This window comes from Eucalyptus grandis, chromosome 10 (assembly GCF_016545825.1).
Source record: "Eucalyptus grandis isolate ANBG69807.140 chromosome 10, ASM1654582v1, whole genome shotgun sequence".
Taxonomy (NCBI): Eukaryota; Viridiplantae; Streptophyta; class Magnoliopsida; order Myrtales; family Myrtaceae; genus Eucalyptus; species Eucalyptus grandis.
The window spans coordinates 34,091,566-34,159,650 of NC_052621.1; the positions used below are offsets into that span (position 1 = coordinate 34,091,566).

At 36.7% G+C, this 68,085-nt stretch overlaps 3 protein-coding genes and 1 non-coding gene across 5 annotated transcripts; 1 reads left to right on the top strand and 3 right to left on the bottom strand.

Moving 5' to 3' along the window:
• The first annotated feature begins 10,429 nt into the window (after positions 1-10,429).
• On the top strand, positions 10,430-10,533 carry LOC120289297. Its single transcript, XR_005547221.1, has one exon. It is a non-coding gene; the product is annotated as a small nucleolar RNA R71 (small nucleolar RNA).
• A 35,174-nt stretch (positions 10,534-45,707) lies between these two features.
• LOC120288922 (disease resistance RPP8-like protein 3) lies at positions 45,708-46,690 on the bottom strand. The gene is made up of 2 exons (XM_039303195.1): positions 46,263-46,690; positions 45,708-45,756 (listed from the first exon to the last, which is right to left on the bottom strand). The coding sequence occupies exons 1-2, from the start codon at positions 46,668-46,670 to the stop codon at positions 45,733-45,735; spliced, it is 432 nt and encodes a 143-aa protein (XP_039159129.1). The 5' UTR covers positions 46,671-46,690; the 3' UTR covers positions 45,708-45,732.
• A 107-nt stretch (positions 46,691-46,797) lies between these two features.
• LOC120288848 (putative disease resistance protein At1g59780) lies at positions 46,798-48,526 on the bottom strand. The gene is made up of 2 exons (XM_039303020.1): positions 47,141-48,526; positions 46,798-46,962 (listed from the first exon to the last, which is right to left on the bottom strand). Exons 1-2 carry the CDS (start codon positions 48,524-48,526, stop codon positions 46,798-46,800), a joined length of 1,551 nt encoding a protein of 516 aa, XP_039158954.1.
• Positions 48,527-51,551: 3,025 nt separating this feature from the next.
• Positions 51,552-53,302, bottom strand: LOC104424111 (uncharacterized protein PHLOEM PROTEIN 2-LIKE A4). 2 transcript variants are annotated; one of them, XM_039303991.1, is made up of 4 exons: positions 53,256-53,302; positions 52,888-53,140; positions 52,468-52,604; positions 51,552-52,078 (listed from the first exon to the last, which is right to left on the bottom strand). In XM_039303991.1, exons 2-4 carry the CDS (start codon positions 53,116-53,118, stop codon positions 51,685-51,687), a joined length of 762 nt encoding a protein of 253 aa, XP_039159925.1. In that variant the 5' UTR covers positions 53,119-53,140; positions 53,256-53,302; the 3' UTR covers positions 51,552-51,684. The 2 variants fall into 2 exon arrangements, with proteins under 2 accessions (XP_039159925.1, XP_039159924.1); XM_039303990.1 differs by lacking the exon at positions 53,256-53,302 and having other exon boundaries at positions 52,888-53,227.
• Between the last annotated feature and the right edge of the window lie 14,783 nt (positions 53,303-68,085).

Sequence of the window (68,085 nt, forward strand, 5' to 3'; positions counted from 1 at the left end):
CCCGCGTATCGCTCTCTAATTGGTCCATGTGTACGTCACTTTTCTAGAAAATTCAAGATATTTTGGAACACAATCATGACCTTTGAAAAGTTAAGGGACACCTCACCTTCTTCATAAAAGAATTCTAGAGTTTTCTACTCGTAAAACTCTAAACGCAAGTGAATGTGTTGAACAAATAATATAATGATAAGAAAGAGTATCGTCCCACGGAGATCGATGATTAATAAACTAATTAAATACTAAAATAGATTAATTCTAAAATTTATCTAACAAATCAAAATATAATTGAGAATAAATTAAAAACAAAATTTGGAGACTAAATGTGGTAAATTAATTAGATAAATATGTTAGAGCATCCAATTTCACTATAACCACTAGATATGAATTTTATATTATTGTGGGTACAGAACGATATCAAACATGTGATAATGAAATTTCGTAATCTATTTACTATTATATCTCTAGGTTTAACAAACCTACTTAGTTCATTAATCCACTATACCTCTATATGAATTAAAATCAACATAAGTATAATAAAAACTATTAATATTCCCGGCTTACAATGAGTTTTTTAGACTACCTTATTACCGAAAGCTACACAAATAACGTGGTATATTGTTGACACCTAAATTTTGGGCAACCCATTTAGTCATTTATTGCATAAAAAATTATGGATTAATTTTTAACCCCTAAGAAAAAATATTATAATTCAATTGCATAGCATATAATTTTTAGGTGCATTTATTTTTTAATTTACATGTTTTGCATAAGTTGTTGACACCTAAATTTTGGGCAACTCATTTAGTCATTTATTGCATAAAAAATTAGAGATTAATTTTTAACCCCTAAGAAAAAATATTATAATTCAATTTCATAGCATATAATTTTTAGGTGCATTTATTTTTTAATTTACATGTTTTGCATTTTATTTTTAGGACTGGTGGTGGAGGGGTGTGAATTAATATTTTTGAGCTCTAGCTCAGTAGGCCGGATTAGGCCCGCGAAAAGAGTAAATTAGCCCAAGCCCGTTGTTTTTTTAAATTAATTATCTCGTGAGAAATTGAGATTTGATGCGATATTATGGTGGTTTTTGGAATCGGATTGCAATCTTATCTTTAGTCTTTAGGTGATAAGATCGTTGGGAATATTAAGGAGATAAGGAAAATAAGAGGATTTTGGGTGATCAGGAGGTTATAGATTATCTTTGTGTATATTGAAAATGCGAGATAAAATATTCTATGAAGATCACCTATTTTTACCTATAAAAGCAATTGTGTACGGAGAGAGAAGGGGGGCTTTTTCCAGGGCTTCTCTTCGTCGAAAAAGAAAACACAAAAGTCAAGGGAAAAGAGAGACAAAGGAAGAAGGGTTTCGGTTCTTTGGGAAAGGAAAGGGAGAGAAGTGTGCAGAGAAGACAGGGGAGAGAAAGTGACGTGAGAGTGAGAGAGACAGGTGAGAGAGGAGAGAGGAAAAAGTAAAAAAAAAAACACTGTTTCTCTTCTTCAGTGAACTCGTTGCCGACCAGTTCCGGAGCTCCGCCTCACCGCGCAATCACCACTGTCTACCGCACCCGCGTGGCCGCTCCTGTTTCGCCTTGCAACGCCACTTGAGCCCCAAATCAGCCGCACCGCTGCTCCACACCTCTGCCGCCCATTGTGACCTGCGACCTCTTGCTCGCTCGCACCGTGCCGAAGTGCCACCCGATCCGCACCTTTTGCAGCAACCGACTTCGCCGCGCCTCTGTACCCGCGAGCTCGCCGTGACCCACTGCTCCTGCAACCAAGCCCAAGCGCCGCCCGTCGTCCAGCAGCCGGACCATTGTCCGACCTGACACCCTTACAGTGCCCCTGTCCGCGAAGCCACCATTGATTCACCTCCTCGCCGCTCGCCCGCCGCCGGTTCACCCTTGTCGGAGCTTCCTTGCTGGACTGACGACCTGTTGCCCCGGAGACTAGCTGCACGAGCAAGCCCACTTTTTGGGAAAAAGAAAAAGAAAAAAAAAAAAAAAAAGAAAAAGAGGATTAGGTAGTCTTTTATTTATTTATTTTTTGTTTGTTTTTATTTTCTTTTAGAGCTTGTTTTTTAGTGAAGTTGTTCCTAAATATATGATTGATATTCCAACACGAAAGTGCCCCCTCAAATTAGGGGTTGTCAGTCCGATTTCCGCGCCCGAAATCCGACTCGCAATCCCTTACAAAAATCGACAATCCAATCTCAAGCCCGAGATTCGATTCGCGATTTAATTTTAAAATTAGTCAACCCGATCTCATGCGTGAGATATGGTTCGCCAATTTTTTAATATCAACATTATCTTGCTTGATTTGATGTCGTGGTGTTTGAGTCAGTTTTATTTTCGTAAAAGGAAAAGGGAAATCAAAAAAATCTGAATTAGGATTAGGTTTGTTTGTTTTTTTTTTTATCTTGCATATTTAGAATATGGATTTTATTTCGAAAAAAAAAAAAAAAAAAAAAGTGCATTCATTTAAGATGTTAGTTTTTTTATTTGAATTGCATGTTTAATCTGAATTTCAAATTTCATAAAAGAAAAATTAGAATTAGAGCATTCTTTGCACATCATTGCATATTAGAATAAATTGCATGTTTCATTTTAAGTTTAGATTAATTTTTGCATCTTAGGTTAGAGCTTGCTAGGTTAAGACATTATCTTATTGTAAATTAGGATTTAGTCTAACCCGATCCTTAATATAAGCTGGATAGAAGTTTAATCTAGATTGTTATGTTTTGCATTTCATAAAAAAAAAAAAAAAATTTGTCTTAGGATAAATTAGTTGCAATTTCTAGGATAGATTGCATTTTTTAGAATAAAAAATCATGTGCACGTCATATAGAATTAGGTCCATAAAACGCCCGTCATTTATTGACTATTGCTAGGTTCATTTAATTAGAAATTGCCCGTCATTAGAATTAGGTCATTTTTGTTAATTTAGATTGCATATTTAATTATTGCATGTTCATTAAGAAATCACAAAAAAAATTTATTCATTCATATAGTTTAGGACATGTTGCCATGCCATATCATTTCATATTAGATTAAAAGCATTGCATTGCATATGGATTATAGTCTTGTTAAAAAATGAAAGCGAAAATTGAGTGATTGCTTGTTAATTAGAAACCATATTTAGAGTTGTTGATGTGGGTTTTAATTTAACAACGCAGATGCTTTCGTTGCTTTGAGATAAGTTCTGCATTATTTAATTGCTTTCTTAGGTGTTAAATTGATGGTTTGCGCACCCGCATGATAACCTCACATATTATGGAAATAGATTTAAAATCAATTTAAGTTGCCTGCAAAAGCGTTTTCAAAAATAAAAGAAATGGTACCTAAATGGCATTAGAGAAATCTAGTGTAACTAAGTCCCCGTACCCAAAATCTCTGGGCTTTACTTGGGTTTCTAATTGTGGCGACTCCTAGATAAAATCGCGACCCACCAAAAAATAGATTAGTGGCGACTCCTAGATAAAATCTATCTACATGTTAAGAATTTAAACCTAAGTCGCGAATTGGTATGGGCTTTGGGAGAGCCCGAGTTAAGTCTAGGCTTAACAATCCATTAACCAAACTCTAGGTGGTTCATACCTGAAAATTTTGGTCGCGACATATATCTATATCCACATTTAATTAATGGTTATATATTATAATGAACAATTACATATTATCACTTCTTAGTCTCAAATATGCACATCAGATCATTTAAGTGGTGGCCAGTCACTCAAAAGCATTGTGCACAATAATATTGAAATAAATTGCAAAACGTAAAAGTCATGAAATTCACATCATCATGGTTAGGCTACATCGTAGCCCTAATAAAAGAAAATTAGAACATAGTAGGAGAAGAATTAAAAATATAAATCAAACACAGCATCTTGAATTAAAGAACAATAATTCTGTCACCACTTTTGTTTTATCTTCAAAATATTTGAAATACTCTAAGAACAATGAAAAACGATCTAACAAAAACCTAACTGCTCCCTCAGGCTCTCAATGTTCTCCTATTTATAGAATATATCCAAGATCCTTATCTCCAAGCAATTGTGCATAAAATTAGGGAGTAAATCAGATGATCTCTTACTACTTTTTGATTTGAATTCCTGATTTTGCTATTCTTTTCCTTATCTTCTCCATATCTAATTATGCTACATAAATAAGGAAAGTTCGAATAATTAGAAGGAAATCCAAATATTTTCACATAGATATCGTATTATTGGTTACCTAAAATAGGTAAAATTACTCTATTTTTATACAGTTATCAAATCTCCAAACTTAACATTTTGCTAGTCCTCAAGCAAAATCAAGATATAACACATATTCAAGCTAACAACCTCCTGCATGACACATTTCCATAATTGCTCAAATTCACAATTAAAAAAAAAAACACAAATTTCATCCAAATATTGAAATTGATTTATAAGTTAAGACTAATTCTAACTATGTGATCTAAGTGTGTGTGTGTGTGTGTGAGTCCTTATCTTTTTTTGAATTATATGCATTCCAGATAAATTCATATTGACATGCAACCTCTAAAAAATTCTCAATAGTTATGATTAAATCTCACATGTTTGTTTTTCATTCCTCTCTCCACTAATGTAAGCTAATTATCTAACCAAAAATCAATAAGACTTTTCTCGATTTGTAATGTAAGGCTGTGCTAAAGGTTAGATAACAGTAATTTTAAGCTCAAATTACCCATCAACACGTTGATTTCTAATATCTAATTAGAGCCAATGTCACTGTCTAATTTCACTCTTTCAAGATAATCTTTCTACCATCATATATCATCATTCCTTTCTTTTCTCTCTCTCTCTCTCTCTCTCTCTCTCTTTTGAATTGCTTTATGGTGAAGTTTCTCCCAAAGTCCCTCATAATATAACATGAAAATTTCTAACCCATTGAGTATCCAAAAGGCTCACCCAATTGAAAGTTGGATAGGGAACCATAAAATCAATTTTTTTTTTTTAATAATAAACCCCAAACAATCATAACAATCACTTCTTTTTTTTCATACTACATCGTTCCTCCCAAATTTCTATTAAGCTCAAATAATTTCAAAAAAAAAAAAAAAAAGAATTCAACGTGCTCATAAAGCAAGGGACAATACTATAATTTGATAACAGTTTAGTTAAATATATATGGGTGTCAATGAAAAATTGGATAATAATTAAGGCTCAACGGGTGACTAAGGATAAATAAACAGGGTTAGCTGTAGCTTAGGATTTTCTAAATCATTCGATCCAAAAATTGCCTAAATCATTTTCTTAGTTAGATGTAGCTTAGGATTTTCGCTTCAAGAGAAAATCAAATAAATTTTAAGATTTGGGTGAAATCTAAGAAAATCACATACTTCACATGAATGTTCTCTAGATTTACACACAATTCAAAAATTAAGAACTGTTAGTGCTCAGTAAGTGGATCAACATACTTAAAATTAAAATTAACTCACACATCAATTACAAGTTTAAATAAAATTTAAATTTTCCTAAGAATCACAAAAATTCACAATAAGGAATGCAATCATGGTAGACAAAAAAAAAAAAAAAAAATTAGCCAAAATTTTTGTCTCTCCCCAAATTTGAATGAAATAGTGTCCTCAATGCGAAAAATAGAAATAAGAAGAAGAAAACTCCCTTGGTTGTAGGATAAATTCATAGATGACCTTGATGATTATACTCTTGAAATGTGATCCCTAAAAAATTAACCTAGATAAACCAGAGAAAAGATAATTTTTTGTAAATATAAACTTAAAAATAAATTTTAAAAATATAATTAAATTGCTTGGGTTGCCTCCCAAGAAGCGCCTGCCTTATAGTTTTCAGCCAAACTATCTCAGATGTCGCTATTTTGGAGAATGAAGTTTAATGGTGGTCTTCTGCTTGTTGTAACCACCTTCAAAGTAGGGCTTCAAACGTTGACTGTTCACCTTAAATGTGCCCTCGGTGTTATGCGAAACTTCAACTATTCCGTATGGGAATACCTATGTAACTATGAAAGGACCAGACCATCGAGACCGCAACTTTCCTAGAAAAAGTTTAATACGAGAGTTATAAAATAAGACTTTTGACCAAGTTTGAACTCTCTTATGCTCATTGAATAACTTAGAATTTTCATAGGTCTCATTGCAAAATTCCTCCAATTAATCTTTCTTCACCTGCAAACTGCTGTCAAAATTAAAAAATTTCAATGCCCAATATGCTTTATGCTCTAATTCTTTTGGTAAGTGACAAGCCTTTTCAAACACTAACCTAAAAGGAAACGTCCCAATTAGAGTTTTAAACACTGTCCTATAGGCCCAAAGTGCATCATCAAGTTTTATTAACCAATCTTTCCTAAAGGCATTCACTGTTTTTTCTAAAATTCTCTTAATTTCCCTATTTGAAATCTCTACTTGACCACTAATTTGAGGATGATAAGGGGTTGCAACATTATGCATGACCTCGTACTTACTCAAAAGTGTTTCAAATTGTTTGTTGTAAAAATGTGTCCCTCTATCACTTATGATTGCCTCGAATCGGGTAAAAATATTTTTTTTTTCAAGAATTTGACCACAACCTTAGCATTATTTGTTGGCAATGCTATAACTTCTACCTACTTAGACACATAGTCCACAACCACTAAAATGTATAAATTTCCATAAGAAGGTGTAAAGGGTCCCATGAAATCAGTACCCCAAATATAAAAAAATTCATACACAACAATGCTATTTAAAGGTATCTCATTTTTTCTTGAAATATTTCTAGTTCTCTAACATCTATCACATGAAGCTACATAGAAGTATGTATCTTTAAAAAGTCTGGATCAATAAAATCCAGATTGTAAAATATTATCTGCAATTTTTGTGGCATCAAAAAGGTTACCTACCTCTCCATCATAACAATGATGTAGAATGTTTGCCTTCTCATCATCTGAAACACATCTCCTTATGACCTAGTCTGCACATACTTTAAATAGGAAAGGTTATTCCCAAAAATAATTTTTAACATCAGAAAAGAATTTTTTCTTCCGTTGATATGATAATTCAGGAGGAAAAACATTACTTACCAAATAATTTACAAAGTCGACATACTATGGAATTTTTGTGGACTTGATGGAAAAAAAATTTTCATCAGAAAACTCTTCCAAAATTGGTCTTACCTCTTCCTTTGAATTTGGAATTCTTGATAAGTGATCTGCAATTAGATTTTCAGTCCCCTTTTTATCTTTGATTTCCAAATCAAATTCTTGCAGCAATAGAATCCACTTGAACAATTGGGGTTTTGATTCTTTCTTTTCAAATAGATACTTAAGAGTAGAGTAGAGTAGTCAAAACAAACTATAACTTTTGAGCCAATTAAATAAGAACAAAATTTATCAAAAGCAAAAACTACCACCAAAAGTTCATTTTCTGTTGTTGAATAATTCAATTGTGCACCTGACAAGCTTCGACTGGCATAGTATATTATTCGAAATTTTTTATTCTTTATTTGTTCCAAAACAGTTCCTACTACAGAATCCTTAACACCAAACATCAATTCAAAAGGCAAATCCCAATTTGGTGCTGCCATAATTGGTGCTGACATTAATTTCTCCTTTAAGGTGTTAAAAGCCTACATGCATTCAACAGAAAAATTAAAATGAGCATCTTTTTCCAAAAGATTAGAAAGATGTTTAGCAATTTTTGAATTTTTTTTTATTATAAATTGCCTGTAAAATCCCACATTCCCCAAAAATCCTCTGACAAGTTTCACAGATGTTGGCAGAGGAAATTTTGAATTGATCGACTTCTATTCCGTTGTAAGAAATTTTATACCCGAGCACTATTCCTTCCTGCACCATAAAGTAACACTTTTCTTAATTCAAAACAAGGTTAGTCTCCTCACATTTTTGTAAGACAAAAGCCAAATTATTTAAACAAGAATAAAATGATGAACCAAAAACGAAAAATCTTCTATGAAAATCTCAATATAATTTTCAACCATATCAAGAAAAAAAAAGCCATCATGCATATCTGAAAAGTAGCCGGTGCATTACAAAGACCAAAAGGCATTCTTCTAAAAGAAAAAGTACTATAGAGACAAGTGAAAGTAGTTTTATCTTAATCTTCTGGTGCAATAGCAATTTGATTATACTTCGAATATCCATCAAGAAAGTAATAAAACTCATGCCCCGTAAGTCTTTCCAAAATTTGATCAATAAATGGTAAAGGAAAATGATCTTTTATAGTGGCATCATTCAATTCTGTAATCCATACACACACGCCACCCAGTAACTGTTCTAGTTGGAATCAATTCATTGTTGTCATTTTTTTGAACAGTCATACCGCCTTTCTTTGGCACAACTTGTACAGGTTTACCCAAGAACTATTAGATATATGATAGATGATACTTGCATCAAGTGGCTTAATTACCTCAGCTTTCACTATTTCTTGCATTTTCGAATTCAAACGCCTCTGAAGTTGGATAATGGGTTTATATTGTTCATCCATCAAATTTTTGTGCATGCAAATTGAAGAATTAATTCTCTTGATATCAATTATTTTCCATCCAATTGCACCCTTATACTCTCTTAATACTTTGAGTAGTTTCTCCTCCATCAAATCTGTTAAAGAAGAAAATATAATTACTAGTAAAGAAGAAACTCTATCTAAATAAGCATATTTCAAATGAGAAGGTAAGGGTTTGAGTTCAAGAATTGGAGGCTCTTCAATTGATGGTTTAGGTTTTGTTATGTGTTGTCCCAACTCCTCAAATTTAATTGCCTTTTGCCTTGAATATGATAGAATTGCCTCCATGAAATTTGCATACTCATTTATCCCCTCATTCTAAATATCTTTGTCCCTTGGTCGAATCAGACATGCTTCAAGTGGATCTTTAAAAATATTTTCTTGAAAAACCTTATTCACCAATTTGTCAACTGTCTCAACTCTAAAATAAGAATTATCATCAGATGGATAATTCATTACTTTAAAAAAATTAAATGAAACAAGATCATTTTGAACTCTAAGAATCAACTTCCCTTGTTGTACATCAATAAGAGCTCTTCCCGTTGCTAGAAAAGGTCGACCTAAGATAAGTGGTACCTCAAAATTTTTCTTCATGTCAAGAACTATGAAATCTGCAAGAAAGATAAAGTTGTCAACTTTTACAAAAACATCTTTCACAATGCCTCTCGGATATTTAATTGATCGATCATCTAGTTGAAGTGACACCGTGGTTGCTTTTACCTCTCCCAATCCTCATTTCTTGAAAACTGAATAAGGTATCGGATTAATGCCTTATCAAAGTAAGAATCCCCAATAGTGCAAGGAATAGTAAAACTCCCTGGATCTTTTAATTTTGGATGTAATTTGTTTTGTAAGATGGCTGAACACTTCACATTTAACTTCATAGTTTCATAATCCTCTAGTTTCCTTTTGTTTGCCAAAATTTTCTTCAAAATTTTTGCATAATTAGGCATTTGCGCTAAGGCATCTGCAAAAGGAATGTTAATGTTGAATTTTTATAAAAATATCAAGAAATTTAGAAAATTGCTAGTCTATTTTGTGCTGTTGGAGTCGTTGAGGGAATGGAATTGGCGGCACATATGGCTTGGGATTATCTGGAAAAAGTTTACTCTTACTTGTCTCATTTGATTGTTTATTGATCACATCTTCATTGTCTCTAAAAATCTCCCGTTTGACATATTCTTCCCCCACTTGTTTATTGTTTTTCAGGGTTATAACCTCTATGATTTCAATTGAATTTTTCTCTGTGTTGCTCGGCAAAGAACCTTGTTGTCTTCCTGACATCATGCTTGCTAACTGACCCACTTGCATTTCTAGATTTCTGATTGAAGCCTTTTGGTTTTGAAATCTCATATCCGTGCTTTTGATGAAGTCATGAGTCGTATTAACAAGTTTGTTGACTATATCTTCCAAATTTGACTTTGTCTCTTCTAATTGTTTGAATCCCGGTGGTCTCGTTACATTCTGATTATTCCATGAAAATTTTGGATGATTACGCTATCCCGGGATGTACGTATTGGAGTATGGATTATTCTGTGACCTGTTAAAATTCCCAACAAAGTTAGAATTTTCATTAGATTTTTTAAAAGTATTACCTACCTGACACTATACTAACATGTCCTCCACCACAAAAATCACATGTCAAATTTTGAATTTTCATGACTAAAATACTCATATTATCTAGCTTTTTGTTGAGTGTTTCAAATTGTGCAGCAATTGCAGCAAAAGTATCAACTTCGTGAACTCTACTAACTTTTCACATTGGTAGTCTCTCAGTAGGCCACTAATAACTATTTGACGACATATCCTCTAATAGATTGTAGGCTTCTTTTGGTGTTTTATTATTTAGAATTCCCCCTATAGCTGCATCAATTATAGAACGAAGATTTGTACTAGAGCCATTATAAAAAGTTTGTACCTGCATCCATACGGGTAGTCCGTGATGTGGGCATCTCCTAAGAAATTCTTTGAATCTTTCCCATGCTTCATATAATGATTCATTATCCATTTGCATAATTAGTAATATCGTTACGCATCTTCGCAGACTTTGTAGGTGGAAAGAACTTACCAAGAAATTTTTTAGCCATATCATTTAATATAGTGATTGATCCTGCAGGAAGAGAAGAACGCCAATTCTTAGCTATGTCTCTAAGAGAGAATGAAAATAATCTCAATATAATAGCATCATCTATAACTCCATTATATTTAATGGTGTCACATATTTCAAGAAAAGCATCGATGTGAGCATTTGGATCATCGCTTGGTAGCCCACTGAATTGCACTGATTGTTGAAGCATTTGAATGAGTGACGGCTTGATCTCAAAGTCATTTTCTTGAATTGCAGGTCTTCTTATACTTGATGTGGTGCCTTGAACTCTTGGTGCAGCATAATCTCTTAAGAATCTATATGGATTTTCATTCTCACTGTTTGCCATCTTCTTAGCGTGATTTCTCTGCTCTCTTAATCGCCGTTTGAATGTACACTCGATTTCTGGATCAAGCTCAGCAAGTTTCCTTTGTTGGCTACGTGTCATAAACTGATGTACACCCTGAAAAATAAAACAAAACAAAAGGTAGATTAAACTTAGAATTATTTGGTATCAATATTAATTATTATTAAACAAACGATTCCTAGCAACGGCGCCAAAAACTTGTTCGTAAAATTCTAAATGCAAGTGAACGTGTCAAACAAGTAATATAATGATAAAAAGAGTATCGTCCCACGGAGATCGATGATTAATAAAATAATTAAATAATAAAATAAATTAATTTTAAAATTTATCTAACATATCAAAATATAATTGAGAATAAATTAGAAACAAAATTTGGAGATTAAATGCAATAAATCAATGAGATAAATATGTTAGAGTATATGATTTCACCATAATCACTAAATATGATATTCAGATTGCTGTGGATACAAGAACGATATCAAACATAAAACATATGATAGCGGAATTTCCTAATCTATTTACTATTTTATCTCTAGGTATAGCAAACCTACTCAGTTTATTAATCCAATATATCTCTATGTGAATTAAAATAAACATAAGTGCATATTCCCGGCTTACAATGAGTCTTTTGGATCACCTTATCACCGAAAACTACACAAATAACACAGTATATCTTTATTCACGTTTAATTAATGGTTATATATTATGATGAGCAATTGTATATTATCACTTCTCAGTCTCAAACATGCACATTAGATCATTCAAGTGATGGCCAGTCACTCAAAAGTATTACACACAATAATATATAACTCACATGAATGAAATCAATTGCCAAATATAAAAATTATGATATTCACATCATCATGGTTAGGCTACATCGTAGCCCTAACAAAAGAAAATTAGAACATAGTAGAACAAGAAATATAAATATAAATCAAATTCAATATCTTGAATCAAAGAACAAGAATTCTGTCACCACTTTTGTTTTTTCTTCAAAATACTTGAAAAACTCTCAGAATAATGAAAACTGATCTAACAAAAACCTAACTGCTCCCTCAGGCTCTCAATGTTTCATATTTATAGAATATATCCAAGATCCTTATCTCCAAGCAATTGCACATAAAATTAGGGAGTAAATAAGATGATCTTTGATTTGATATGTATCTCCCACTACTTTTTGATTTGAATTCCTGATTTTTGCCATTCTTTTCCTTATCTTCTCCATATTTCATTATTATGCATAAACAAGGAAAATTCGAATAATCAGAAGGAAATCCAAATATTTTCTCATAGATATTGCATTATTTATTGTCTAAAATAGGTAAAATAACTCTATTTTTATAGAGTTATCATTTTCTTTCTACTTTTCTTTCCTTCTTTAAGAAGGCAAATTTTCCTTCCTCAAGAAAGCAATCTAGAAATGTCTATCATCCAAGTTGATTCCGGGGCCGATGAAGAGATCATTAGGTACACCTCAACATGGCATTTAAGGACTTCAGTCCAAGCTTGGATGTGACTCATACCTCTTGGGTGAGAAAAATAGTTTTAAACAATTTCTGAAATTAGTGTCTTTACCTTACCAAATGGAATAAAAAACTTATAAAATTTTAATATGTTTTAGAGAAGATCTTAAACGACATTTTTCATGGGAGAAGCCAAGTCAAATTCGTGTTGTGGAAAGAGCAGCAAATCATTGAACACAACCCAGATATTCATCCATCGAGCATATTCAACAGTCGTAGAGAGAGACTCATTTTGAAATCCAAATCTTCACAATTTTTTTTGATATTTTAATATGTTGTAGACATGGATGTCATTTAAAATTTTATGAATGAAGCGTGTCTAAATTCAAAAGGGAAGATTTTATAAGAATTCAAGAAAGCAACTTGGTTACTGTTTTCACTACACGGGACAAGTTCTAGATGGTGAATGATTGGGCCTTCGTCCCTAACATTTCACCTCAAAAAAATATGAAATTTAAGTATATTTTATATCAAGATGTTTAGAACAATTTTCATGAAGGAAGTTTCTTTAAATTCGTACCACAAAAATCTATATAAAATTGGCAAATAATAGAGGTCTAGAAATTTCGAAAATCAAATGTGGCAATCTTAGTTAGGAAAAGAAGGCATCCCACTTGATCAAGAAGTATTAATTGTCGGGCATCCTTATCTCCCAAGTTTCCAACTAGGTCCTATGTTAGCTTGGACACTTCATCTTGGCATTAAATAACTAGAGGCCAATGTATTTAATGTGCTATTATTTTGTCCAAGAAAATTTGACTTGCTTGCTCTTTCTTCCAATTGATGTGTAGTTCATTCTTTGGCCTCCAAGATCTCCTACTTAGTTTAGGGTTATAATTAGGCTAGGCTATAGGGACAAATAAGCCTTTACATTCATCATCCTCATTTAATGCTTTTCACACTCGTTCACACTTATTTTCTAGGAAGGTTTGACTAACCTAAGGCCTATCTAGCTTAGCCTCCTAGTTAGGACCAAAATAAGGGTCGAAATCAAGGATGTTACAAAATGCAAGGATTCTCCGACATAAGGTGTGATGATTTTTATGAGGTTAATGATTACGTCCTAAAGATGGTAGATTTCAAGTCTAAAATCATTCTTATGAAGGAACTCATAAATCACCGGTCATTTTGACAATCCGGTCTAGATATCACCCCTTAAGAGAAATCATGTCAATCACTGCTTTGACACATAAGGAATATTGCAATGAAGTAAAGCTTGGCTATCCAAGTGTGAGTCTAGAGTTAATGATTCATTTGGCATTCATTTGTGAATTCAATTTCTATCGAAAGCCTCATCTGGTTTTTGTGGTTAGATAGCGGTACAACAAATTATATTGTTTACCATAAGGGGATTCATGAATCTAAAGAGGCCAAAAGAGGATGAATCATGACTCATCATGGGAAACAATATTTAATGTCGAGTTAGTAGAAAATGTTGTTTTGGCTATGGATTTTGATTTGCATTTGATGTTAAGAAACACTTTTATGTATTTTCCTTTAGACAGAACTTAGTTTCCGAATCATTTCTGAAAGTGTGTGTCTATTCTTTTGAAGCAAAGAACAATGTTATTTCTATGTTTTCCAAGTCAAATAAAGTTGAGTGTGGCAATGTATTAAATGAATTGTACCAATTGTGATAATCTCTCAACGATATGTAGGTCGTTTTTACAATTGAAAAGATTGTTTCCAATAGACCTTTACCTAAGCAATAACGTCTTGATCATATGTCTAGAGAAAGAGTAGAAAGACTGATAATGTTGACCTTTTGTCTACTCTTAAAAGTTAAGGACTTGTGTAGACTATTCTATAAGTGAGATGATTAAGATAAAGAAGACAACTGCAGTTTGAAGTTATGAACTGTTGGAGGTGATTCACACTGATGTTAGCGGACCATATGTGGTAACGTTGTATAGAAATTTTCATTTCAACACAGTCATTGATGACCATTTCTTTTATATTTGATTAAAGAAAGTTTGAATTGTTGGATAGATTCAAGTCTTTCGTACTAAAGTCAAGAGTCAGTTGAAATACGTTTTTAAGATTGTTAGATATGACTGCAGTGGTGAATATTTTGACAAATATGGCAATGCTGGATAGCTTAAAGGGCCATTTGTCAAATACTTAGAAGATTCTGGGATAGTAACTTAGTATACTATACCCGAAAATCTTGAACAAATTGATGTGGTTGAAAAGCGTAATTGCACCATAATGGAAATGATAGTGAGTATGATTACTAGGACTAATTAATCTCTGTGAGACAAAATAGTCCAATATGCATTAAACCATATTTCTATCGAAAGTGTTCTATTGATTCCTTTTGAGTTATGAATTGAACGTAAACCTCACTCAAATCATTTTAAGGTTTGGGTGTCTTGCAAAAGTGAAGTTATATAATTCAATATTAAGTAAGTTGGAATCCAGAACCACTCGGTATCTTGCCTAGATAATTTCAAGGGATATCGGGTTTTATTATCTCAATGGAGGTGCAAGAATTGTGAAATCACAGACAACGAAGTTTATGAAATTTGACGTAGCTGCAGAGGATAGTTGCTCTCAGATTATGAAATATAATAGTACAGTGGGGACCATTGTGTCTTTGTCTTTGCCTATACAGACAATTATGGAGTCTTCTACACCACATACTAAGCTTGTGAGATTTAGAATATTGTTATTGATACATGACACCTAATTTAAATTTAGTTTTTGGAAATAGAAGATAATATTTGATTAGAGGGAAATTTTGAAAAAAATTTGAATTCAAAAAATTCAACAGTCATGTGATTTTGGAGCCACTTTTTTTGTTGAAGAGGTTGAGTGAATATTGGGAAATCTTCAACAACTTCGAGTCTTTCCTCTATAAAAGGAGGGTGAGGTTTCAAAACTAGGGGGGCTTTTCTCTCGGTTTAGAGGTCGAAAAAATTCAACACAAAGAAAGGAGAAGAAAATTTTTTCCCCGTTGGCGTTCGTTCCTTTGAGAAAAACAAAAGAGAAAGACTTTTTGGGGGCAGAACAAAAAGTACAGCAGAGGGAGATGTGTGAGAGAGAAAAACATAAGCTACAGTGTCGTCTTCTTCTTCCCGAGTGCCCCCTGCCCGTTCGTTCGTTGCCAGCGACGCCTCCACAGTCACCGATTCCACGCCAGCCACCGCACCGGCGTTTCCTCCGCCACCGACGCCACAGAAGCTGGTCCCATTTGCCGCCGCTAATCCCACCTACACTTGCGTGCCTCCACTTCCGCCCTGACGACCCAGCGTTGTTCCTGCCCCGTTCGTTGCTTCCAAGTCTCACCCGAGCTGCTTCAATTCGTTCACCGGTCACCAATGCCGCACCTCCCTGCTATTGCGTCCGCCAGCCCCGTGTTCTTCGCCTGAGCGAGCTGCTGCATGCCTGAGTGACCTCCCTGCTGCTGAGTTTGTCCCTCTACTCGTTGCTACTTGCCAGAATAAAGCCACCTGTTACCTCCCCTGCTTTGCTGCAGGTCTGGTTACTGCCTAACCTCGTCGAAGCTCCGACGGACGGTCCTATTCCAAACGGCGACCTCTCGATGAACCACCATCGCAGGCTACCACTTGTGCCGGCGCCACCCCTCGAGAAAGCCGTACCGGGAATAGGTAAAATTCTTAGGCTAAATTTAGTTTGAGTATTCGAACTCATAGTTTTTTTTTTATATTCCTACTTGATTTGTTTTGATTTATTTTTATCATTAGGAAATTTGTCATATTAAGTCATAATAATAAAAAATATTGAGCCGCAAGACGTCGGGTTAGATTTTTTATTATTTCGACTTTTTCATGGCAAACTCATGAATTGCTTTGCATCATTGAGATAATATGTCATTAATTTACATTGATGAATTTTCAATAGAACATATATTTTGATGTGTTATTGTTATTTGCTCATCACATATCATGCATCACATGCCATATCTAGAATTTAGGTATTTAGGTCCATAAACATTTAATGTTTAAATCCACGCATTTTAATAGAATTAGGATATTTTTCCTTTAATAAAACCAAAACAAAAAAGAACAAAAAATGTTTTTTAGGTTATATAGATTTCATAATGTGCACACCACATGTTGCGCTTTAGTTAGTGGGTCATAGGTTAATGTTTTAATGTTCCCGTCGTATAGTTTTTTTAAAAAAAAATAAAAAAGCCAAAGATTAGTATTGCATCATTATGTTGTTTTTCTTAATAAGAATTATTAAGTCATTTAAAAAAAAAAGAACACAAAATTCATTTATTTGGTTAGTTAATAGGTTAGTTCATAATTAATCCCATTTCATGTCATCATTGTTAGTGTAGGTTGCATATGTGTAATAAAAAAAAATCATTAAAAAAAATCATAAAAAGAACATGCATATAGAATTACCACGTCATATATCACATATCATATAGCACATGCATATTTAGGATTATGTAAATTAGATTGCACATATATTGTAATGATTTAAATTATGTCACATGAATTGCATCTCATATGTCATTAAAGTAAAACTCATGCATATCAAATTTAGATTAAGATTGCATATAATTAACATTTAAAAAAAGAAAAAGAAAAATTAGGTGTCATGTCATTTAAAAATCATGTTTAAGGCATGCATTTTGATTAGCATTTTCGTAAGTTTTTCTTTAGAGAGTGGACCTTAATCAAGTTGTAGTTTATAATTTCTTACAATTTATCACTTCAGTTGATTAAATTGATTGTGCACCCGCATGACCACCCTTTGCATGTTAGTAGCTTAGGTTAAAATTAATCAAGACTGCCTGCAAAATATTTTTTAAATTAAAATGACAAGGTACCGAAAGGGCGTTAGATTTTTCTAGCGTAACCATGTCCCCGGACCTATTGAATCTCTGGTTCGCAAAAGTAAAGTATTCTTCCATACTTTACTTGGGTTTCTAACCAACCTTAATTGGTTAGTGGCGGCTCCAAATTGAGTATAATTGCATGTTTAAATGAGTTAATTTATTAGTATCAAGTCGCGATCTGTAGGACTTGGGAGTGTCAGTGCCAAGTTTTCGGACTTAGTAATCCAATAGCCTTCTTTGAGTAATTCACCTTCGAGAAGGTCGCGACAATACAATTCCTGATGAAGTTTCTCAAACCTCTCAGGTGTAGGATGAAGTGATTGTAGCTCTACTCAAGAAATCTGTTAGGGAAATATGTTAAGTTATATGACCACACTATATAGTATATCTGTGAGAGTATGACTGTGATATCTGTTGTGTGGTCAATCTAGTGCCTTATATATATAAATGCTATTTCTTGTCCTCAATAGGATTTCTTGTTAGATATGATGAAAGATGAGATGCGATCTGTGAAATATAATAGTGTTTTGGAGCCTGTTAAATTGGGTGAAAGTCATAAGCGTATCCGCTGCAAATGGGTGTATGAGATTAAAAGAAATTCTAAAGAAAATATTGAGAAAGTTTAAACTTTGACTAGTAGTGAAAGGTTTCACTCAGAGATAATGATTATACTATGAATCTACTTTTTTCCAATCTTTTCTAAAGACTATGTCAAAATGGATGTGGTATTAGTAGCTCATTTCAGACATCGAGTTACACTAGATGATTGTTGAAACTGTGTTTCTCAATAAATACCTTGATAAAGAAGTCTATATGGTATAACCTGAAGGTTTTGCAACAGATGATTTAGGTAAGCTTGTGTGTAAATTGAAATGCCTCATTTATGATCTTATGCAAGTTTGTACATAATGGTGTTTGAAGCTTTATAGTGTTGTCATTGCATTCAGTTTTGCTGAGAATAATGTAGATCAGTGTATATACTACAAGGTTAGTGGGAGAAAATTTAATTTTCTCATAATGTAAATGATATCTTGCTTGCGAGTAGTAATATTGGATTACTAGATAAGATAAATCAGATATTGTCGAGGAATTTTGACTTGAAAGACCTTGGTCAGGTTTCTTTTTTCTTTGGCATTGAGATTTATAGAAATTTGATCTCGTCGTATGTTGGGTTTGTCTCTGATTGCATATGTTGATTGTGTTTGAAAATATTCAATAAGCTGGGAGTTGCTGTTGTTGTTAAGGTTGATATGTTGAATCTCTAGCATTATCCTCATTCAAATTTTGGAAAACCTAAATGAAGGATATAAATGCTAGTATACTTAGAAGTGTCATGTATACTTAAGTCTACACTAGGCTAGATATTGCTTTTGTGACAAGACTTCTAGGTGGATATTAGTCAAGTCTGAGGAATGATCATTGGATTACTGCCAATAAGGTTTTAAGATACTGAAAAGGACAAGAAAAATATATGCTGACAAACGTGTTCAGGATTTAGAGCTAGTAGGGTATTCGAATGCAGACTTTACTGGCTATCAGGAAGACAAGAAGTTGACAACATAGTATATATTTATATTCGTAGAAGGTGCGGTGTTATGATAAAACGAAAAACAGAAATTTATATCATCCTCTACCATATAAACAAAGTTTGTAGCTTGTTTTTTCAGCTGTTACTTGGGACATGTGACTTCGAAACCTTATTAAGGAGTTTTTTTTTTTTTTTTATGGTCAGTCTTACTCTATTCCTACTCTACACTCACTCTCAGACTTTTGCCCTGCCTCTTGCAGGGCGTGGGAGTCGAAACCCACTCCTGAAACTTACGCATCCCCACCCCATTCCCCCTGAGAAGGTGGGGATTTGAACCCCTCACCTCCTCCTTCCATGTTGGAAGGGTGGCCACTGGGGCGAATCCCAATGGATCATATTTAATTTTGTGAATAAACCCATACGATTGTATCGAGACAATATCTCTTTTCAATGTTGTTTATCAGCAACGATAAATGTCTTGAAAAGTCTAGAAAAATAGCGGTTAAGTTTTTGGCCATATAGGAACGATACAAAATGGTGACACTGCAGTAGAGCAAGTTTCCACAGATGATGTGGTTGTAAACTCACTAATTAAAAGCTTTCGCTCTTGTGCATTCGAATGACATGTCATGAACATGGGCTAGAAAGCATCATTGGATGTTGCTAATTAGTGTGAGCTGTCTTGATTTTGCTCTAATAAAGCTAATGTGTATATTATACATTCAATAAAGTGTTCTTAAATGTGTGATCACCATATTGAGTTGATTATATTTAATGGAAATTTCAAGGTATTGTGTAAGCCTTGAGTGAAGGCTGAGACATCTAGTTATCAGCCTTAAGCATGTCTTGATTACACATAAAGAAATATTAACCATAAAGATAAGACATATGTGAGTTTATTAGAACCATAAAGATATTCTCTAGTGGCATATCCGGTTTTCTGTGACAGTTAAAGTAAGAGAATAGTGACCGACAAAGGGAATAACACATAGAGTTATTATTTTTTTATAAAGTGTTATTCATTTACTACATAACTATATTGAATCCATATCAGTAAAGTTGAAAGCACTCGTGACCATGGAAGGCTCTGTATGAGTACATGCAATTACCGCCATGATTTGGTATTTGAGATTTTATGGGATATGATTGACTATTAAGAATTGTTATTGGACCAATATAAATGTGTGCACATATAGTATGGTTTCAATTAATATAGCTAAAATGGGAGAATGTAAGAGTTTTCCTAATGTGAGCTATATTAATTGAGATTGTAATTTACCATTTTACGGGGTTGGTCTAATAAGATAAGGCATAAGGTTTTCTTTATATTCGAATATGGGTCTGGCTTATATGAGCCGAGTTGGACCTGGCCCGTGATGAGAGGGCTTGTCCAAAACTCTATAAATAGCTCTAAGGTCTCTCCTTTATCTCTTATTCTTCCATGAGCTTTCTCTCACTCCACATAAGGCAAGTTGTGGTGGTCTCATCAAGCCAGGAACCGAGGGTCATAGAGAAGAAGAACCTAAGCGCCGGGCATCACTATTCCACATAAAGAATGATGAATTTCAAATCAGATACGCAAACATTTGTTTCCTCCTCCAACATGTTCGAGCTCTAGCTATGTTCATCCTGGGATGCCGTTTCAACGGCCTACATGCAAATGCCGAAAACTCGATTCGTTAATGTTGTGGTCAGGAGACAGTAGTAACTGTAATGCCTCTTTGACTAGTGTGATTGTAATCGGTTTTGCAGATGTTCGGGTTAAGAGCATCTGATCGAAAGGAGTTTTCAACATTGGGTATATCTAGATGGAGGAATACAGAAGATTCCAAGTTATTATAATACTCTGTTATTGGGATACTCTGTTCATAAAGATCTGGTGAAACAGAGACTAAATTCAGGAGAGATCCTACTTATACTACTTATACTGCTATTGCAAGTTACATATAGAAGTCGGTCCAGCCAAAATGAGCCACGAGGAGTTAACACACGTTACCGATGTTCACTGAGAGTTTGGGCACCATTATTCACTCCTGCTTCACCAGTAGCTCGGCAATTGCTGGGGCATGCGGAATTTGGAAGTGATCGGTCAAGCCAAAATGAGCCATTAGGAGCCAGACGTGCGTCAGGAACTCACCTCCTCGCCGAAGCTGCCGGGCATGTTGAAGGCCCTTGCACTTGACTGCCGCGTAAGCCAGCATCTCTACCCACACAAAACTTATGATGTTCCATTTCTTCTCTTGGTCGTCGATTTTGTCCAGCTGTGACGCGAGCCGGCATCCTTGGTACAGGTTGAACTTGCTCTTATCTCCTTTTGCCACGATCGGAGCCACTTGTGTGTTCACCTTGCGCAGCGCTCCACAAGCTTCAGTGATGTTGGATTCGCTCTCTTTTCGGTTTCGGCTGTTGCCACCCTCTTCAGCTGAAGGGGTTTTTGGCACGTTGTCGTTTGACTTCTGCTCATTGAGGAAATTCCTTGCGCTTACGTACATGTCTCGGAATTGGACGCGTCCAACTCCAATCGGCAAGAGAAAAGGGTACATGACCAAAAGATACAGCATATACCGAGACAATTGCTTGCTCATTTCAGAACCCGATCTGATGTTTTTTCTAACATGTTCTTCCGAGTAGAGAGGTTCTCTAAGAGAGGACGGATCTTCCGGGTGGCATAAAAGTTCAGTTGCAATGTGCCAGATGAGGATGCTCTGGTCGAACTCTAACTCAATGCTCCATCTCAAGTTGCCCAATAATCCTTCCCTTTCGAGTATGATATGTCCCCGGTAGGTCCATTTGATCTGGACTTCGCGCTCGCTTGTCTCCTGCGACTCAAAGTGCTTGACGACCTGTTCTTTTAGAAAGTCGCTCGTCCGTTGGGATTTGAAATGCTCAATGACCCGTTCTTTTAGAAAGTCGCTCACCTTTTCCTCACCCCTGTACAAGAACTTCACGACCTTCTTGTTGACGTGTAGCAACTCTAGGATTGGATGGCACCAGAGGTGTTTCTCTTTGAGGGCGAAGCTTAGTAGGTTGTACTGCGCCATAGAACCCGACCACCTGCGCCTGTTATAAAGTGGTTGTACCCGCTCAACAAGATCCAGGATGGCGGGCCTCTGGTCGTTCAGCCAACAAGCCGCTTTGTCGGAGAAGAGAAGAACAAACAATGCATAAATCTCCAGGAAAATGGCGACCCAGAGCAACAAATAGGTCACATAGATATTGGACTTGGAGTACTTGTCCTTGTCTAACAAGGAAAAAAGCACCAAGACCATTCCGGTGGATAGGATACTCACGGTGCGGAGAGTAAAGCCCCATCGATTCTGGATCGCCATTGCTTTAGTGTAGAGCAAATCGTACATGAGTCCCAGTTCAATCTCAATAACTCTGAAAACCACGTGATAATGCTTTTCCTTGAGCATTGACAGGCTAGTGTCACGGTCCTGGAAGCTAAGCACGAGATCTGCGAAAAGGCGCCGGAAAATGTTGATCAGTTCTTTGGCTACTGCCAATTCGGCCCGGTTGCGCTTGCTCATATCTACAGGTAAAAGATCTTTGTCCCCGAAAAGGCGCCGGAAAAAGTCAGACGTGCCTCTGGCTGCGGCTAACAAAGAGTGGCTGCACTTACTCTTTCCCCTGCCCCGTTCTTGCTTCTTCGATCCATTGCCGCAATTACTGTTTTCCCCATCCTGTTCTTTCTTCCTCTCCCTCAATTCATTGGAAAAGAGCTCTTCATCAGGACGCGAAAGATCTCCGTACGCCTTCAGGTCGTGTTCCATGTTCACTCCGTGTACCTCAATCACCTCGTGCGGCGTGACATCATAACCTTCGGCCTCCTTCAACTTATATTCCTCCAGGATCTTCGAGTAATGGAGAGGAGGGTCGGGGATTGAGTCCCTGAAATGCTCGCTACTTGCGGACCGGAGGACGTAAACCCTCTCACCGTACTTTATGAGGCCGGAGACAATCATGAGAAGCGAAAGTAGTGAGAGTTCGGAGCCTGTCAACGCCTGAAAGAAGATGAGCAGTGTTCCGACTGTTTGGACGACGAGTCTGAGAAAATGCCTCAACCAGAGCTCGTTGTCCTCGAGGGTGTAGGCCGTGATGGTGTCAGGACCGCCCAAGTGCAGCAGCAGGAACGGCGCCCAGAATGCTGTCATCTGTGCATTCGGGTCCAGCCCATGGGTGGCGTCTCTGAGTTCACGACGCATTTGCTTGAGCCGGGTCGCTATCTTGCCGAGCGCGTAGAGTGCTGCTGCGTCTGCTGCCAAGTAGCACGACCAGACCAATGCTTTCAGCCACACGTCGGGCCGGTACTTCCGGTGACGCCCAAGGATGACAAGCAGAACTTGAATGGCGAGGCTGAGGAGGACCAGGGCTCGCAGTTCCCATTTCTCCCATAGTTCCTTTAGATGAGAAGACATTCCCTCCATGCCTTCCGTTTATCAGCTTTTACTCAAAAAAGAACTGAAAATGATATGCGTTATCATTAGACAAATATAACACCATCTGAGACAGAAAAATTGATGACAAAATTGAAATCCATCACATACCAACTTGCGTCAAATATGACGGTATAAAAAGTTGCTGATTTTTCTGGGGTTGCGTTACCTTCCCTCCCTCTTACAGAAAATCTTGTTCGGAGTTGTGTGTGTGTGTGTGTGAGAGAGAGAGAGAGAGAGCTTAGAAGGGCTTAGAAGGAAGAGAGAGAGAGGAGGACGTCAGATTTAAGTGACTCTCTAACGATAATTTGTCATCCCACGGGAGAGGAAGTACTTGGCTCCACAAACGGGGGGTTTATTCACTTCGATTCAGCTTATAAAAAATTTTCGTACGCAGTGGCGGACCCAGGGTTGACATTTCGGGTATTTTGGGAAACGATGTACCAGCTTCTATCATGTCTAGAAAAGAAAGAATACGACAATTTGCCAGTAATGTGCTTACGAGTTACGAATTTATGTCTTTTAATGATAAGCTACGTAAAATCGCCCTTGTATATTTCTTTGAACTTGGTAACATAGCATATATCCAGTTCATGACATAAGGACTTAACTGGAGGAACGTTATGGTAAAATCAATTAGTGTTGGCCAGTGTTAAATAAAAAATAATAAAAGGAAAAAATTTTAATTTATTATATTTATATTAATTCAGTCATCAATCTTCAAATTTGGCCGGTAAATGCAAGTGCAGCTATCTTTCATGGAAATGTCAAAATCAAGGCCGACCAGTTTTATCTTTCGATAAGACGCGCGCCGACATTTCTATGCCGATGTGAGAGGCAGCATTCTGGATAAGAAATCGATAGCAAAGAGGTGACTTTTGCAATTCACTCCCTTGAAAGGTTTCCTCTCAAGGGTGCACCTTTTTCCCATTCAGACGTGCAAAGGAACCTGGAAAAATCAAAAGTGGATTGATATAATTGGTAAAGTTTTAGGGAAAATCTAAATATATAAGATAAATTTTACGTTCCCAAATTCAACTAATTATTTTGGTGCATTTCTATTTACAAAATTAAATATTTCGGTAGACCCTAAATTTTACATATAAATACGCATGAAAAAAACTTTTGTAATTTATTATCACTTCGATTTTATATCATTTGCTGCTCATGAGTCAACTGATGATCATTCGTACAAGAATTTTGTAACATTTCAGTTGAGGTGTACATTACATTAAGGTCATATTGTGACTCTCGTTTCCATTACATTATAAAGTTTTGAGTCTTAAAAGATGGAGGTTTAATTTTCTATGAAATGCAATTACGTGTAGCCGAACTTTAATTCCTTACACTTGTGCCCTATTTTTTAGGGTAATGGTGTAGGTTACTTATCAAATTGCAAAAGTCAGAAAAACTTTCAAGCTCAAGTGCATGGTTTGCAAAGAGTTGATCATTGTTAACCTATATAGAATATTAAAAAATATGATATGATGACATCCACGATGACGATGACTAATGAAAGACCTTGCTAGATAATTCCTTGACTAGGAAAATATTTTTTGTTAACTTATTTCCGAAGTGATCCTAAAATTGGAAAATGAGGGAAATATTTTTTGTGAAAAAAACGGAGCCTAAATGTCGGTTAATGGTTTGTTTGTTGGTTTAATTAGTTGAAATTAGTTAAAATTTTCATTAATAAGGAGATTTGCTATTTTCAAATGTATTACTTCTTTTGTATCATGCGCAGATTGTACACTGAAGATAAAATTATTTTTTTGTTAAGTATGACTGAAGAGTAACTTGAAACACATGTTAAAAACCTTTTGAATGAGCGATAACTGAAGCTCTGGTAAACCTAAAATCTTTTGAAGAATTTTTTTTTTCATTTCTTTGTTATAACACAAAATATTTAAATATTTTGAGTCGATTAATCTTCGTGAATACAACTACCTTGTCCACGTAAATAAAATAAGACTCCAATCAATGAACTGTTGGTGGGTGACGCTCGAGATCATTCATGAGAGCAAAAAATTGTATCAAAAAGGGCGACTTGTTGAATTCAAATAAGATGATTTACAAACCACTAAACCAAATGATACTCTTTTAATTTTTCATAAGATTACATGCTCTATCCACTCTTAAATTTATCTTGATAGCTGTCAATCATCATATCCCTTTTCATGCCTCTTGCATGACACTCATATCAAGACTATCATTCTCATGAACAATCAGTTTGTTGCTTAAGATCCCGAAAAGTCTTTTTCTCCTCTAACCTAGCGTCAATAAATTTCACAATAAATGCAAGCGTGGCTATCTTTCATGAAATTGTCAAAATTAAGGCCGACCATTTTTTTTTTTTTAATCTTTCAATAAGACTTGTGCTACAAACATTTTTATGTCGATGAGAGAGCCAGCATTTTGGGTAAGAAATCGATAGCAGAAAAGTGACTTTTTCGCAATTCGCTTCTCCGAAATGAAGTTTTCTTATCAAGGGTGCACCTCTTCCCACTTAGATGTGCAAGAGAACTTGGAAAAAATCATAGGTGGATCGATATAATCGAATAGGCCTTAGAGAAAATCTAAATATATAAGATAAGTTCCACATGTCAAAGTTCAACCAATTATCTTTGATGCATGTCTCTTTAATAATATACAAAATTAAATATTTCAATAGACCCTAAATCTTATATCTAAATGTGCATGAAAAAGTTTTCGTAATTTATTTTCACTTCAATTTTATATCATTTACTGCTCATGAGTTAAGGATTTTGTTAATAAGGAGATTTTTTATTTTCACATGTATTACTTTTATATTATGCGCAAATTGTACATTGAAGATAAAAGTATTTCTTTATTAAGTATGGTTAAAAGGTAACTCGAAATACTCATTAACAAAAGCTTTTTTTATTTGGTGATGACTGAACGTATGGTCAACCTAATACATTTAGAAAAATTTCTCAATTTTTTTTCATTTCTCTTTTACAACAAGTAATATTTGGATCTTTTAAGTTGATTAATCTTCATGAATACAAGTGCTTTGTCAACGTACATTAAATAAGACTCCATTCATTGAACTGTGGGAGTGTGAACTTCGAGGTCATTCATGAGAGTGAAAAATTGTATCAAAAAGGGCAATTTGATGAATTCAAAGGAGACGATTTATGGGTGCATTTGGTTCAGCTTTACCAATGAGTTTTGAGTGTAACGCAAATGCTAAGAGTCAAAGCTATTTAGGGAAATGCAAATTGTGTTTTGTAAAACCACTTCACAAATGGATTTTGAGTTGAATGTGTGTTTGACAAAAAAAAAATTTGTAATGGGTTTTGGATATATAAATATATTATTTAAAAAAATGAACGAAACTCTTCATCGGAATAGCAAAGGGCTACAACCATCGGTTGAGCCAGATCTGGCGCTGGCAGCCATCAGTTGAGGTCGCCTGAGATCGTGTGACCTGGTGAGACCCAGTGGACCTAAGCGGCGTGCAACCTAGGCGACTCTTGCTTGGGTCTCATGGCCTTAGGTGACCCTTGCCTAGGTCGCGCTCCATCTGGGTCAAGTGGGTCTCACCAAGTGTTGCCCGTCCTTGGCCAACCTCAATTAACGACTGTTGGTGCTAGATCTAGCTCGTCGGCGACCATAGCCTTTACCCAGTCTGGCAAAGGGTTGTCTCCTTCTTTTAATTTAAAAAAAAAAAATTGACTAGGGACATGATCGGAAATTGGAAGAATTTGTGAAAATAGTTTTGGAAAAAAAAAATAGTTTCAGCATTTTACAAAATGCTGAAAGCCTAATGTTAGTTCCTACTAGCATTGCACTTCAGCTTTCCCAAAGCTAGTATCTGGCCAAAAGCTCATTCTAAATGATTGGCAAACAGTGCAATATTTTTCCAAGGAGCTTTGGAGGCTGAAAACCGCTTGGAAATACTGAGCTGAATGCACCCTACAACCTTATGTTAACATTATACTGCTCAACCAAAGGATATAATTTGTCAAAAGACATTAGAGAGAGTACATGCGCTTCTCTTTGTTGCTTAAGATACCACAAAAGTCTTTTTCTCCTCTAGTCCGGGGTCAATAAATTTCACAATGCAAGTGCAGCTATCTTTCATGAAAATGTCAAAATCAAGGCCAACCTTTTTTTTTAAATCTTTCGATAAGACATGTGCTGCAAACGTTTTTATGTTGATACGAGAGCCAGCAATTTGGGTAAAAAAACGGATAGCAAATAGGTGACCTTTTGCAATTCACTCCTTCGAATTGGAGTTTTCTTCCTCTTCCCACTTAGATGTGCAAAGGAACCTGGAAAAATCACAGGTGGATCGATATAATTAAATAGGTTTTAGGGAAAATCTATATATATAAGATAAGTTCGATGTTCCAAAGTTCAACCAATTATGTTTGATGTGCAAAGGAACCTGGAAAAATCACAGGTGGATTGATATAATCAAATAGGTTTTAGGGAAAATGTAGATATATAAGATAAGTCCTATGTTCCAAAGTTCAACCAATTATGTTTGGTGCATGTCTATTTAATAATATACAAAATTAAATATTTTGATAGAACCTAAATTTTATTTCTAAATTCGCACGAAAAAGCTTTTGTAATTTATTTAACTTCAATTTGATACCATTTGCTACTTCATGAAGTCAACAACATCGTAGAAGAAATTTGCAACTTTTAATTCGAGGTATACGTTGATTGCATTATGTGCGACTCTCGTTTAAGACACACTATAAAGTTTCCAGTCTTATAAACTAAAAGGTTAAATCTATATGATAAATATACTTTTCAGGTAATTATGTGAAGGCTTCACTTTAATTCCTTACACTTGTCCCCTTTTTCTTTGGGATAATAGCGTCGAAAAAGTTATCTAATTGCAAAAGTTGAAAAATCTTCTAACTTGAGTGCATGGTCTAAAAAGAGTTGAACTTTGTTAACCCAAATACGATATTCAAAAGTATGATGACATCCACAATGACGATCGGTACTGAAAGACTTAGCTAGACAATCCTTTTCAAATGCCAAATCTGATAATTAATTCAGCCTCGTTTTGTATTTTGGCCCTCATTTGCTTGTAACCTCATGGTTCATCTTCAGTGATCCAAATGTGGATGGACCTTCCTCAGCTTATTAAGCTGTGTTCGTACTGCGTGGAACACGTCTGCTTTGTCATTCTGTGTCCCTTTTTGTTCGCATTTGTTGACAGACAAGGATGCTCGTGTTTCCTCCTAAATGGGGTTGAATTTGATTAATTTGGTGGCATTAAAGGTCAAGCTAAGTGGTCCTTGCGACGAGGTACCTTGTCTCCTTTTTACCGTGCAAATGCTCCCATGACTTTGTCTTCGCTTTTGCATCTTTTCCGCAATCAAATTGTATAGATTTCGTCATTTCAGATCTGCATAGTCTTATCTGATTTTGCAACGTGAAGCCTTTTAATTGGGGAACACATACATATTTTTAAAAGATAATAATGATGCTTCTTTTACTTAACATAGATAGAAGGATGGAACGATAATGTTTGTGGTGGATCGATAGAGCTTCATATATATATTATCAGAAGCATCTCTATCCTGGCCGTTTATTATTATTAGTAATCTCTTTTGGAAACAGACAACATAGAGTAAAACTGCGTTCAATAATTCATTCATTTTTCATTTATTTATTTGTCAACTTTCTTGGGGCCACATGAGGACCTTCTTTACGTCTTGATAATTATCTCGTTGCGATGGGACAAGAAGACTCTAAATTGATCTAGAGAGCATTAATTGAATATTCAGAAGGCTCGCACATCACTCAATTAATGTTAATAATTTCATATAATAGTTCACAAATTCAAGACGTCTATGAGAAGGTAAATAGAAGTTGGTAAACAAAATATAAGAATTTATTTTTGTTAGTGATGAGGGAAGTTTGTAATTTTGAGATAAACATTGGAAACTAAGTCAAATAAAAGTTGGTATATGCAAAGCTAGTTAGTAACTTAATTAGAGAAAAGTTGGTAATAGGTGTAATTAAGATTAGTAATTTCTAAAAGAAGTTAGTAAATGTAAAAATTCGATAAGTAACTCAAACAATAGTTGATAAACGAAAAGAAAAGTTATTGAAGTAAAAATACGAAATAAACGTTGAAGTAACTCATATTAGAGTTAGCAATCCAATACCAGTTGATAACTTAGTCGAAGACAAATTGCTTATTCTCTCAAATTGATGATGACGATTTTGGTAAATTTAATGCATTGGTGAGAGAGGTAAAAAAGTTGGCAAAAAATAGGAAAAAAATTTGGGTTAATGATAAGAGAAGTTGGTAATTTAATGGAAATCAAATAAACGTTGTAACAAATTAAAATAAGAGCTGGTAGCGCAAAAGTGGTTGGTAACTCAATCAGGAAAAATTGGTAATCACTCCAATGAATCTTGGTAATTCTAAAAAAAGAGTCGGTAATTTAATGCTTTGAAAAGTAGACAAATAAAAGCTGAAAAATCAATAGAAGAATTGGTGAACTTTTATATCATAGACGTTGGTAAACAAGTCGTATGAGATTAAGGTAACCTAATGGGAAGAGCCTATAAATCACATAAATGAATGTTGTTGAATTCATAAAAGAGTCCATTTATGGTGTTCGTAAGAAAGCAAATAAAAGTTGGCAACAAAAACAAAATGAAAGTTGGAAAAAGATTAAGAAAAATAGGTAATTTACAAATTGTGCCAAAAACTTTATAAATTGCTGGTAAGTTGCAACAAGCTATCCAGAAATTAGATGACAGATTTTTTTACAAACAAGTGCTTTGACAATTATCAACTCTCTTAGAAGTTTATTGGAACTAAATGAAATCAATTTTTGGAAAATGAAGTAATAGAATGGGAAAATGACATAAATAGTCCATAAATTTTGACCCAATATGCAATGTAGTCCCTAAACTTTAATATGCTCACATAGTTCAAAGATTATATCGAACATATAATGAAAGTCTAGGGACTACAATAAACAAATTAAAAGTTCAGAGATCACATTGCACATTGGGCTAAAGTTTAGTGATTACATCATATATTGGGTCAAAGTTTGTGAATCATGTGTGTCAATAGAATCGTCCTCCTTCACCTAATTTTATATACCATCAAATTTGGTAAAAAGCCACAAACTTTTGATTAAAGCCCTATTCTTTTCTTTTTCTTTTTTTTTTTGTCGAAAGAAAATTAATTACTCAATAGGATATATGAAAAGTACATAAACTTTTGTGGCAAAGCAAATCGAAACGAAGCAAAGGCCAAAATACTCCAAAACAAAGTCAAATCCATGAGCACCATTAGGGTTAAATATACATTCGTTCTATAAATATTTTTCAAGCAAAATAATTTGTGGCTGATCATTGGATCTTGTATCATCATTACTGATGAGCACACGTTAGAGATTTTTTCTCTAATAATTTTAACATTGCCAGTTGATGGCGTGTGCCTAAGTTTGACTTTCTTTGCACCATCACTATAATGAGACAACCACAATAGGTAGAATAAACTCAAATCTAACTTTTGGAAGAGCAAATCTTTGTAGTTTAGTGAAACGCAAGAGCTTCTAAGATTATTGTTGAAACTAGAGGCGGAGTACTTATATATGGACAAAACAGGGGCATTAGATATCCGAAAACATTATTTAACTCCCATAGCTAAATGGGGAGCAAAGAATTCTAAAGCCTAAAACTAGATTAGGAGAGTTCAAACTCTCAGATCTAAAATTAGACGGGGAGAAGAGAGCTCCCAGATTTAGATCAAGAGATAAGAAAAAAGAAGAAAAAATGACAAAAATAAAAACTCGGATAAAATCAACAATAGATGGAGGGGATGGTGGGACTGACTTAAACCCTTCCCCATAACTAAATATTGAAGAAGACGATGGAGGGAGAAAAAAGAGGTAAAAAGCCACAAACTTTTGATCAAAGCCCTACTTTTTTTTTTTTTTTTTTTTTGGGTCATAGATCGAAGCCCTACTTCATTGCAACACTTATTATAAATTTCCGTTGGAAAAACATGCTTGAATCTCGAAGGAAGTGCAATGACATCGAGTTAGTAAACTCACTTTTGGGTCGTAAGTTCCCTTTGATGATCGCAATTTATTTGCATTTATAGCTAATAATTCACCTTTATGGACAGTAATTCGTCTGTAGAATTTGTAATATGAAAATGCGAACACTTAGCAATTAAGTCATAGCACAGTAAAATTCCTCAAATTGTCATAAGGGATGGTAGTTATGTGTAGTAATTGTCCCTAACAATTTTGATTTTCCCGTAAACCTTGTAAATGACGAATTAGTAATTAAATTTTTTGCATGTTGTATTATCTTAAAATTTCATTAGACTGAATATCCTAATATCATAACGTTCCATGAAAAATCTTAATCAACCTGAATTTCTTGTAAATATCTTTTCTATTCTTAATAACTTATCTACATGATCGTAACAGTTTATAAAATTAAAAGGTCTTATTAATGAGTAATTGTATTATCATAATTTCCCTTAATTTATAGGAATATTCACAATTTTACAGTCAATTTTACAGTCAACAATTTTCCTTAACTATTCGTAAGTTCAGTCTTTTTTAAATCATCCAACATTAGAAATTCTTTTTCTTTTGATCCGATAGTCCAGGTGATAGACCGGTCTTATAAATTGCCAGACTGAATCATAGAATTTTCCATCACTTGATACGTCTTCCGTAATGTTTGGACCAAAGTGGAGGCTACACTAATTAAGGTAGTGCACAAATTTCAGTGAAAATCCTGCATAATATTGCACTTGGCAAAAATAATAATATTGGTAAGAAAAGAAAAAGTTAGAACTTGTAGAAATCAAGTTTCCTCAAGTGGAGCTCATAATGTTCCAACAAAAAAAAGAAGTAGAAAAGACTAGAAACTATAGGAGCCTAGGTTTACTATTCTTGGATGTTAGCGAACTCTATGATTTCGATATAATTGTCTTTTGATGGTCTGTTTCTTGGTTTGATTAGTTGAAATTAGTTAAGTATTTTGTTAATCAAGAGAATTGGGTTATTTCCAATGCATTATTTCTTTTGTGTTATGCACAAAAGGTATATTGAAGATAAATTATATTCTTATTAAGTATGATTAAAGAGTAACTTGAAACACTCGTTAACAAAACTTGTTTGAATTGGTGATAATTGAAAATGTTTTTTTTTTTGTAACCCAGAGAACTCCGTAAGCCGACAGTTGAACCCTAGGGGAGCGACTGCAGGACTCACTACCACAGTACTCCAGGTAAGAATCCCTAACGACGCCTCTGGGATTCGAACTCCTCTCATTCATGAGGGAGAGAGAGCCCAAGCCAGGTGTGCCACTGCGGGCGGTGGTATAATAATTGAAAATGTTAATAACATGAAAAACCCAAAATTTGTATATTTATGATAAATTTATCATAAATTAATTTTTTGGCAAAAAAAAAAAAAACCTTAAACTGGTAAACCCACAATAAATTTACCTTACGTTAAACTTTATTGTCAAATTACTGAGTTGGATAACACGTAGTAGTTAACAAATATACCAATTTGAAGTTTTATCCTCAATTTAATTTGGGTTTTTTTAAATATTAATCTAATTTAATGAAAATTAGTGGATGGTAAATTTATCACAAATGTATTAATTTGAGATTTTTGGTGATCAAAAATTAATTTATTGTAAATTTGTCGCATGTACACCAGTTTGGGAGGGTTTTTTGTGGTCAAAAATTAATTTTGGGCAAATTTGTCACAGGTGCACAAATTTGGGACTTTTTGTTATACTAACCCTAATTAAAAAACCACCGCCCGCGGTGGAAGCATTGGTTAGGGCTTGGTACCCCAAACGCAGGGGAAGGGTTCGAACCTTCGTGGAAGCGATGCTTCAATGCATAACGCACGTCTTACCTGCGCTTGGGGGTCAGCGGTGGGGGCCCCGGCGCTCCCGGGGTTTACTCTCCCCGCGAAGCGGCGTTCGGAGGTTCCATGGGTCACCCAAAAAAAAAAAAACCCTAATTAAAAATATGATAAACCTAAAAACAATTTTTAAAATTTCTCGATTTTTCATTTCTCTTTTATAACACGTCATACTTGAACCTTTCGATTTCATTTATCTTTGGATTCAACTACTTCATCCACATACATTAAATAAGACTCATTTTATTGAACTGTGAGTGTGTGAACTCCGAAATCATTCATGAGAGCGAAAAATTGTTGTAAAAAGGGTAATTATTAAATTGAAATGAGACAATTTACAACCTTATGTTAACATTATACCGCTTAATCAAAGGATACTCTTTTAATTTTTCAAATTAAAGGAGAGAGATTGCATGGGCTATCCATTCTTAAATCCACCTTGATAGCTGTCAATCATCATATACCTTCTCATGCATTATGCATGACACTCATCTCACGACCATCATTCTCATAAACAATCGGTCTACTGCTTGAGATGCCAAAAAGTCTTTTTCTCCTCTAGTCTAGAGTCAATGAATTTGACAATAGAAATGAAGAAACAGTGATAATGCCAGTGTAGCTATCTCTCATGAGATGTCAAAATCAAGGCTGACCTTTTTTATCTGTCGCTAAGACATTGTTGCAAACATTTCTATGTCGATATAAGAGCCAGCATTTTGGGTAAGAAATCGATAGCAAAGAGATGACTTTTTGTAATCCACTCTCTCGAAATGTAGATTTCTTCTCAAGGGTGCACCTTGTCACACTCGAATGTGCAAGGGAACCTAGAAAAATATAAGTGGAACGATATAATCAAATATTTTTTAAGAAAAATGTAGATATATAAGATAAGTTTCACATTTCAAAGTTTAACCAATTACTTTGGTGCATGTATATCTTACAATATACAAAATTAAATATTTTGATAGACCCTAAATTTCATTTCTAAATGTGCATGAAAAATGCTTTCATAATTTATTTTCACTTCGGTTCTACATCATTCGCTGCTTCATGAAATCAGCCACTGATCAATCTTAGAAGAATTTTGTAGCATTTCATTTGAGGTTGTACATTGCATTAATGATCATAATATGACGGTCGTTTTAGATACTCTATAAATTTTCCAGTCTTATAAAATGGAAGTTTAACTCTCTATGATCAATATACTTTCAATTAAATTACGTGTAGCTGAACTTGAAATCCTTATACATGTGCCCCCTTTTTTCTTGGGGAGGGGGACTGATGTCGAATGCTTATCAAATTGCAAAAGTCAAAAAATTCTTCAAACTTCAGTGCATGGTTTGCAATGGGTTGAACATTGTTAACCTAAATAGAATATTCAAAAATATGATGACGTCCACAATGACGAATGAGTACTGAAAGACTTAGCTAGACAATCCTTTACAAACACCAGATGTTATAACTATTTCAACCTCATTCCAAAATTATATTTTGGTCCGCCTTAGATGACAAGACAAGGACACGAATTTTCCCTCCTAAATGGGGTTGAATGATTAATTAATACTGTTGGGGATGATTATGAGAGATTCTTCGTATCTCCTTGGATCTTAATCATCTCCAACAACATATTTGTAGCATTAAAAGTCAAGCTTCAAGGGGTCCGTATCACTTATTCACCCGGCTTTAAGTAATATTATTAGCCAACATCATAATTAAGGTACGGCACAAATTTCTGCGTACATCCCGCAACCCATTTTCCTTGGCGAAAAAAATTATGTTTACAGTCCAAAAGTTAGAAACTGTAGGACATTAGGTGTGCTATTCTTGGATTTCAGTTAATTCTATGCATTTGATCTAAATGTGTGTCGATGGTCTCTTTTTTTGTTTTAATTAGTTTAAATTTTTGAAAGATTTTGTTAATAAGTTTCTTATTTTCAATATATTGTTTCTTTTGTATTATGCATAAATAGTATATTGAAAAAAGTAACATTTCATTATCAGGTATAATGAAAGAGTACTCCAAGAACACTCGTTGTCAAGATCCCTTGTGAATTCGTGATAACTAGAATTGGATGGTAAAACATGTTGGGAATACTCCTCGTAATGTTTTGAGGATGACAAAATAGAGATAGGTTGATAGTATCTCAATAGGATTGTCAAAAGCGAAGAGGAGGCGAGGGAGAACATCATGATCCAGAGGTTTTTAAGGCACAAAAGCATGCCTTAAAACTTCTAGGGATCTAGGGTTTGAATAAATACTTTATAATGTTTTTAAGAGTATTATGGATAATGAACACTTAGATTCTAGAGAATAATTGCAATTGATGGGAGTAGTTAGTAGATAGGGTGATTGAATCTTTACCGTTAGATCCAAAAAATATCTACAATTATAATTAAAGGGGCTCATGTCCAAATAAGATTTCTTGTTCCTCATTTGTAACATCCAAAAAAAAATCCAACACAAGGAGAAGAATGAATCATTTTCTCCCAAAATACTCATATTCTCTTTGTCATAAGATACGTCATGTCATCAAATCATGCCACATGATCATGATCTCAAAAGTTGACTTGTGACACAGATGCATCGATTAAGGCTCCATTTAATAGACTTCGGTTTTATGACCTCGAGGCTCACTTATAAGAGGGAACAATTGAATAAAAAATAGAGGTCATTTCTCGGATTCAAATGTGGCGATTTACAACTTTTTTTAAAAAACTATTATGCCTCTCCATAAAAGGAGAATCTTTTTATTTTTCAAAAAGCAAGTAGGGAGACTACCTGTGCTATTCACTCTTAAATTTATCTTGATAGTCAGATGATCATATGCCTTTTCATGCGTCTAGCATGACCCTCATCTCAACAGTATCATTTCCATGAGCAGTCAGTTTTTCGCATAAGATGCCAAAAGGTCCCTTTTTTCCTCAAATCTGGGTCAATAAGTCTGACAATAATCATAAAGAAACCCCGATGCAATTGTAGGTCTCTTGCATGAAAATGTCAAAATCGAGGCTCGCTTTTCTATATTTTTAAGATAGGACGCTGAATTTTTTTAATACGAAAGTCCCGGCCAGGTGTAAGAAATTGATAGCAAAGATGTGAAATTTGCTCTCTCTCTCTCTCTCTCTCTCTTTTTTTTTTTTTTTTTGGTCGGAAAATTTGCTCCTTTGAAATGGAGTTTTTTTGTCAAGGGTGCACCTTTTTCCCACTTGCCTCTTCTCACAAGTGGATGTGCGAGGGAACTGTTGAAGAAGCTTACGGACGGATCAATATAATGGAGTGGGTTTAAGGGTAAATTTAGATAGACAAGAGTACGAAGACATCCACAATGATGAACAACACAACTCTCAAACAGTCGAATTTTGTTGAATTAGGTTCTGATCAAGTTAAAAATAATCCTATTCAAATTAACTCATCTATTTCATTTTGATCTATTTATATCTAATACAAATCTTAACGACTCATATACGAGCAGACCTAATTCGATATTCATTTTTAGTGACTTTTCTTCTTAACTATTACTTTAAAAGAATGGATGACTTCGCGAGTTAACTAGTAAAGTCAGCTAGACAACTTGGAAGACTTACCTAGAAAATCTTGTGCCAAGTGCCCAATGGGTGGGGCCAGCTAAGTACGTACGCTTTTTTCTTTTCAACATTCATATGCTCCACGTGACTTTCTTACATGTGCGTGGTGTCCATGCATTCATCGCTGGTCTTTTTCAGAGTCTTATCTGATTTTGCAAAGTGAAGACTTCTAATTGGGGAACATATACATATTTTCAAGATGGTGATAATAATGCTTGTTTACTAAGCACTGATAAAAAGGATGAAACAATGACGTTTTCAGTGGATTGATAGAGCTGTTCATACATACATCATAACCATCTCCATCCTCGCAATCAATTATCATTACTAATCTCTTTTGGAGACAAACAATAAAATAATAAAACTGCATGTAATAATACATTTATTTTTCAACTTTCTCAGGACATTCTTTATCTCTTGATAATTATCTCGTTGTTTTGAGACAAGGAGACTATACATTGACCTTGAGAGCATTATTTGAGTATTTCAAGAGGCTTGCACATCACTCAAATATATATTGGTAATTTCATATAATAGTTCGCAAATTTAAGATGTCAATAAGAAGGTTATGAGAAGTCGGTAAAAGATACAAGAAGGGTGTTGGTGTTGAATGCTTATCAAATTGCAAAAGTCGGAAAAATCTTCAAACTTGAGTGCATGGTTTGCAAAGGATTGAACATTATTAACCTAAATAGAATATTCAAAAATATGATGACTTCCACGATGACAATTGAGTACTGAAAGACTTAGCTAGACAATTCTTTACAAACGCCAAATGTTATAATTATTTCAACCTCATTCCTAAGTTATATTTTGGTCTGCCGTTGACAGGACAAGGACACAAATTTTTCCTCCTCAATGGGGTTGAATGATTAATTGATATTGTTGGGGATGCTTAGGAGAGATTCTTCGTATCTCCTTGGATCCTAATCGCCTCTAACAACATATTTGCGGCATTAAAAGTCACGCTTGAAGGGTCCACATCATTTATTCACCCCCTTTAAGTGACATTATTAGTCAACGTCATAATTAAGGTACGGCACAAATATCTGGGTACATCCTGCGACTCATTTTCCTTGGCCAAAGAAAAAGTATGTTTACAGTCCAAAAATTAGAAACTATAGGAGATTAGGCGTGCTATTCTTGGATTTCAGTTAAATCTATGCATTTTATCTAAATGTGTGTTGATGGTCTCTTTTTGGTTTTAATTAGTTTAATTTTTTGAAGGATTTTGTTAGTAAGTTTCTTATTTTCAATATATTGTTTCTTTGTATTATGCGTAAATAGTATATTGAAAAAAGTAACATTTCCTTATCAAGTATAACGAAAGAGTACTTCATGAACACTCATAGTTAAGATCCCCTCTAAATTTGTGATAACTAGAATCAGATGGTAAAACATGTTGGGAGAAGCCCTCATAGTGTTTTGAGGATGACAAAATAGTGCATGCATTATTAGTGTAGCACTGGTTGATAGTATCTCAATAGGATTGTCAAAAGCCAAGGGGAGGTGAGGGAGAATGTCACCATCCAAAGGTTTTTACGGTGCAAAAAGCAGAGGACGTGGTCAAATGACTAGGCATGCTTAAAACTTCCAGGGATCTAGGGTTTTAATGAATACTTTATAATATTTTTAAGTGTATTATGGGTAATGAACACTTAGATTCTAGAGAATAATTGCAATTGATGGGAGTAGTTAGTAGATAGGGTGATTGGATCCCTACCATTAGATCAAAAGAATATCTATGATTATAATTAAAGGGGCTCGTGTATAAATAAGGTCTTCTCTTCTTCATTTGTAATATCCAAAAAAAAAAAAAAAATCCAACGCAAGAAGAAGAATAAATCATTTTCTCCCAAAATACTCATAATCTCAATTATCATCGAATCATGCCACATGATCATGATCTCAATTGTCAACTTGTGACCCAGTTGCATCGATTAAGGCTCCATTTATTAGACCTTGGTTTTATGACCTCCATGCTCACTTATAAGAGGGAAAAACTGAATAAAAAATAGACGTCATTTCTCGGATTCCAATGTGGCGTTTTACGACCTTTTTTTTAAAACTATTATATCTCTTAATCAAAGGAGAATCTTTTTATTTTTCAAAAAGCAAGTAGGGAGACTACCTGTGCTATTCACACTCTTTACTTTATCTTAATAGTCATCGATGATCATATGCCTTTTCATGCATCAGGCGTGACGCGCATCTGGAGGATATCATTTCCATGAACAATCAGTTTGTCGCATAAGATGCCAAAAGGTCCCCTCTTTTTCCCTCGAATCTGGGTCAATAAGTTTGACAATAAGCATAAAGAAACGGCTCAATGCAAGTGTAGGTCTCTTTCATGAAAGTGTCAAAATCGAGACTCGCTTTTCTATATTTTTTAGATAAGACGCCGAAATGTTTTTTATATGAAGTCCCAGCCAGGTGTAAGAAATTGATAGCGAAGAGGTGATATTTGCTCCCCGTTTTTTTGGTCGGAAAATTTGCTCCTTTAAAATGGAGTTTTTTTTGTCGAGGGTGCACCTTTTTCCTACATGCCTCTTCTCAGTAGTGGATGTGCGAGGGAACTGGAAAAGGTCGCGGACGGATCAATATAACTGAGTGGGTTTAAGGGTAAATTTAGATAGACAAAACTACGATGACATTAACCACATACCTATCAAACAGCCAAATTTTGTTGGATCAGATTTAGATCGAATTAAAAATAATCCTATTCAAATGAATCCATTTAATTCTTTTGATCCATTTATATCTAATGCAAATTTTAGGGATCAATATCCGATCCGATCTGATCTAAAATTCATTTTTAGCAATTTTTCTTCTTAAACTATTACTTTAAAAGAATGAGTGGCTTCATAAATCAACTAGTCAAGTTAGCTAGACACTTGGAAGACTTAGCTAGACAATCCAGTTCAAATGCCAAGTGCCCAATGGGTGGGGCCAGCTGAGTAGGTACGTTCTTTTTGTTTCAACATTCATATGCTCCGCGTGACTTTGTTACATGTGCGTGGTGTCCATGCATTTATCATTAGTCTTTTTTAGCAATTAAATTTTATGGATTTTGTCCATTCAGATCTGCAGAGTCTTATCTGATTTTGCGACGTGAAGACTTCTTATTGGGGAACAAATACATAGTTTCAAGATGGTGATAATGATGCTTGTTTACTTAGAACGGATAAAAGGATGAAACGATGATGTTTGTAGTGAATCGATAGAGCTGTTCATACATACATCAGAACCATCTCCATCCTCGCAATCAATTGGTATCACTAATCTCTTTTGGAGACAGACAATAGAATAATAAAATTGCATTTATTAATACATTTATTTTTCAACTTCTTGGGCCACCTAAGGAACCTCTTTATCTCTTGATAATTATCTCGTTGTCATGGGATAAGGAGACTATACATTGATCTTGAGAGCATTAATTGAGTATTTCAAGAGGCTCGCACATCATTCAAATAAATGTTGATAATTTCATTTAATAGTTTGCAAATTTAAAATGTTGGTGAGAAGGTTATGAGAAGTCGGTAAAAGATACAAGAATTTGTTATTATTAGTGATGAGTGAAGTCTGTACTTTGAAATACACATTGGAAACTAAGTCAAATGAGAGTTGGTACATGTAAAATTAATCAAAGAAAAGTCAGTAATTTTGGTCTGCCTTAGTTGACGGGACAAGGACACACATGTTCCCTTCTAAATGGGGTTGAACGATTAATTAATATTGTGAGAAATGATTAGGAGAGATTCTTCGTATCTCCTAGGATCCTAATTATCTCTAACAGTAGATTTGTGGCATTACAAGTCAAGCTTTTAGGGTCCACGTCACCTCAGCTTTGTTAACCTGTGTTTATATGTGCATGTTACACGTTTCGCGTTGTCATTCTATGGTCCTCTTTGTTAGCAATAGTTGACGGACGAGGACACATGTTTCCTCCTAAATGGGGTTGGATAGTTAATTATCTCTAACAGTAGATTTGTGGCATTGCAAGTCAAGCTTTTAGGGTCCATGTCACCTCAGCTTGTTAACCTGTGTTTAGATGTGCGTGTTACATGTTTTGCGTTGTCATTCTATGGTCCTTTTTGTTCGCAATAGTTGACGAACGAGGACACATGTTTCCTCCTAAATGGGGTTGGATAGTTAATTATTCTGTAAATGATAATTAGGAGGAATTCTCAATATCTCCTTTTTGCGTTGCTTTGTCATTTTGTGCCCCTATTTCTGGGCATTTGTCGACATATATGTGTTTTTTCCCTTATTGGGGTTGAATGGTAAATTAATTTTATTATAAATTGTCAGGAGATTTTCTGCATCATTGTTTTAAGGAGATGAAGCATACCATGATTATCTCTAATAATTAATTTGACATTCACTATGTTCAGGGTTCCAAACTCAACGAAGTACTATGTGAGGGAAATCTTCCATTTTTTTTTTATGTTTATTTCGTGAAAAATAAATAATTAAGAAAGTATTTCTTAAAAATAATTTTATACCGTTTGATATAATTAACTAATAAAAATATTTTATTATTGATAATAATTATTTTAAAATATTTTTATGAATGATGAAAATATATTTTATTTATTTATTTTTGTAAAACAAATCTATCCTAAAGGTCAAGCCTTGAGGGTCAGTTGAGCAGGTAGGCGCTAAGCTTCTAAGGCGACCAGTTGAGTAGGTACGTTGTCTTCTTTTCAGCATGCATATGCTCCACGTGACTTCGTCACATGGACACCATGCATTTGTCACTAGTCTTTTCAGAAATATTATTGTAGCACAATCATTGTGCATGTCCTTACAGGAGAGACACTAATGTCGGGATCATCTCTAATAACAAACTTGGGAGCATTAAAAGTCAAGCTTTAAGGGGTCTGGAGTAGGTACTTTGTTTCCTTTTCAGATTGCAAATTCTCCATGCGACTTTGTCTTCACATGTGAATTCAAAAAGTGCGTGCGTCATTAGTCCTTTCCACCAATTTAATTGCACATATTTCGTCGTTTCAGATTTTTATAGTCTCATCTGATTTTACAATGTGAACACTTTTTTCTTTTTAGGAACGCCTTCACATGGTTAAAATATCACGCTTCTTTCTTTATATCATGTAATCTTCATTTAATTATCTATTTGAATTTTTAATTAAATTTTCTAACATGATATTAAAACTAAGATGACATGTGGTGCAACGGGTGCAAATATTTTTTTTTTATCTATTGTTATTAACCAAATTTCACATGGCACTCTTAATTTGGCTTACATGTGAAATGAGAGTTAAAGTATTTTACATCACTTGATAATGGGATTTATATGTTCTTTATATACTTCTCTTTTTTTCCCTTGAGATGATGGTTTCGAAAAATTATCAAATTACAAAAGTTGAAAATTCTTCAAGCTTAAGTGCCTGGTCTCAAAGGGTTGAACATTGTTAGACTAAATAATATTGAGATTGTCCCACATCAATTGTCTAAGGGGTTGCCTCACCTCTTGAGTTAGCTTTTGGAGAGAGAGAAGCCCAAGATCATCCATTACTGATATTAGAGTCGATGTTGCTAACAAGTTTGGATCCAAAAAAAGTCACACGGAAGAGTTACAGATTGTTGCGCCCCTAACTCAAGCTCATTGTGTGAAGGGGAGATTCTTGATTTAGAATTAGTTTTTGGGGTGAGAGAGAGACCCAAGACCATGCAACAAATACAGTACTCAAAAGTATGATGACATCCACGATGACAAGCGGTACTGAAAGAACTAACTAAACAACTCTTTTCAAAATGCTAAATGTGGTAATTAATTCAAACTCATTCCAAAGCAATATCTTGGGCCGCATTTGTTGACATAAAAGGACACACATGTTCCCTCCTAAATGGGGTTGATTAGTTAATTAATTCTGTTAGAGATGATTAAGGAATATTCTTCATATTCCCTTTTATCGTGATTATCTCTAACAACGAAATTTGTGGCATTAAATGTCAAGCTTTAAGGGCCCATAACACCTCATGGTTCATCTCCAGGATAACAAATGGGGCGGACCTTCCTCAGCTTTTTGTTCGCATTTGTCGACAGACAAGGTGGCACACGTGTTTCTTCCTAAATGGGATTGAATGATTAAGTAAATTTATTAGAGATAATCAGGAGATTTTTCGTATCTCCCCGATATGCACAATGATTGTGCTCCTGGGCATTATTATTCTTCAAAGGGCAATCGAAGCGCGTCATGATTATTTCTCATAACAAATGTAGTGGCATTAGATGTCAAGCTTTACGAAGTCCGCGTGAGCAGTAGGTATGCTGTTCCCTTTTCAACGGGCAAACTCTCCACGTAACTAGTCTTCGGATGGGCATGAACAACATGCATTTGTCACTAGTCTTTTTCAGCAAATTAAATTATGTAGATTTCACCATTTCAGATTTGCGTGATCTTATCCGATCTTGCAAGGTGAAGACTTTTAGTCGGGGACCACATAGATATCTTTAAGATGATGATAATGATCCTTGTTTACTTAGTATAGAAAAAGGTGATAGATATGCACAACCGATAAAAATATGAAGAATTTACTCGGATTCTCAATCTTAGAAAAACTACAAATATATTCAATAATGTCTTATCTCTCGTAAGAATTTTGCTTTAAAAACACCGTGGATTAGGTATAAGGCGCCGACCCACTAGACTAAATTTGCTTTGTGACGTGTGTAGTCATGGATTCAGGTCTCAACAAAGGCAACTTGCGGCCATATTGGGGACCTTCCTAGCATGATGATAATTATACTGTTGCGATGGGAAAAGAGAGCTATACATTGATCTCGAGAGATTAACTGAGCACTTTTTAAGAGACTTGGAAACCTGATCGTGATAAAAATAAAAGTATAGAGATGGAATAAGAAAAATCATTAGTCCATACCTTTATTATTGTCTTCATAGGATAGAAAGAAATCTTCTTTCTATAACGCGCGAATCTCAAGTGCCATTAGATGAAAGCTCAAGCTTTTGAAATCTTAGCTCTATTGCATCACCAAATTCTATTTATGAGACAAAAATATAGAGATATCCTCAGATATTAGTTTTGTTCTTAAAACATTATTGAGTACCATGCATGAGCGTGCTTTTCATAGCTTTGGTTGTTTAGACATCAAGGAGTGAATAGTTATAACTTCTGATTTGGTGGGTATATGTTTATTTTTCCTACTTTCCTTTAATGAAGTCAAAACATATAATGGGTATCCATTAATCTTCTTAGTAGTTTTATTTAATGTTTATTTAGAGAATTACATGTGAAGGGTGTTTCTTTCTTTTATATATGCTGAAAATATAGCTCCATTGTAATTATAAAAGTTCAGTCATATCCGGTAACATAGGTGAAACACCCGACGATAGATAGTTTGAACCCAATCGGGCCGATTGTATAGTTTGACGCATGGTTACCATTTTTACCCGTTAGGATTCCATTTAAATCGAACCTTCTTCAAACCAAAGTCCTGGTTTTGGATTAAACATGACAGATAGTTTGAGCAACAAAATCCTTGTCTGCGAATGATGTTGTTCATTGTGTTGAACATGATGAAAAACATACATTGATGAATGTCCTATAATTTGACGGAATGGTTCCAAGGGATAGACGAAATACACCTTGTGGAAATCTTAGGAAATCATGTAATCTTTGTACTATGGGGTGAAAAATGTCCAATCTTTTGGACATCCCACTCATTTGATAAAGTTGTGGCTCAACTTTAGCTGTTTTGTGAAGTGTAAACTTATATATTTGATGATACATCATATATTTTGAGTGACAACACTGTTAGGTGTTTAAAATTGCTGTGAGATATTTGTCACATTTCTTAATAGAGTCAAATCGTGTCTTTTCACAGCTAAAAATGTTGTGTGGGAAAGTTAAACCACCTGGTAGTTATTGTTTACATTCGAACGTGTAGATGGACTACGCTAGTCCACCCAGTATAAAAAAATTTCAAACATGCAACACCAACGAGGAAGGTGTTGACTTAGATGGGAAAAAAACTTGCTTCTTTTTTTTGCGGTCTTCGAATTCTAATCTTGCTGCATGCTCTTTACGAGTAAAATCATGTATCTGCTAGGTCGACGTGGGAGAAGTTACGTCCTCAGGATTGCCCAAAGGAGAGGTGCGAGAAAATGGGAAAATTACCAAAAAAAAGTTTTAAACTTATTGCTCTTGTATCAATTCAGCTTATAAATCTTTTAATTATACCAATTAAGTCCTAAACCTTTTGACAATTTGCCAATTTATTAAAAAAATTGATTTTTTAAAAATATTACAAAAATTGAATACGTCCCCATCAATCGTGCTACGTAAGATGACCGGCGTCAATGTCAACTATTTCTTGCCAAAATTTCAGAAGGACTAGATTGACAACTTGTTAAAATGTTTAACACTTAATTGGCATAATTGAAAGGTTTAACACTAAATTGTCGCAAGTGCAATATGTTTAGACTATTATTATTATTATTTTGATAATTTCTACGCAAGAAAACTGGCCTAGATACTATACCTGACCGCTAAAACAAAGTAAGAAAAAGGAAGAGATAACATGCAATAACTTTGCGAAATAAAACGGGAAAAAAAGGCATCGCCAAGATATTAATCCTTGTAGTTGGGAGCCGATTTCAAGATAAAGTAAGGTCTAATCTCAGAGACAAACTGCATTTAATAAATACTCGTAACATACTAAAACATGAAGCGCAAGCTAGCTTTTAACATTTTCAAACTCACATATCCCAAAAGAGGGAAGTCTTGAGACTCTGGCTGAAGTAGCATTTGCCAGGAATTACAATGTAGAGAAATACACACAGATAGAGATAGGAAAGGAAGTAAATAAAGCACAAATGAGCATATGAATACTCATCCGACCAAAAAAAAAAATGCATATGAATACTCTTATTCATGAGCATAAAAACTTTCATTGCCGGAAGCTGATTGATCCGGGCCTACACCCATCCTTGTCTATTTATTGAACTCACTCTCTTTCTGCAACAAGTAAAAGCATTTGTATTGGCCAAGCAGAAGATAAATAGGTTTTAAGAAGATTAAGAACTCAAAAAACTGCAGTATATCACATCCATAGAAGTTTCGACCGTTCTTTCCTTATTTCCCTCGGAAATGACATGATCTTAAATTGGACGCGGAAAAACTAAAATCTGTGGGTGAAGATACAATGCATATCTTTCTGCAAATTAAAAGCGGTTTTCGTTTATCAAAATCTATCAATGAACAACATAAGCCAACATTTTGCTATTTTCCAAATATTTGTGTAACAAAAACGTTACACAAGCTATAAACCATAGAAAGGTCCTTTCATTATTACTGAGGGTTTGTATTTGTAAGAAACAACCAATATCGCTCTCTATAATGTTCTGTCTTATTTCTCCTAAAGTACAATTGAATATTTCTAAAATTTCACATGGTAAAGTTGCACTTTCGTTGATGATGATAATGACAATGATAGCAATGATAACAATAATAATACATTTTACCTTGGACACTAATTCCTTTGTTTTGATCAGTGTATGTTGGCGACCTTTCAGTTTTTCTTTTATATGCTTGGCAAGGTCTTCATCAACTCCTGTAAGACTCACACTTTTCAAGCTGTTGATATGATCCAAGGCATCAACCGTCCCTAGCTTCTCGCATTGCCTGATTTCCAACTCTTCGAGATTACACATCGCCCCTTGCTCAACAACCAATTCGTCCAATTTATCGAGCATCCATAGCTTCAGGACGCGGAGTTTTGGAAAACCTGCTTCGCGATACACCTTTGTGCGGACAGAAGCTTGTGGATCCGCAAAGCTTTCACCAGTGTATGATCGTGCCAGTAACCTGAGAACAATCAAATTACTCAAGCGACCTAGTTGCAGCATGGGATCGTGTCGCAGTTCCGACATCGACAGAGTGAGCACTTTTAGATTCCCAGGAAGGACCAGCGAGCCCTGTACGAGCCTCAATGATCCAAGCAAATACAATTTTGATAGATATTCGGGCCAATGAAAATTGTGCTCTGTTATACTCAAATCAAGGCTCGCAGGTTGACCGAGCAGGTCCCTCGATCTCAATCTCAGGGACTCGAGCCTGGCCAGGTTCGGAATGCATTTGGTCACCGCCTCCACAGCTCCGGGACGGCACATCACCGCCAGCTTCTTCAGGCTGCGCAACTTCTCCAACACACGTATCATGGGGCTGTCATGAGTTTTTATGGACAGACCCCATAGCGTCTCAAGTTTAGTAGATGAGATAGGGCGTCGAATGGACTCATCGAACGATGCTTCACTCAGGTACATATGTTGGAGGTTCTTTGCTTTCCAAATGGCGCTCGTCACTTTGGTTATGTTTTTTTTTTTTGGTAAAGGAAAGTCACTTTGGTTATGTTGGTGTGCTTCAGATCTAATGTTTCCAGGAGCAACAGATTCCCGACTGATTCCGGAATCGAATCCAGAGCCGTCCATCTCAATCCCAAATACCTTAGGTTCGACAGTGTATTCCCAAATTCGTTGGGAAGCACAGGCTTGTAAACACCCTCGAGATCAATTACCCTCAGCAGGTCTGGGCGTCCGTCTAGAAGTGGTGATTTAGGAAGATCTTCGATTTCTCTCGCTTGCGTCCCTAGCTTACGGGTGTTAAACGATGCAAAAGACTTAAGGAATTGGGCTTTATAACCATAATGTCCTGTCGCTGTGTTTTGCGATTGCTTGTGTTGATTCTGGACGCTCTGCTCGGCGTCGGGTTCCATACCCCTTGATTCTTTACATGGGACGGAGCCACAGCTGTGCTGGCTCTGAAGAAGTCTGGATTCTTTAGCTTCCGGACAGAAAAATTCATGAAGAAAAGCAGGCATGTGACGTGACGGGGCCCTCTGCCCGGCATCGGGGTCCCTGCCCCTTGATTCTTCCTTTGAGACAGAGCCGGAGCTGTACTGGATCTGAAGGAGTCTGGATTCTTTTGCTTTCCGAGAGAAAAATTCATGAAGAAAAGCAGGCATGCGACATGATCGGGCACTTCCGTCCAATCTCCGCTGTACCCCGTGAACAAAGTTCCTGCTCTCTAATTCGAGAAAACAGTCCTCCGCCGACCGCATCTGGACCGAACCGTCAGCCACCTCTGCCAACAACCCCTCAGCAGCCCATTGCCGGAAAAGCCTCCTTGTGGGGACCTCGGACTCCTTAGGAAAGAGTGCCATACAGAGAACACATAGCTTCATCATGTAAGGCAATGCATCGAAGCTCAAGCACGTGACATCATCGAGGGTGGGACATTCTCCGAGCCGGTGGACGAGGGCCTCCCAATTGCTCTCTTCCACAGCTGACAAAAGTCCTCCTAGCAGTGAGATTGCTGGGGGAGAACGATTGCGCTTGCTCAAAATTCTCTGCTCGGGGGTCGTCATCTCCAATTCCGTATCGTCATCTCCCGTGATGCTTACCCGCAGCAATTTCTTGCACTCTTCATCGGTCATGTTAGTGGGTAATTGGAGATCAAGCGTCCAAGGGTCTGCAAACTTTTGCATTTCTGCATTCGGAGTAATGAAAATGACTCTGCTTCCATTCATCGAGTCCACGAATGGGACCAAGAGCTTGTTAATGAGACTGGCCTGGTCCAAATCATCCACAACTATCAAGTACCTAAGGTCCATCAACAATTTATGAAGCATCTCGAACAGCTGCTCCTCTTGCTTGAGCTCCAAGCCTTTCGCCTGATCTCGGAGTGGTGTCTGTTTCAGTGTGTCCACAAGAAGGTTCTTCATCTTCATCTGGTCAGATTCCACCCCAAGGTCAGTGACACGGACCCAAGCGCGACAGTCAAAGCGATGCTTGATTTCTGGCTTGCTGAAGACACTCCTCACCAATGCGGTCTTGCCACAGGCGTGTTCTCCAACCACCGAGATTACCCGAAGGATGGAGTCGTCATCATTGATCAACCAGTCGAGAAGACGTTTTACGTACTCGTCACGGCCAACGATATCGAACTCGAACCTCCGCCTCGTATTTTCTCGGTTCCTCTTGTTCGATGATGGAGATAATGCCCTTTTATTGTCCGGCACGCCTTCTTTAGCAGGAGGCCGGGATGATGTGAACTCGCTGAATAAGGATCCGACTTTCGTCATGAAATCCTGGGCCATCTTTTTCCTGGCACTTCCTCGGTTCATTACTGAGAAGAATCGAACTAAATCGAGAACCTTGGTGAATCGACCCTTTTGCGATTTCGACATCTGATGTCGGAACAATCTGACAAGAAATTTTTCTGCAATCTGCTCAGCTTTACGAGCCCAAAGCAGAAGCTGTTCCTCACCTCCCCGAGTTTCATGGTCGTGGTCATCGTGGAGCTCGGCATTTTTGGGGGTGTTCAGGATCTCTTGGAGATTGGCTATGGAGTCAGAGATTTGAAGTGTTAATTTTTTAGAGATGATGATGTCTTCGGACTTGGAGAGAAGATCACGAAGTCCGAGTATCGCCGGTGAAACGGCCATCTCGGAGGCAGCCATGGGTCTCAACAGAGAAGATGCTGACAGTGAGGGACAAGTTACTAGACTAGAAAGGATGAGTGTCCTCTTTTTATTATTATTATTATTATTATTATTATTATTATTATTATTATTATTATTATTATTATTATTATTATTTGTGTCTCAAACTGTGATATTGAGAATAAGCAATTAGAACATATGTGGTCTAACACCTTTATAAGCATTAGAATAGAAGCGAAAAGGAACAAAATTACCAATTTACTTTTGGAAAGCGAAATTACCTAGGACTTTCATATTCATTTTTCGATGTGCTTGATTTCTTTAAAATTTGCTGAAAATCATGAATAAAAGATGTGCCGATCTACGTGTCGATATGAGAACCTTTTTAAGTATTAAGCATTTCGCATTAGACAACGATTAAAGTGCGTTTTCCATAAAATTTGAAAAAAAAATGTGAAATGGAAAATTAAGAGCGATTTCAATGAACTTAATGTCTTTATGCATTTAGGCAAAATAATTGATGGCCAAATTATTGTATTATTGTAATCGAGTTGAAGACACGAAAGCTTGGTTAAAGCCATCGAATGGGTGACACGTTGATGAATTCAGTTATATAATTATCTTTAACTAAATGTATCTGTAAGCCTAATTCCCTAAAAAATTCCAACTAGGTCTAGTCCCAATTCTGCCCCAATTTTTTTTTTTTGTCTCGGAAAATATTCCATAGTTTAGTCTAGTTCCAAATTTGTCCCAAACTTTTTTTCTCTAAGAAAAAACCCTAAACTTTAGGTACAATCCCAAATTTATCCCAAACTTTTTTTTATCGAAAAAAATTATCAATTTTCACTCTAGTCTTAAATTTGCTCTCGTTGGCCCTCTTTAGTCGTCCCTAACTTTTATCTCTTAGAACAGTTTTATTTTGAAGATAATTTTCCACATTACCTTGTTGATGTGGATTTGTTATCGATGTGGAAATGCCACGACAAGTTGGTGGACTAGATCTTGGGGTAGATTTGAAAATAAATTAAAAGTTGGTGATTTTTAGTCAAAATAAAATTCGGAGTAGATTTGGGACTAAAATAAACTTTAGGGTTTTTTTCTAAGACGAAAAAAAGTTCGGTGTAAATTTAGGATTAGACTTAAAGTTTAGGGTATTTTCTAAGAAAAAATAGTTCATGATAAAATTTGGACTAGATCTAAAGTTTGGGGTTTTTAAGGAATTAGGCCTAGATCTATATATCATATATAGTGAAATTATTATAACAGCGGACTTTATAGTAATTCTAAATAATACTACAATTATTGAAGGCCCCATCCATCCACCAACGCCAACCTGTCTGTCCCTGTTGACTACGTCGTGTTCAACGGACGCGACAGGAGCGGGACATGGAAAATGACGATTCTCACGGGAAAAACGAGGGTCTCGAAAAAAATTAGTATCTGTCGGCTAATTTCAAACACTTACACGATCTCCAGTTCTTTATGGTTTAGTCAAATACCAATTGTACGTGTCGGAATAATTCACACTAAGGTAAAACTAAATGCTACCCTGCCAAACTAACCATGTCTTATGCATGGGAAGGGACACGTGTGATACGGGGATTCTCACGAAGTATATAATGCTTGTATATACAATGGTAAAAAAGAGGAATTTGAAGCCTTTTATCTTACCGCCTTTCCAATTTTCGATTAAATCGTTTGACTCTCAATTTATTTAATCAAATTTTTGAACTTGCATAATTAATTTAATCAAGTCTCTCGAGCCCAAATCCAACTCCAAATCCAAATCGGGTTAATTGGCACTCACTTGTCCGTTGGAGTCGACAAAGTTTTTGACGTGGAAGGCTCGAGGGTCGCGTTTGTTTCGAAGAATCTTATTGCTCGAGGTTTGGTTGCGGCCTTCATCTTGGGGGGTTTTTAAGACCGGAGTGGCAAGGAATTTTTCCTCTTGAAGTCAGAGGGACTTGATTAATGGAGTGACGCACGAGTACAAGGAGTTGATCGGAAAAAATGCGCAGGATCGGTGATGCAAAGATGGATTTCTACGTTGTAGAATTCGAGGTACTACAGACGCAACGACATAAGATTTGAGTAGTAGTTATGCGTAATTCAAAAACGAGGAACAGCAACTAACTTCATCTTGAAAGATTAGATCATTTATCCACCGGTAGCTTGCTTCAATCTATTTTGATCTAGTAGAATTCTAGTAGTTCATCGCCATCTCAGCCTTCCAGTTTGCCCAAACGGTGCAAGCTGAAAAGAAATCAGATTTCCTTGATCGGCAAAACTTAAGAACTCAGCATGATTCGAGTAAAAAATTATTTCAGACTGGGGAATATATATTGTTTGCCATTGGATACGAGTTCGGAGAAGTATCATCACGACAGTGCATCGGCATACGTAGAGAGGAGATTAATACAAACACTTGAGCAGCAATTCACGCATTATGTTGGCTGCTTATTCTCTGTTGTAGGCGTGAAAACAACGCCTTTGACGCGGAGGCCGGACTTCCAATGCCCATCAGTTTGTGTGAGGGAAAAGCTTATCTCGCCAACGGTTTTGGGGGTCGTCTCGAACTTGCCGATGCTAATTGGAATCCACAGTTCCTTTTCCAATCTGTCCAATCTTTCCATGCGTCCCTGCTTGTTTCCATCCGGTAATTCGAGACTGAGGTTCACCGGAATTTCCCATCCGTGGTTTCTACTGCTCATCTTCACAACAATCGTGACTTCGTACATCGTCCTCGGAGAGAGCACGATCGTTTTGCATTTCCCTTTGATTTCCAGCCACCAAACGCCTCTTAGCACGGCAATGGGCAGATTTACGTTGCCCGAATAGCTGACTCAGAAAGATTCAAGAAGCAAAGGGTTGGTTTACTAGCTGTGATGATGGTTAGCAATGATCTCATTTTCATGTAAGCAATTCAAAGTTTCTGCGGCAGAAATTACTGCTTTAGTTTTGCCAAATGAGCAACTTGCAGCTGAAAAAGGTGCATAATCAGCGGCATCTTTTTAGCAGCATCGCACAATATGCAACGCCAAAATAAATTTAGTAATATGCCAACACATAGGTACTCATTTAGTGGCAACAGAACGTTTCTGGCCGCCTACGAGTCATATTTGTTGAGGCGAATTCATAAGTTTTACCCAGACCAGCCTAGATTCTGGAACATCACCTGAAAATTCGACTTAAAAAGTAATTGTTTAGCATAGAAGAAGCAACCATACCATGATTCCTCCTCTTCTGGCTTTGTCCAGTATTGGCTATCGTTTCCCCAAGTGATCGATAAGGCCGAAGCCAGAACCATCAAGCAGTTCCTGTTGAGCTTCCTGTCCACCCAATACTTGTGTATGTATGGCTGTGCCTGTAAGCACAAAGCACTGATCATTGAGTGAGACATTAACAAAATCAGAACAAAACTCCGCTCGGCTCTCGTCCAATCAGGAGCTGCCGAGCTCCCATCCGGTCCGTGATGACCTCTTCATAGCTGAACTTATCATCTGCAAGTGGTCTTGATTTGCAGACTTCTCCTGCATATCATGCAGCTTTAATTTCATGGCGGGCATCACAACCCGAGCCATATGTTTCCTCAATTAATCAATTATCTATCTGAGCAAACATGTTCTTTTTGGTCCTTCGGAACTTGCCTGATCCTTCTGGCCCTGCTTCTCGTCGTCCTTCAAGAGCACTCCTTCATAGACTCGACGGGTCACCTCATTCACGTCGAGGGAGGCGATTTCGTCGCCGATGGCCCTTCTCAACATAGCCAAGGAAATGACAGGAGGAGGCTTTCTTGTTTGAGTTGTGCCGTTTCGGGCGTCTTTTTCATCTGTTGATGGCGACGAATCCGATGCATCTGCTGCAGAAATCTCTGCCATCTTCTTCCAGATATTCTCGTACCTACCATACATGTACACCCGAAAAAAAAAAAATGATAATAATCAAAGGTGTGAGTTGCTCTATAACGTTAGACTAAATGAAACGTTGTTTATTAGTCCAGAAATCATGATTCTACCGAGAACGTCTGGTTGCTTGCAGCTTCTGCTATAGCGGAAGAACCAGAGACGAAGATATGATGGTGGGTTCTGATTTTACTGGCTTTTATAGTGAAGTGGAGAGAAAGGGACCCAAATAATAATAATAACAAAATGTAAAAAGTAGTAATAATGATGATGATGATGTCACACTAAAAGAATTTTTTTCTTTTTTTTTTTGGGTCGCAACACTAGGGATGAGTTACCGTCATTATTGGGCTTGAGCCCTAATCGGTCCTGCCAGCTCGCTTATCAAAGGCTTGTGAAGAGCAAAGCCTTCTTTACTTTCGGACTGGACTTTCTTTTACACACTTGTTAAAAAAATGGCCTGTTTACTAAAAGAAATCAAGTATGTGAAAAAGTGCCAATTCATTCCGATTTCGAATTAATCATGTCACATGGTGCTGAGATTAGGCTATTCTCATTAGGTTTAATGATGCAAATGGTTTCACAAACTTAAGGTTGTGAAAAAGTGTCAATTCATTTGGATTTCTGATCCTGAAAAAGTCCATTCGATAAGGTTCATTGAAGTTCTCATACATGATCTTGATGTTCTTGCATAAGCTGCCGGCTTTATTAAGTTCCGAGGGCCCTCTCACCTTACAAAGTCATAGGCGTCCATTCTCAAGAAATTTGGCAAAGATAAAAGTTTTTTCCAAGCTCAATAACTATGGAATTTCCAGCTTGGTACATTAAGGTGCAAAAAACATATGCTTGTTTTATTGAATGCACTAGGCAAGCATTGAAACAGATTAATAATGATCCATTTATAAGGAGCATTTTTCGATCCAAGTCGACATGTTATGATACACATCACATGTTAAAACAAAACTGGTGCTAAACTATGTTGCCTTATACCGACAAGCCAAGCATGCATTTTTTGTTTAAAAAAAAAATAATAGTAAAAGAACAAAAAAAAAAAAAATAAAAAGAAAGAAAAGGGGGGGGGGAGAGAGAGAGAGAGAGAGAGAGAGTTTAATTCGGCCATTTATGCAAGGACCCGGACTGAGTTCGATTATAGCCCCGGCTGAACCATCAACACTATCAGAAGCCAAACCCATCAAAGCAAGCCCGTGAGCCCGGCTCAGCCCGATTCAATTTCCATGAGACCATGGAAGCGGAGCTGCACGAAGATCACCCAGGCTGAAATTCCCTCATTTAATTGTGCTTCTGCAAAAATCGACTACAGTTGAAGCTGTTTTTGATTGTTAGAACTCGTATTATTGCTGATGTGATGATCTGAAATGAATAACTGCTTTCATTTTGCAGAAAAGCTACTTGGCCAGATGCGGCCGGCGTTTTCTTCATTTGTCGACGATGACAAACCGGGCGCATTTCCTGCTGCAGAAATCTCCACCATCTTCTTCCAACTATACTCGTACCTACCATGCATGTACACAACAACCAAAAAAAAAAAAGGATCAAAAGGTTTGAGTTGGGCTAGCATTCTACTGAATGAAAGGTTGAGTTATTGGTCCAGACAATCGAACTCTACCGAAGAAGACATCTTGGTTGCTTGTAGCTCCCGCTATGGCAGAAGCAATAGAGACGAAGACATGATGGTGGGTTCTGATTTTACAGATTTTCCATAGTAAAAAAGAAAAAAGATAAAGTAAAGATAAAGCGACCTTTTGGGAATGACTAATCCCCGAAAAACCGGATTTGACACTAAATCGAACCCCTAAATCAATGCGGAAGATGAGCCCGGGAAAAACAACACGTATCACCGATCCTAAAGCACACCACGGATTCGAGCGTACATTTTAGCCATAGATTAAACACCGACGCCATTAGAGGAAGAGAAACTTGGTCCTGTTCGATCCGGTGAAGCAAATTGGCCTTCGCGCTTCACTGTTTTGCTTTTGGAGAAAACGACAGAGAGGGAGAGTACGTACGTCCTTTTTCTTTTAAAAACAAAACGTTATAATTTTATCTCTTTCTCCTCCCTTTTATACCTCTCTCCTTCCACGGGCCCTATTCCCGTGGGCCGAGCTTTCTTGGCCCAACTTGGGCGGACGGGCCTTAGCCCAATACTAATAAAGCCTTCATCTTCCACTCGCACATGGTGGGTCGAACAGGATTTTCTTTTCCTCTTTTCAACATTCATACCGGTGAATAATCTGTGCGACCAGCATACTTTGAGAACTCGTTGCTATACATCTGTTAGGAATATATAGCAGCTTATAATGGGCGTCACACTCTGAGTAGATTTAGTATGCAGTACCCTAGATCGATCGATCACATGTTATATCTCTCTTGATCTCTTTTAAACATGATATGTATATTGTATTCACAATTATAATTATCACAAAGACAATCATAATTGGTCGACCAGTGAATACAAAACTACAATGTGATTCCTCAAAAACGATCTTCCTCTTTCCTTCAAACTCTCAATTTCAGTTCAGCTTGCTTTTCTAGAATTGTCCCATTAGATCGAATCAACTCATGACCATTGGCAACATCCTAAGATAGCAAACACTAAATAGAAACCTTGAGAATAAGTAAAAGTCATGAGGGCACTAAAATTGAGGAACTCTTTTCCTCAAGAGTCTCACACGTCATAAAAGTTGAGATTAAACTTTTTGCCACTCTTATTGGTCGTCTTATGCATACGTAGCATGAAATACGTATTACGGTATTAACTCCTTTCCCATAGAGCGTATGTCTACACCTTTCAATACCGTACAGATGATAGTTCAGATATACCCAATATCTAACTTGAGTTCATGTATCTACTCTTTTACAAAATTCATCAAAACTCACATCTGGCATCTTAGACAGATAAAGTAAAATATGTGGGGTATTTTACTTTCGGACACAGTAAATATTATGTCATCATCTCAACACTCAGTTAAGGCGACATACGTATTTTAAGCTTGAGCTCTCCATTATCACCTAGATAATAAGCTTAAAAATAGTCTCATCTCTATTCATCACACAGTAAATAGAGGCGATTACCCATGTGAGTGGGCTAATCTTTTATCTGTCCGACATACTTCCTCAACTTATAATAATACACTGAGTATTAAGATGCATAAAGATCATACAAAGATTCATAGACATTAATAATGAAACAACACTAGTTCATAAATGTGAACAACTCAGGGAAATTACAATCCAGTACATCAGACTCTACGCAATCCTAGAGATTTTACATGACCACAAAACACATCTCTAGGTATTGGCTTTGTCATAGGATCTGCTACCATTCTATGCGTAGATATGTACCGTAAGTTCACATCCTTTCGTGCAACCATATCTTTTACAAAGTTATACTTTGTATCTATATGTTTGGTCTTGCCATGATACTTTGGATCTTTGGTGTATGCTATAGCTGCTTGGCTATCACAGTTAACCAATAATTGATTTGCAGCTTTCTCAATAACACCTAAATGATCCAAGAATCTCTTAAGCCAAACTGCTTATTGTACTGCTGCTGATAATGCCACGAACTCAGCTTCCATCGTGGATAAGGCTATGCACGTTTGCTTCTTACTACTCCATGATATGGCGCCATTGCTCAGTAAGAAAACAAATCCTGAGGTAGATTTTCTTTCATCTAAATCTCCTCCCCAATCAGCATCTGAATAGCCTTCAAGTCGCAGATCCTTTCCTTGGTAATTCAACTTGAAAGCAGCAGTTCCCTTCAGATACCTCAGTACTCTCTTAACGGCTTTCCATGTGCTGGACCACGATTGGATTGGTATCTACTCACCATTCCAACTGCAAAACATATGTCGGGTCTTATACACATCATAATGTACATCAAGCTCCCAACAGCACTTGCATAAAAAACATGTTTCATTTGTTCCTTCTCTTGTGGAGTCCTTGGACACAGTCTATGGCTCAATCCTTCACCTTTTGCAATAGGAGTGTCTATGGGTTTACAATCTTGCATACGAAATCGTTCAAAAACCTTATTTATATAGGTTTCTTGTGAAAGAGACAATGATCTCTTCGAACGATCTCTTGAAATCTTAACTCCAAGAATGTATGCAGTCTCACCCATGTCCTTCATCTCAAAGTTGGAAGACAACCAACTCTTGACGGTTTTAACAAACTCCATATTGCTTCCGGCAATTAGTATATCATCAACATATAATGATATGATCACAAATTGATCCTTGGATCTTTTGATATATACACAATGATCCTCATCAATCATTGTAAAATCATATGCCATTATGGCATTATGAAAACGTATATACCATTGTCTTGATGACTGCTTAAGACCATATATTGAACTCAAAAGTCAACATACTTTTTCTTCTTGGCCTTTCACTATGAAACCAACAGGTTGTTCCATATATATTTCTTCCTCTAATTCTCCATTGAGGAAAGCAATCTTTACATCCATTTGATGTAACTCAAGATCTAGACTAGCCACTATTGCCATAATAATGCGAATCGAGGTAAATCTCACTACAGGAGAAAACGTATCTTCATAATCAATTCCTTCCTGTTGATTATACCCCTTCGCCACAAGGCGAGCCTTATGCCTTTCAATCGAGCCATCAGCCTTTCGCTTTATTTTGAGAACCCACTTGTTCCCAATAGCTCTGCGTCCTTTTGGAAGATCAACCAGTTCCCAGACTTGATTTGATTTCATTGACTCTATTTTCTCTTCCATTGCATTAATCCATTTTTCCTTACTAGGGCAATTTAGAGCATCATTAATATTTCTTGGCTCATCCTCATCTTGTGGAGCAACCGTAAAAGTTCCCCCTTCAATGTCAAAACGTCAACGGGGAATACTTTGGCGACTTGTTCGCCGTATGGGAGATTGTACACTTAGCACATCATCCCCATCATGCTCCCACTTGGATTAGGTAATGATGATGTCGTCTCATCATGTGGTTGCAATTGAGAATGAGTTGAATTTAATTCATCACTTCTCATATTACTCCCACTTGGACGAACTCCACTAACATCATTATCCTGATCCAAGGTCTCAAATAGGGAACACTCTTCTCCTATTTCACCATTCTTAGGAAATTCATCCTCTAAGAATGTGACATCTCGTGATTCAAACTCAATTATACTTCCACTTTCCTGCTCACCTATGAACACATATCCTTTTGAGTGTTCAGAGTACCTTATGAAAATACTCTTCTTTCCTCTAGGACCCAATTTCCCAAATTTGTGAGAGGACTCATGTGTATAGGCGGCACAACCCCATGGCTTAAGAAAACTTAAGTCCGGTTTTCTACCTGTCCATAACTCATATGGAGTGGAAGTAACTGATTTGGAAGGCACACAGTTAAGTATGTAGGCAGCAGTTAACAACACATCACTCCAAAAGGTAATAGGTAAGTTAACATGCCATCATAGACCTAACCATTTCCAGTAGGGTTCTGTTTCTTCTCTCCGCAACACCATTTTGTTGATGAGTATATGGAATAGACAACTGTCTTTCTATTCCTTTTTCATCACATAATTTTCTGAACTCATCAGATAAATATTCTCGACCTCGATCGGATCTCAATGCTTTTATTTTCTTGTCTAATTGATTCTCTACCAGGTTCATAAACCTTTTAAAACAACTTATTGCTTCAGATTTATGAGAAATCAAATAGACATATCCGAATCGAGTATAATCATCAATAAAAGTGATGAAATAAACAACCCAATGCCTTCCTTTCACATTCATTGGACCACAGACATCGGAATGGATTAAATGCAGAGGAAATTCAGCTATTTTTCCTTTTCCAAATGGTTTCCTTGTCGTTTTCCCTTCTAGGCAATGCTTACATATGGACAAATCGACTTTTTCAATATTGCCCAACAAGCCCTCTTTGGCTAGTCTATTCATACGCTGTTGGCCAATGTGACCAAGTCTAGCATGCCACACATTCACATCATTATCATATTTATTAGGAGACGTGAGAAGGGAATAACAAACATTAGCATTAACATAATCAATATCTAATACAATAAAACCATCCAGAAAATAACCACAACCATAGTAATTTGTATCCAAAAACAAATTCACACCTCTACTATAGAAGTTCATATTAAAACCTAATTTAACCAACACTAATACAGACACTAAATTCCGACGAATCTCCGGAGCATACAACACATCATGAAGGAACAAAGTGCGTCTACCACGCATATTCAGTTGGCATGTGCCAATTCCTTTCACTTCAGCTCTGGAGTTGTTTCCCACATAGATCCACTTAGTTCCAGTTGGTACTCGTCGAAATTCCACGAAGGATCCTCTATCCTTCGCTACATGGTCCGTCGCTCCTGAATCCACAGTCCACAAAGGATTAGACTCAATTAAGAACATAGAACTCGACACATAAGTAAAGTTCTGAAAAGTACAAGGGGTGCATACCTTTTTTGGCTCACGACAAAATGCGAGCATAGTGACCCTTCTTATCACAGTTGTAGCATTTCACCCTTGCAAGCTTCTTCATGCGAGGACGCTTTCCTCTTTCATGTTGGTTAAACTTGGGTTTCTTCCCTGAATGACATTTTTCCTTGCCTTTCCTTTTATCAAACCAGTTAGGGCACTTGCGCTTGGAGCTCGAAGCTCCATTTGAGCTAGAACTAGCATGATAGAGTTTAGCATCCGGCTTAGCCGCCAAGAGGCGATCCTCTTCCAGCTCAAGATGACGCATTGCATCCTCAAAGGTTTTGATATTTTCATCATGAGTTAGGTGCACCTTCATATGCTCCCAACTCTAAGACAAGGAACGAATCACTGCTTGCACTTGCTGCTTATCTGTGAGGACATGGCCAGCATCTTTCAGCTCAGTTATCATGTTTGACATCTTTCTAAGATGTTGCTTCATGGTCTGACCATGAGGCTTCTTATAAGAGTCAAACCCGATAGTGAGCTGCCTCGCCTAGTCACCGAAGTATGACCAAATCTAGCTGCCAATGCCTCTCACATTTCCTTGGCATTGTCAAAACGCCGAAACTCTCGCATGACGTCATTTTCCATGCTGCTCAAAGCAACGTGATGCGAGCTAGAGAGTTCTTTCTTTTCCACGCAGAAAAAGCTTCTTTGTCTCTTTTGTGCTGTGCAGTGGTTCCCTCTTCAGGTTCTACCATGGTCAGGTTAAGAGCCTCAAGTGCTTCTTGCCCTTCTAGCACACACTGGATTTTCATTTGCCAAATTTCATAGTTGTCACCATTGAGCTTTTCACCTTTGTTCAGCTCGGTAACTATGCTCTTTGTGGCTGAAACCATTGATCTGAACAAATCAGACAAATATGCACAAATTATTAATGCCTATCATTTATGCATCCCTATTTACATAAACCCACCATATTAATGACTAATTTCAAGTAAGGCTTCAGAATCAAAAGGTCACTATGTTTCCAATCATCCTCCAAAATCCTAACTTAAAACTATCATCAATATAATTTTCTTATGCAAAATTAATTCTATGAAGCTACAAAAACTTCTAAAATTACCCACAGCAACCAGCAATAATAGAAAGCAACATATAATAGACATCCAATAAAACAATAATGCTTTCAATTAACACAATTAGGTAGTAATCATTACATAATATGTCCACAAATCACACTTAACATATATCAGCCAATACAACTAACACCAAGTCAGACACGAACTGGAAAGATCATCTTTTGTTCAATTTCTTGATCTTTTCCCTTGAAACAATACAAGAATATTCATTTACAAAATCCATCACAATTTTCTTATAGGAAACAGCTCCGTTGACATCCCATATGCGATTCAACACATCTTGCCATTCAAGTGGAAGAGTGTTTATGAAAAATCGCACCATCTCTGACTGTGACATAGGACGACCATTCCATATGACCTGTTGAATTTTCTCGTTGACTTCAAGGACATGATCAATTAAGTCACCTCTCTCCCATCGATGATCGGTCGCTCGGCTATCAACTTAGACAGCCTATCCTTTTGTTCATCGGTAGAATCGCGCGAATAGGTGTGCGCAACCTCGGGGGAGGCATTTTTCCTGCAACAAATGCAGAACAAATAAGGGATCACATTATAATCCACATAGACTTAATTGAAGAAGAAACACATTCTTTTCCTCTCTTTTTTTTGGTCAACGGTCAACAGTCGTCGGTCAACGGTCGTCACGGTCAACGGTGGTCAACGGTCGTCGGACCGGTCGGGCCGGTGGGGCCGGCTCAGGCGAACCGACGGTACGTGCCGCGCGCGTGCGCGGGCTGACGTCACGCAGACGTCAGCCGACATGCGCCGCACACATGCTGGGTCTCCGCGGTCGAGTTGGGTCGGGTCTCCGGTTGGGTCGCCGGCCGGTGGCCGCCCCGGCGAAACGTTGTCGTGCTGACGTCATCGATGACGTCACCCTAGTGGTTATTGACCATTGGGTGATGTCATGATGACGTCGCACGCGGTCCGGTCCGCCCAGACCGGCGCGTGCCGGTTCGCCGACTGGTGGTGCGCACGCGCCGGTTCGCCGACCGGCGCGTGTGCCGCACGCGCTGGGCGAGCCAGCGCTTCCGGGTGCATCGCGCCCACGCGCAACGGCTTCTGGCCGCGCGTGTGGGCGCGTGCGGCGTCGCCCGGCGGCGACAACGTATCTCCAGACTCGTCTCGACGTCGCCTTTCTCCCCATGTATTAAAAAAACGATTTCGACTTACGAAAACTCAGAAAAATGGCCGAAGAACGCTCGGGTGTCAGGATTTCTCGCCCCGATCCGTACGGCCGAATTGCTTTTGCGAAAAATCAATCAAAAATTGTCAAACAAGTCGGGAAAACGTGAACTAAGGCTCTGATACCAATTTTGGGAATGACTGATCCCCGAAAAACCGGATTCGACACTAAATCGAACTCCTAAATCAATGTGGAAGACGAGCCCGGGAAAAACAACACGTATCACCGATCCTAAGGCACACCATGGATTCGAGCGTACCTTTTAGCCACAGATTAAACACCGACGCCGTTAGAGGAAGAGAAACTTGGTCCTGTTCGATCTGGTGAAGCAAATTGGCCTTCGCGCTTCACTGTTTTGCTTTTGGAGAAAACGACAGAGAGGGAGAGTACGTACGTCCTTTTTCTTTTAAAAACAAAACGTTATAATTTTCTCTCTTTCTCCTCCCTTTTATACCTCTATCCTTCCACGGGCCCTATTTCCGTGGGCCGGGCTTTCTCGGCCCAACTTGGGCGGACGGGCCTTAAGCCCAATACTAATAAAGCCTTCACGACCCAAATAAGACTAACATATTAGTAATGATAAAAAATGTCACACTAAAGGTGCACATCTTCATTATTGCGACGTCATCCCCATTGTGACGGAAAATGAAAAAGAAGGGTTTGAGCTAAATGGGCTTGAGCCCTAATAAGTGCAATTGCAAAGAGCATTGTTTTTTCACTGAAATTAAGTGCATGAAAAAGTGTCAATGCAGGCCATTTTTGAGTTAATCGTGTTGTATCGTATTGAATTTAAGTTTTTTCTCATTTTGTTATTGTCTTGTCATAAATCAACAGTTGCCATCTTTGTTGACGTGCCCGTCGAAAATCATCCAAGCGCACTCCCACAGTTCAAAGTCATAGTCATCAATGCTTGGAAATTTGGCAATGATTTAATGTCATGTCCTAGCTTGCTAACTGAGGATTTTGGGGCTTAGCACATTAAAATGCTAAAGCATATGCTTGTTTCAATCGAACACACTAGGACCGCGCTGAAGTTGATCCATAATTCCATGTACAAGAGCATTTCTGATGCGGGTTGACACATTTTGATCACATCACATTTTACAACAAAAAATTTGTCAACATTCGATGACAAGGGGCTAAAGTATGTGACAGAAACAGAGTGAATCAGTATGCTATTTCATAATCGGTTCTATTATTTGAAGAGCATGCGGTATTTGGAGGTGGTCGGTTAAGCCAACATGAGCCATTAGGAAGTAGACGTGAGTTGGGAGCTTGCCTACTCGTCTTAGTTGTTGAGCATGACAACTTCCTCGACACCGGATAGTAGCGCCAACCCACATTTCCACCAAACCTCACTAATAATTTGACCATTTCGGCTCTTGATTGGTGATGATAGTATCTAGTTGCGATGCTAGTTCCCATTCATGAAATAGCACCCACGGAAAACTTGCCTGTCCTTTTCCCAAACCTCAAAGTCCTCACTTCGTCGATGCGGTGTGTCATCGAAACACCGGAAGAGATCAATCTACGCGAGTCAAGAAAGAACTAGCCATGAAGCACGAACGACCGGCAAAGCGTTTGTTAGGATCGTTTTGTAGGAGAATGATGGCACTTCCGTTCTTTACTACGAATTCTATAAAATCGCTGCTGTTCAATACTCATTTAGCATCGGTAGTTGCAATTGTGATGAATCATTGCGGGAGTACTTTCTGGAGTTACCAAACACATCTGCACTGGTAAAAGTGCAGATATTCACAAATTAAGATCATCCACGAGTGTTGCATGGACTCCTTGCCTCCCGCTCGTTGTCTGTCCAAAAAGAATTGGATAAACATGTCACTCAACTTATTTTTAATACTCTAAAAATATGTGGCTGAAAATATTTCTCCATTGCACAAGGCATGATCTTGCCTAATAATGACAAGAAACCTTTATAGCAAGATGATTGCAATTATACAAAACTTCATTTTCCCTGCAAATATTTTTTTTGTCCGATACATAACTAAGCTTTTCAACTTTCGTTTAGATGCTCGAATTAGACAATTACAGAAATCAATGTACTAGAAACTTCTTGTGGGGTGTAGTTTGCTAATTTTATAGTGATACCTTTTTCTTTGTTTTTTCTCTACTTCAGCTAAAACACGGTATCGAGCCTATCTGAAACCTAAAGCTTATTTAGGTTCATGACTTGCGAGGACAGAAAATTGTCCTTAGTCTGTTGCATCTCGACAGTCAAAGTGATGCTTGATCTAGAGCCCGCTGAAGACACTTCTCACCAGTGTGCGATCTCGGCACAGGCGTGTTGGACAACCCCCGAGATCACCCGATCGGAGTTCTCATCGGGGATCAACCAGGCCATAAGCCCCTTTTACATATTCATCAAGGCCCCCGACATTGAACTCGACCCTTCGCCTCGTATTTTCTCTATTCCTCTTGCCGGACGATGAAGATGATGCCTTTTCATCGTCTGGCGGGCCTGCTCTAGCAGGAGGCCAGGATGATGCGAACTCGCTGGATAACAATCCGACAATCGTCATGAAATCCTTGGTCATCTTTATCCAGGCACGTGCTCTGTTCGCTGCACAGAAGAACTGAACTCGATTGATCGCCCTGGTGAAACGACCATTTGGCGATTCCTACATCTGATCTCGGATTAATTTAAGAAGGAATGCTTCTGCAATCTCATCAGCACTATAGGCCAAAATGAAGAAGACCATTCGTCAACTTCCAAAATTTCTTGGCTGTGATCATTGTTGAGCGTGACTGCTCACGTGGATAATATTACAATTTTTTTAAAATTATTATTATTATTATTATTATTATTATTATTATTATTATTATTATTATTATTATTATTATTATTATTATTATTATTATTATTATTATTATTATTTCTGTTTTTTCATTTTGGGCAGCAACCCTCATCAAAAGCTATGAGATTGGCCCTCGCGGCCTTAGGCGAGGGCCACCCTCCCTTGGGCTAGCAAGGCAGACAAGGGTTGGCCTAGTCGATGTCAAGCAAGGGTTGCCCTCCCTAGATCTGGCGAGGGTCATCCTCGTCCTACCCAACCTAGGCGAGGCAACCCTCACTTGACCTTGGCAAGGGTGCTTGGGTTGGGAAGGGCCACCCTTTACTAAGACTAAGGGCCACCCTTGTCTGAGATGGGTGACCTCCACCAGCCATCGATGGCGATGGATGGGAAAGGGAAGAGAAAAAAAAGAAAAAGAAAAAATATAGTGACAATTTTTTTTATCAAAATATCATTTCTCCAATGATCATAATAGTCATTGGCTGGCCAAAGGTCTTTATTTGAGATGCTTTGGCCATTTCATGCTCTTATTTGAAATTATATGGCAACTTTAGACTTTTATTTGAAACAAAGTTCACTTCGGGCCATTATTTGAGTAAACAATAGCACTTCAAGCCTTTATTTGAAATTTTCCCTTTTTTTTTAATGGATCATTTAATTTTTAATCTGTTTAAATATAAAATGTTTAAAACTCGATTAACAAAATAAAAAATATTTAAGACTGAATTGACATAATTATAATAAATTTAGAACTTCTTTAATAATTTTTCTTGGACGGTAGTGTTTGTTTTGAACGAGGTTTGAGTGCAGCCTTTATGGCTTTTAGTCTGGTGTGGCGATTTTTTTTTCTTTGCTGGGCTCTTTAAGTTGGACTTGGAGGGACTCGAACAGTAAAGCGGTGCAAGTACAAGGACTTGAATGGCAAAAAGGCACAAGTTCGGAGATTAATACCTTATAGTATTCTAAGTTACTACGAACTCAGTAATATACGGATTTGGGTCGTACTTATGTATAATTTAAAACAAATTACCTAAAATTGACTTCATCTTGAAAGATTAGATCCATTATCCGCCTGAAACTTTCAGATGGTGAAACTTTTGACACATATTTTCTTTTTCAATCTGTCAAACCTTGCAATCGATATGAATTTGCTAAAAGCACCGTTACAACAATGAATCGGCATACATAGAGAAGAAATCAATACAGACACTTGAATCACACAATCGACGCATTATTTTGGTTGCTTATTCTCTGTTGGTTGGCTGGAAAACAACGCCTTTGACGCAGAGGCTGGACCTGCAATGCTCGCGAGGGAAAAGCTCATCTCGCCGACGGTCATGCGTGTTGTCTCAAACTTGCCAATTCTAATTTCAATCCATTCCTCCTTTTTCAATCTGTCCAACCTTTTCATACACCCCTGCTTGTTTCCATCCGGTAGAGCGAGATTGAAGTTCACCGGAATTTGCAATCCAAAGCTTTGCCGGCTCATCGTCACGACGATTGTGATTTCATACATAGTCCTCGGACCAAGCATGATCTTTTAGCGTTCCTCACTGATTTCTAGCCAACAAACGCATCTTAGTTTGGCAATCGGCAGATTTGTGCTGCCTAAATAGCTGAAACTTTGGAATATTCAAGAAGCAAAGGGTTGGTTCATGTTAATTATGTTGAAAAAACTCTAACCAAATTTTGAAGTCAACAAAACTTTCTAGTTCTTATTATTATTTTGAAGAACATAATACTTTTGAAATTATATCACAGACTTTTGCCAAAGTATATTCATTCCAGAAGTCTTTTCCATTCTGATGCAATCTAGACTAAAACCATGTCCAGAACGAGGATAAAATCAGACTCAGATTTATTGATCTTGCGACAAGGATTGAGAATGAACACATTATGAATTTATTCTTCAACATTTGGCTCTCTGGCAAAGAATCTCACTTTCTTCTATAGATAAGTTGATGGAATCAATTACAAATTGATGAAATCAATCTTGAAGACAAATTCCTTTTTGGGAAACATCTACTTATGGAAACCTAGATTCTTATTATATGGGTGACCATAATTAATAGATTTTCATATTAATTCAACGGATTTTCATTTCAATCTTCAAACAACTATAAGATTTCCTTAGTCGATTCTATCCAACAGATTGATTGGAGGAAATTCCCTTGGAAAATGCTATCGGCTAGTGAGGCATGGATGAGTATTTAAGAAGATCATTCAGTCTATTTGAGGGCGAGACATGAAAATTGAAATTTAAAAGTGTAAAGTCTTTCAGCTACTTGTTCTTCATCGGCAATGCTTACAAATTGTATTCAAGAGAGCAAATCACAAGAATAGTGACTTAGTGAGAGAAAATGGATCTTCCACTGAGTGTTTGCACTAAAAAATTGTACTTCTCTATTAATACTTTAGTGAATTCCAGCCAGAAGGCTATTAGCGTAGAGAGTATACGTAAACTTGATTTAAGCCGAATCGCTATGAATTTCGTGTGCAATCTTCTTTTCGCTTAACTTTATTTATTTACATTTGTTGCATTCTTTTAAGTATTGCAAAAAGCAATTCCATCTCTTATAAGATTTTGAACATTCATCAGCAATCGGGTGACTCGTTGTATCACACTTTGTTTGGTTTTCAGACTTTGTTCGAAATTTATTTTATTAACCAAATTTTTTTTAAACACTCATTCACCCCTCCTAGGTGTTCGTACTAGCATTATCACATAAGTGTTGAGCGATGATGATGATGATGATTAGCAATGATCTCATTTTCCTATAAGAAATCGAAAGTTTTTTGTGGCAGCTAAAATTGTTTTCAAGTGCCCCCAAATGAACAACTTGCAGATGAAAAAAGGTGCATATCAGCGGCATCAGGAAATACGCAACGCCAAAGACTGAAATCCATCCGTGAAGTCCAGCTGCTCTTGGGAGCTATACGATTATAAAATTGACCCATTTAAACAGAGAGTCAAATAAAGTAGCTGATTGGAGGAAGAATACCCTGCGGGCCGTATAATTACAAATTGAAGAAAGGAACTTGAAGTATGTGTCCGAAGAGATTAGCGAGCATCGTACGTTTGTATTACAGGTTTAGCTTCCAAACAAAGAAAACAAATTGAATAAGAAACTTGATATATGATCATAAAAGTATTAAGTAAATTAATTGTTATTGAGTCAAAAAATTAGTGATCAAACCATATAATGAATGATATAAAGTATAACTTTTTAAATTATGGAATGATAGATGTAATATCGTCATACTAAAGGGCAAGACATCACTTAACTTTAAACTACCTAATTCAAGGGAAATAACTAAGGCCGTTTCAATCTTCGAAGGGGCTGTCTAAGTTCTGAAGTAAATCAC

Excerpts from the sequence above, each read along its gene's own strand:
- LOC120288922 (XM_039303195.1), bottom strand. The coding sequence starts at position 46,670 with ATGTCGGAACTGCGACACGATCCCATGCTGCAACTAGGTCGCTTGAGT. Across the intron at positions 45,757-46,262 it reads CAAAGGAATTAGTGTCCAAG|AAAGAGAGTGAGTTCAATAA; the intron begins GTAAAATGTATT and ends TACTTGTTGCAG.
- LOC120288848 (XM_039303020.1), bottom strand. The coding sequence starts at position 48,526 with ATGAAGATGAAGAACCTTCTTGTGGACACACTGAAACAGACACCACTC. Across the intron at positions 46,963-47,140 it reads AGCACACCAACATAACCAAA|CCCCATGATACGTGTGTTGG; the intron begins GTGACTTTCCTT and ends AACTCATGACAG.
- LOC104424111 (XM_039303990.1), bottom strand. The coding sequence starts at position 53,151 with ATGTATGGTAGGTACGAGAATATCTGGAAGAAGATGGCAGAGATTTCT. Across the intron at positions 52,605-52,887 it reads AGCAGGGCCAGAAGGATCAG|GCACAGCCATACATACACAA; the intron begins GCAAGTTCCGAA and ends TTGTGCTTACAG. Across the intron at positions 52,079-52,467 it reads CCAGAAGAGGAGGAATCATG|CTATTCGGGCAACGTAAATC; the intron begins GTATGGTTGCTT and ends TTTCTGAGTCAG.